The following is a 72,089-nucleotide window of genomic DNA, read 5'->3' as shown; positions in this document are numbered from 1 at the left end:
TATTTATGCCCTGGCTGGTGTGGTTCAGTGGATAGAGCATCAGCCTGCAGACTGCAAGGTCCCGGGTTCGATTCCCAGTCAAGGGCACCTGCCCGGGTTTCGGGCTCGATCCCCAGCAGGGGGCGTGCAGGAGGCGGGCGATCCATGATTCTCTCTCATCATGGATGTTTCTCTCTCTCTCTCCCTTCTTCTCTGAAATCAATAAAAATATGTATTTTTAAAAAGACAATGAGGCTCACATATTTGTAAAACCCGCACCTACGTTAACCTTCTGAAGTTCAGGGTTATCGCAAACGCTGGTTGACGGCTTATCAACGTCAGGAGCCGATATTAGCAGGAAAGCATTTCCCGTTTTATGGGGCGAAATCTTTTCGATTTAAAAATGTGTATTGTTTTCCGAGACAGGAAGCAAGAGGCAGAGAGAGAGATAGAAACAGCCGCGATGAGAGAGAATCATGGACCGGCCGCCTCCTGCACGCCCCCTGCTGGGGATCGAGCCCGCAACCCGGGCCTGTGCCCTTGACCGGGAATCGAACCCGGGACCTCTTGGTTCCTAGGCCGACGCTAACCACTGAGCCACCATCTAGCCAGCTAATGAACTCCTTTTATAAAACACAAACCAAACAAAAAAACAGCTATTCCTTTTCGTTATGTCTTTTCATTTTTCTTGATTATTTGTTGTTGTTTTTTTAATTATCACTCAAGGATTTTTTTATTTTTACTTCTTTTTTTTTCCGCTGAATTAATCCTAAGGGTTTGGTGTTGCTCTTTAATGAATGAGCCACTGCCTTGAACCTTACTCCTTGCTTTTAGCGACCCCTACTGGGCGAGATGAATTTGTGTCCAGCCAAACTCCCTAAGGAGCTTGCTGGAAGCTTCCAGAACCTTCCAGAACCTTCCAGAACTTTCTGGAAGCTTCCGGAAGTTTCCGGAAGCCCTCGGTGTAGCCGGCTGCACACTGCTTTTGCCTGGTAAGGTGTTTGCTTCTTAGGGTTGATGAATTGCTGTAAAATATATCGAGATAAAGGCCAAGGTCACCACCCCTTCCTCTCCTTTTTTTTTTCCATAAAGAATCCACGTGACTTGAGATATTCATGTTCATTGCGTGTAACATTATTAAATTTAAAATCGTGTTTCTTGGAATATTAATACTCATTGCATGTAACATTATTATATTTAAAATAGTTTTTTTGAAATATTAATACTCATTGTATGTAACATTATTACATTTAAAATCGTGTTTCTTGAAATATTAATGCTCGTTGCATGTAACATTATTATATTTAAAATAGTTTTTTTGAAATATTAATACTCATTGCATGTAACATTAAATTTAAAATCGTGTTTCTTGTAATATTAATACTCATTGCATGTAACATTATTAAATTTAAAATCATGTTTCTTGAAATATTAATGCTCGTTGCATGTAACATTATTATATTTAAAATAGTTTTTTTGAAATATTAATACTCATTGCATGTAACATTAAATTTAAAATCGTGTTTCTTGTAATATTAATACTCATTGCATGTAACATTATTAAATTTAAAATCATGTTTCTTGAAATATTAATGCTCGTTGCATGTAACATTATTATATTTAAAATAGTTTTTTTGAAATATTAATACTCATTGCATGTAATATTATTATATTTAAAATAGTTTTTTTGAAATATTAATGCTGGTTCCATGTAACATTATTACATTTAAAATCGTGTTTCTTGAAATATGAATGCTCATTGCATGTAACATTATTACATTTAAAATCGTGTTTCTTGAAATATTAATGCTCATTGCATGTAACATTATTATATTTATAATTGTTTTTTTAAAATAATGTTTTTTATATGTAAAATTTTTTTTAAATAAAAACATTATATATATATATATATATATATATGCAGCTCTAGCTGGTGTGGCTCAGTGGATAGAGCATCCGCCTGCGGACTGAAGGGTCCCGGGTTCGATTCCGGTCAAGGGCACGTACCTCGGTTGCAGGCTCCTCCCCGGCCCAGGGTGGGTTGGGGCGCGAGCAGGAGGCAGCCCATCGATGCGTCTCTCTCTGTCTCTCCCTCCCCCTGTCTCTCCCACTGTCTCTAAAAATCAGCGGGACAATATCCTCGGGCAAAGAGTAACAACAACAACAAAAATGAAACGAGCCCCATCGTCGCCATTCTTACCTCCACCGTCGGGGTAGCCAGGCTGCGGCCGAGGGGGCGGTGGCTTGGGTCTTGGGTAGATGTCTGTGGGCAGACGCAAAGGGGAATTTAGGAAGCTAAGGACACCCCCCAACGACGAGCCAATCACGCAAAATACCGATGCCCGGGTTGCGGGCTCGATGCCCAGTAGGGGGCGTGCAGGAGGCGGCCGATCCATGATACTCTCTCATCACGGATGTTTCTCTCCCTCCCTCTCTGAAATCAAAAAAAATATCCAATATAACGAAAGCCTAATATGCAATGTGTCCGGTCGTCTGGTCGACCATTCAACCAATCAAAGCGTAATATGCTAATGATATGCTAAGGCCGCTCGACCGGTCGCTATGGCGTGCACTGACCACCAGGGGGCAGACAGTCGACCGGTCGCTATGACGTGCACTGACCACCAGGGGGCAGACAGTCGATCGGTCGCTATGACGTGCACTGACCACCAGGGGGCAGACAGTCGACCAGTCGCTATGATGTGCGCTGACCACCAGGGGGCAGACAGTCGACCACCACCAGGGGGCAGACAGTCGACCAGTCGCTATGACGTGCACTGACCACCAGGGGGCAGACAGTCGACCAGTCGCTATGACGTGCACTGACCACCAGGGGGCAGACAGTCGACAGTCGCTATGACGTGCACTGACCACCAGGGGGCAGACAGTCGACAGTTGCTATGACGTGCACTGACCACCAGGGGGCAGACAGTCGACCAGTCGCTATGACGTGCACTGACCACCAGGGGGCAGACAGTCGACCAGTCGCTATGACGTGCACTGACCACCAGGGGGCAGACAGTCCACCAGTCGCTAAGACGTGCTCTGACCACCAGGGGGCAGGCGGTCCCACCAGTAGATGAGCTTGCGGCTGGGGTCCGGCCGATCGGGACTGAGTGAGACGGGCCGGACACGCCCTGGAGCCCTCCCACGGTCCCTCCCCGGCCCCGATCGTGCACCCGTGGGGTCCCTCGGCCTGGCCTGGGCCCTCTCGCCATCCGGGACCCCTCGGGGGACGTCCGAGAGCCGGTTTCGGCCCCATCCCGCAGGCCAGGCCGAGGGACCCCACGGGTGCACGAATTCGTGCACCGGGGCCTCTAGTAAAAAATATATTTCTTAAAAAAGAGAAGAAAAAGAAAGAAATGAAGGAGGGAATGAGGGTCCTTACTTCCACTGGTATCAGGATTTCCGGGCTGCGGGGGGTACGGGGGTTTCGGCTTTGGGTAGATGTCTGCGGAGAAAAAGACGCCATGATTTTAGAAGAGGAAAGAAAATATCTCCTTTCCTTAGGAGCAGCCTGGAAAATAATGACACCACTGTCTCCCAGCCCGTGTGGCTCAGTGGTTGAGCATCGACCTAGAAACCAGGAGGTCAGGGTTCGATTCCCGGTCAAGGGCACAGGCCCGGGTTGCCGGCTCGATCCCCAGTGGGGGGCGTGCGGGAGGCAGCCGGTCCGTGATTTCTCTCTCCTCATGGATGTTTCTCTCTCTCTCTCTCTCCCTCTCCTTTCCTCTCTGAAATCAATAAAAAATATATTTTTTTAAAATAAAATAAAATTTTCTGGCAGGAATGCCTATTCTGGGCATTTTATATAAGTGGAATTCTCCACAATTTGTGTCTCTGTGTCTGGTTATGTCCCTTGAGCATCATGTGCTCGAGGCTCATCCACCTGGCAGCCAGTCAGAGCCCGACTCCTGTTCATGGCTGCGTAATATTCCACTGTGTGGACGGATCCCCCATTCTCTTCATCCATCGGCCCGTGGACGGACACTGAAATTGTCCCCACTTTTCGGCTCTTGTCACACTGCTATGCACACATCCGTAGACAGTTTTGTCGGAATCCCTGTGTTTTCAGGGAGATATATATATATATTTTTACATACTGAGTAGCCCGATTATTACAACCACCTGACGTTTGTAGGCAAATTAGCCATAATTTCGCGCTCAAGTTGCTAGAAGGCCAGACCATTATAAATAGGGAAGCAGGTTGTCTACCACGACAGTAGAAGTGATATTTTTTTTCTGAAGATATGGGTAAACAACGCGATTTAACAGCATTTGAACATGGGATATGTATATAGTATATATATATATATATATATATATATATATATATATATATAATGTATATATATAGATTTATATATATATAATGTATATATATAGATTTATATATTTATATACATGTATATATATAATGTATATATATATTTATATATTTATATATATATGTATATATATACATATATAAAGGGTGTCCCAAAATTCACGCAAGAAGTAATTTTGATAGAAAATACAGGTTTATCATTAAAAATTGTAAATGTTTTATTGATTCATAAAGGAAACAGTCTAGGGTTTATGGATGGAATAGCCCATCGGGTCCATGGCCTCCACGGCTTTGCTGGCACAGACGCAAAGCCACGGTCTCCATTGGTCTTCCTAGTCCCTGTTCCTGGGCCATCATTGGTACTTGGTGATTCTAATCAAATCGAAGGGATTGACATCCAAGGGCAACAGACATTAGAATCTGATTCAATAAACCAAGTAAAATTAAGCTTTTATTTATTTTTGTTGTTGTTGTTAATGGTCACGCAGAATTCAAATCTTGCGTGAATTTTGGGACACCCTCATATATACATATACATACATCTTGGCGTAAAATTGCTATATCATGGGGTTACTCTATGTCGCCATTATTTTTTTAAAGAACTATTCTAGGTTATTTCTCACGGCGGCTGTTCCATCGGACATCCCCACCAGCAAGGCACCAGGGCTCAGACGTGTCCACCTCTCCACTCACACGTGTTGTCGTCCAGGAAGTGGAATAGTATGCAGCCATGATCAGGAGAGCGGATACCACAGGGCGTGAATGCCCCCCTCCACCCGCACCCCCAGGGATAAATCGGTGCAGTTTCGCTGTGATTCCCAATGACAGGTCCCCAATGACTAAGGTTTTCTTGTCACGTCTGATATCTGGCCATCAATCACTTCTATCTTTTTCACACACACACGTGCACACTCCTAGGTAATAAAAGTCTAATATGCTGAGTGTCTGGTCGGCAATTCAGCCAATCAAAGCCTCATATGCTAATGATATGCTAAGGCCGCTCAATTGCTCGCTATGACATGCACTGACCACCAGGGGGCAGTCAACCCCTTGCTATGATGGGACTGACCACCAGGGGGCAGACAGTCGACCCCTCGCTATGACATGCACTGACCACCAGGGGGGCAGTCGACCAGTCGCTATGATGTGCACTGACCACCAGGGGGCAGACTGTCAACCAATCGCTATGACATGCACTGACCACCAGGGGGCAGACAGTTGACCAGTTGCTATGACGTGCACTGACCACCAGGGGGCAGACAGTCGACTGGCCGACCAGTCGCTATGACGTGCACTGACCACCAGGGGGCAGACTGTTGACCAATCGCTATGACGTGCACTGACCACCAGGGGGCAGACGCTCCAACCGGTGGCACACACACCACAGCCTATAGAGACCCGCCCACACATGGCTCAGGTAAGCCCAACCAGGTCACCACTCACCTGAGCCTGGCTTCTTGGTCGGGTCTGTAAATAAAAGACAGAACACACTCAATCAGCATGAAGGAAAGAAGTGCGAGTAGCTTTTTAAAAAGGATGATGGGACACAGGAGGTCCAGGGTTCGATTCCCGATCAAGGGCACAGGCCTGGGTTGTGGGCTCCATCCCCAGTAGGGGGTATGCGGGAGGCAGCCGATGCATGATTCTCTCTCTCTCTCTCTCTCTCTCTCTCTCTCTCTCTCTCTGTCCACCCCCTTCCTCTCTCGCTTCCATTAACTCTAAGAAAAAGAAAAAAGAAAAATTCAGCCCTGGCCAGTTTGGCTCAGTGGATAGAGCATCAGCCTGCAGACGGAAGCGTTGCGGGTTCGAATCCAGCCAAAGGCACGGACCGCTGTTGGAGGCTTGAGGCAGGAGGCGACCAATAGATGTGTTTCTCTCACATTGACCTCTCTCCCCCCCCGCCCCCCCCCCCCGCGCCCTTCCACTCTCTCTAAAAATCAATGGGGAAAATATCAGGTGAAGATTAAAAATTTTTTGATTAAAATAATTTTTATTAAAATAATTGATTAAAATAATTTTTATTAAAATAATGGATTAAAATATTTTTTGATTAAAATAAAATTTTTGATTAAAACACTTTTGATTAAAATTTTTCATTAAAAAATAAAGAAAAACATATAGATTCCTTGGATCTCAGAATCAAATTAAAAAAAAATAAAAAGAAAGAAATTGTGATTTCATATTCGGTACCAGGATGGCCCCTGAGAACCAAGAAAAAATTCAGCGACATTTAAAACTAAGGCTGTTTGGCTCAGTGGATAGCGCATCAGCCTGCGGACTGAAGGGTCCCGGGTTCGATTCCCGGTCAAGGGCACATGCCCAGGTTTTGGGTTCCATCCACAGTGGGGGGCGTGCAGGAGGCGGCCGATCCATGATTCTCTCTCCTCATGGATGTTTCTCTCTCTCCGTTCCTCTCTAAAATCCATAAAAATATATTTAAAAAAAAATAAATCGAACATGAAAAGATGGAAATTTTCCATTAAAAAAAAAAATATCAAAATCCAGCAGGGAGCTCCCAGAATACAGCCCTGAGCAGCTCAGACGGACGGAGGCAGGAGGCGGAGTGAACCCCACATTCAAGATGTCCCTTGGCCAAGACCTCCTCACAGGCGTCTCCAGTCTTGTGGGAAACACACCCCATTCTTAACCCTCCCCCCAAGCCCCCCAAACCCGCCCCCCAATATTGGGGCACCTACCTGGGTCGAGAGCGTCAGCCAAGTCAAAGTCATCTTGTCCTGTGGGGGCAACACACAGGGCATAAGTCACCCCCAGATGCAATAGCCATGGTCCCTGATTCCTCATCCAGAACCCCCCCCCCCTTACACACAGCCCGGCCGGTGTGGCTCAGTGGTTGAGCATCGACCTATGAACCAGGACGTCACCGGTTCGATTCCCAGCAGGGGGCGTGCAGGAGGCAGCCGATCCATGATTCTCTCTCTCATCATGAATGTTTCTCTCCCCATCTCCCTTCCTCTCTCTAAAATCAATAAAAAAATATAAATGTTATTTTTTTAAGTGAAAAGAGCCCTAATTGGTGTGGCTCAGTGGATAGAGCATCGGCCTGTAGACTGAAGGGTCCCGGGTTCGATTCTGGCCCAGGGCGCATGCATTCCCGGGGACGCGGGATTCCCCTCACGGATCCAGAAGTTTGCAGAATGCGCCCTCTCCGAGCTTTGCCAAGCGCCCACCAAAGACGGAGATGCGCGCGTTGATGGCGATGGGGGTGGGGGGTGGGGGCGTGGGGATCCCCTCACATCCAGCCTCCGTTTGCACGGGGTTCCCATCTCGCCTTTGCGCAGCGCCCTCCTTACCCCGCGCCCAGCTGCCCTCTTGGCCTCGAAGCGATTGGGATGCCAAATCCAGAGGGTCTAGGGCGCATTCGCCATCGCTCCAAAGAGGCGCGTAAAGCGGTGCCAAACCGCGTCCTGCGCGCTGTGTGCCGGCCACTCCCAGGTCCCAGGTCCACTCAGGCCTCCGTATGGCGGGTCCCTCCCTACCCCCACCCCACCCTACCCCACTCCACCCCACCCCAGGCCTGTCCGAAGTGCCTTTGCGCAACGGCGGGGAGAGACCCCGAGGCGGGTTGTCCCCAGAGCGCGCGCACGGGGCCACTTCCGGAGAGGGTGGTCCGTGCGTCCTTGGCGACCTGAGCTCCCCTAACAGCCAGGCCTAAGTTTGCAGAATGCGCCCTCTCCGAGCTTTGCCAAGCGCCCACCAAAGACGGAGATGCGCGCGTTGATGGCGATGTGGGGGTGGGGGGTGGGGGCGTGGGGATCCCCTCACATCCAGCCTCCGTTTACACGGGGTTCCCATCTCGCCTTTGCGCAGCGCCCTCCTTACCCCGCGCCCAGCTGCCCTCTTGGCCTCGAAGCGATTGGGATGCCAAATCCAGAGGGTCTAGGGCGCATTCGCCATCGCTCCAAAGAGGCGCGTAAACCGGTGCCAAACCGTGTCCTGCGCGCTGTGTGCCGGCCACTCCCAGGTCCCAGGTCCTCCCAGGCCTCCGTATGGCGGGTCCCTCCCTACCCCCACCCCACCCTACCCCACCCCACCCCACCCCAGGCCTGTCCGAAGTGCCTTTGCGCAACGGCGCTGAGAGACCCCGAGGCGGGTTGTCCCCAGAGCGCGCGCACGGGGCCACTTCCGGAGAGGGTGGTCCGTGCGTCCTTGGCGACCTGAGCTCCCCTAACAGCCAGGCCTAAGTTGGCAGAATGCGCCCCTCTCGCCATTGCGCGGCGCTCTCCGTGTCCCCCCCCCTTCCAGCTGCCTCCTTGGGCCTCGCAGGTGCTGGGGTTGCTAAGGAAGCAAGAGCCGCGGTTTGTGGTTGTCAGGGTTACGCACCAGGGAGGGTGGTGTGAGCGTGACGCACGCGCATAGGGCGCGGGGGAGGGGGTTGGGGTTCCAACCACCTCGCTGCCTGCAAAACCCAGGCGTCTCCAGCAAGTTGCACGCACCGGGCAGGCATGAGGCCCGTGTCCACTCCTGCAGGCGGGCAGGGGCGCCATGGGCACCACCACCCCCAACCCCGGGGGCTCCCCAACTTTGCAGCTCCGCCTTGGCAGGATCCCCCACCTGGGACAGGGGTCCCTGGGTCAAGGAGATCCCCCGAGTCACCCACAGTGATTGTTGGGGCTCCATGTGAAGAGGTGAGAAGGGGAATTAGGAGGCAAAACTGTCCTTACGCACATTTTTTCCACTCAGAGCAAAAGTGAGCTGGAAAGTGTCTCTCTCTCTCTCTCTCTCTCTCTCTCTCTCTCTCTCTCCCCCCCCCCACTCTGTTTTTACAAACTTGGTGTCTTTTAAAAATATATTTTTATTGATTTCAGAGAGGAAGGGAGAGGGAGAGAGAGAGAGAGAGAGAGAGAGAGAGAGAGAGAGAGAGAGAGAGAAACATCCACGAAGAGAGAGAATCATGGATCGGCCGCCTCCTGCACGCCCCCTACTGGGGATGGAGCCTGCAACCCAGGTACGTGCCCTTGACCGGGAATCGAACCCGGGTCCCTTCAGGCTACTGGCTGACGCGCTAGCCACTGAGCCACACTGGCTAGGACTTGACTCACCAACTGTTTCTCATTTGCATTTTTTCTTTCTTTCTTTTTTTGCTTAGCTTGCTCTGTGGTTTAATGAAACCCACAAGTCCTGTTTCCGGAGGAAGTAGTCTGTTCTGGTCTTGGGGGGGCCGGGGGGCGGGGTTAGAGGAGGGAGTTAGACAGACAAGATAAGGGCAAAGCCTTGGCTGGTGTGGCTCAATGGCTAGAGCGTCGACCTAGGAATCAGGAGGTCAGGGTTCGATTCCCGGTCCAGGGCACAGGCCCGGGTTGCGGGCTCCATCCCCAGTAGCGGGCGTGCAGGAGGCGGCCGATGCATGATTCTCTCTCATCATTGGATGTTTCTCTCTCTCTCTCCCTCTCTGAAATAAATGCATACATATATTTATATATTTTTGAATTTATTTTTATTGATTTCAGAGAGGAAGGGAGAGGGAGAGAGAGAGAAACATCCATGAGGAGAGAGAATCATGGATCGGCTGCCTCTTGCACGCCACCAACTGGGGATCGAGCCCACAACCCGGGCCTGTGCCCTTGACCGGGAATCGAACCCAGGACCCTTCACACCCATCAGTCCGCAGGCCGACACGCTATTCATTGAGCCAAACCAGCCAGAGCTAAAAAATATTTAAAAAAAAAAAAAATAAAACGGGACATCTGTTTCTCATTTGCTTTTTTTTCTTTTCTTTTTTTTTTCCTTTGCTTAGCTAACTCCACAGTTTAATCAAAACCACAGTTTCCAGGTCCGGAAATGCCTGAGAAGGAAGCACCCTCAAATGTTTTAGGATGGCAGTGCTGGCCTTATGTGGGGCTATTACATAGACAAGAGAAGAGCAAAGTTCTAGCCGGTGTGGCTCAGTGAATAGAGCGTCGGCCTGCAGACTGAAGGGTCCCGGGTTCGATTCCCGATCAAGGCCACAGGCCCGGGTTGCGGGCTCGATCCCCAGTGGGGGGCGTGCAGGAGGCAGCCGGTCCATGATTCTCTCTCATCATAGCTGTTTCTCTTTCTCCCTCCCTCTCCCTTCCCCTGTGAAATCAATAAAAATCTATCCTATATAACAAAAGGCTAATATGCAAATCGAACAAATGGTGGAATGACCGGTCGCTATGATGCGCACTGACCACCAGGGGGCAGACGCTCAATGTAGGAGCTGCCCCCTGGTGGTCAGTGTGCTCCCACAGGGAGAGCGCCGCTCAGCCAGAAGCCGGGCTCACGGGGAGCGGGCCTAAGCCATCAGTCGGACATCTCCCGAGGGCTCCCGGACGGCAAGAAGGCGCAAACCGGGCTCAGAGACCACCACTGGAGCATGAATTTCATGCACCGAGCCTCTAGTTTGAAATAATAATATCGCCCGAGGCAGACACTCTGCATGACAGTAGCTGCTGCCCACAGAACAGACCACAGAAACCAGAGCATGGTCCCTGGCAGCTTCCAGGAACCACTGAATTATTTACTTTGGACCTAAAGGGCCAAGTTAGCCCCAGGCAAACTCTGAGAAAGTCGGAGGTGGTGGAGGCAGGGAGGAGAAAGGAAAGAAAAACACCGCAACTATCTAATGCCCTGGCCGCAGTTAGACCTGTTACCAACAGAATGTACACACCACGGAATTTAATTCTTGTTGGCAGCTTCCACCTGGGGCACACCACCCACTCGCGGACACAGGCAGAGTTTTATATTTTATTAGAGGCCAGGTGCACTAAATTCATGCACGGGTGGGGTCCCTAGGCCTGGCCAGCAAGCAGGGGTGATAAGGTTCCCCACCTCCCTGCCTCTCCCCATCATCCTTCCCTCATCTCCCGCGTCTGCCACCACCCACCCCTGGTTCCCTGTCGCAGCTCAGGGCCCGGCCCCAATCGGGGCCTGCCATCCAGGGGGAGAGACCAGGAGGTTGGCAATCGGGGCCTGCTGGCTGGGGGGAGGGACCGTGGGAGGTTGGCCGGCCAGTGGAGGTTGGCTGTGGGATCACAGACCACCAGGGGGCAGCTCCTGCATTGAGCGTCTGCCCCCTGGTGGTCAGTGCACATCATAGCGACAGGTCGTTCCTATGGTTCTGGACTAACAGTCGCTTAGGCTTTTATAGATAGAGATTTCTTTTAGAACAACTGTCCCTTTAAGACAATTGTTTTCTGTTTTCTTGTTGTTCTTCTTCTTCTTGTTCTTGTTGTTGTTGTTGTTGTTCTTGTTGTTGTTGTTCTTCTTCTTTTTCTTCTTCTTCTTCTTCATGTTACCAAAGATATTTACTCAGAAAGACCAAAGCCCATGTCATCCTGATTTCTTTCTCTCTTTTTTTAAATTTTATCTTGTTTTAGAGGAGACATAGGGAGGGGAGACGAAGAAACATAGATTTGTTGGCCCACTCATCGGTGCTCTAAGCAACTCAGCTACCCTGCCAGGGCCAGATGACATGAATTTGGAAGCAGGCAGAATTTACACAGAGGCAATATCATGGTTTCTTATATATATATACATACATACACACACATACAGTGTGGCCTTGACTTACAAGTGTCCTGACTAACGAGTTTTTTGAGATACCAGCTGTCTTTTGGCAGATTTTTTGCATTGAGTTGATAGAGTAATTTGAGTTAACGAGCTCCTTAATGAGCTTGGTCTGGGAACTAATTAAACTCGTAAGTCAAAGCCCCACTGTGTATATATATATATATATATATATATATATATATAGATTTCAGAGAGAGGAAGGGAGAGAGAGAGAGAGAAAAATATCAATGATGAGAGAGAATCATGGATCGGCTGCCTCCTGCATGCGCCCACTACTGGGGATGGAGCCCACAACCCAGGCATGTGCCCTGACCAGGAATAGAACCTGGGACCTCCTGGTTCATAGGTCGACACTCAACCACTGAGCCACACCGGCCGGACAAAAGATAATTTGGAAGAAAAAAAAAGAAAAGAAAGAAGTTGCTCAACCTTCATGGAGTCACGGGTTGGACAGCCTGAGGGAATAGAACAGAAGCAGCTGCCCCACCCTGAGACTAACATGAAAAAAAAAAGGTGTGGCCCCCGTGTTTGAAGCCAGGCCACACCCCGGGTGCTGGCTGCACCCACAACCTGTCCCATGAGCCTCTGCGCTTCTGCCTGGGCACCTCTTGGGCCCTTCAAGCCAGATGTGCAAGTCACCTGGAATCTAGGTGCCTGCAGATTCCAAATCAGCAGGTGTGGCTGAGGGTGAGTGTCTCTTTCCCCAGTTCCCAGGGGGTGTGGGTGCTGCTGGTCTTGCACCTCATTTTTTGTTTGTTTGTTTGTTTTAATATATATTTTATGGATCTCAGAGAGGAAGGGAGAGAGAGAGAAACATCAATGGTGAGAGAGAATCATGGATCGGCCGCCTCCTGCATGCCCCCTACTGGGGATGGAGCCTGTAACCCAGGCATGTGCCCTTGACCGGGAATCGAAACGTGACCTCCTGGTTCATAGGTGGACGCTCAACCACTGAGCCACACTGGCCAGGCTGGGACTTCACTTTGGAAGTCCATGGTGTGAACAGGACATGGTCCAGTTGACCCAACCCATCCCCAGGGCCCAGGAGATCCTCAACCACACCCTCCCTGCCCCCCGCCTCGAATTTGGACTCCAGGTGGCAAGGTCAAATCCTGCCTGAGTGTCCAAATGTTGGACCGGCCAGCCCAACACCATCTTATAAGTTCATTTCTTGAAATAAATTTTGCTTTCTAGATAGATAGGTAGACGGATGATACATAGATAGGGAGATAGATAGATAGATGGTAGATAGATAATAGATAGATGGTAGGATAGGTAGATAGATAGATAGATAGATAGATAGATAGATAGATAGATGATAGATGATAGATAGATAGATATAGATAATAGATAGATGATAGTACCCTATAGATAAATAATAGATAGATAGATAGATAGATAGATAGATAGATAGATAGATATAAATACATGAAAGATAGATGTATAAATGGATAGATTGTAGATAAATATGTAGCTGGGTAGATGATGGATAAATAGATAATGGCTGGATATATATAGATTAGATAGATAGATAGATAGATAGATGATTCATAAGTGAGACAGATGATTAGAAGATCATATATAGGTGAGAGAGATGATAGAGTCTTATGCGAAAGCAGGCTTTTCTGAAGGATAGATATAAAGGAATAGATGAAAGATATAGATAGATAAATAGATATATGATAGATAGGTAGATGATGAATAGTTAGGTGATAGATGAATAGATAGGTAGATGATGATGATAGATAGATAGAGATAGATAGATAGATAGATAGATAGATAGATAGATAGATATAGATAGATAGATATATAGATATAGATAGATGATAGATATAGATGATAGACAAGTAGGTAGATAGGTAGATGATAGATGGGTAGATAGGTAGATGATGGATAGATAAAAGATATACATACATACATACATACATACATACATACATAGGGAGATAGATAATAGGTGAATGGATATGTAGATGATAGATTGGTAAATAGTTGATGGATGGATAGATAGATGATAGATTAGATAGATAGATAGATGCATAGATAGATAGATAGATAGATAGATAGATAGATGATAGATAATGAACAGCTAGATGATGGATAGCTAAACAGATAAATAAATAACAGATGGATAGACACATCATAGATGATAGATGACAGATGCATAGCAAGATGATTGATAGAGGAGATGGCTGACTGAAAGGTCATGCATCGATGATTGACAGATCACAGCGGAGACGGATGACGGAGTCTCTCGGGCTCAGGCCGGCGTTCGGAACCCCAGCACCAGTCACACTAGGGGGTGGATAATTCACTCCCTGGTTTGGGGGCCAGTCCTGTGCATTGACGGACATTCAACACACCCACGACTTCCTCCTACTTGATGATAGCAGCCCCCCATTCCCAGCCATGACACCCACACCTAACTCCAAATATTCCCACGTGTCCCTTGGGGTCCCCATCTTCCCCACCTTGGGAATGTCTACCTTCAACATCCCCACCTGGGGGGTGTCCCTTCTGGCCTGCACGTGTTGGGGGCTGTTCCATTGAGTGGAGATCCACACAGCAACCCCCACACACCCCCTACCCCCGGGGCACCCTGTGTCTGGAATCCAGGAGGCTCAGCTAATGAGTCAACCAGATGGCCGGACGCTCTCCTATCATCTCTCAGCATCTCCAACAATGGGGCTTCTTTAAAGATGGGGTTCCCAGCTCCCCAGGGGCCCACCCACCTCCTGAATCCAGTTCTCCCGCCCACACCTGCGTACATCACACCTTCAGCATCCTTGCCCTAAATAACTGGACGGCCTCAGCCCCGTGGATGGGCCAGGCGACAACCAGCTGGTTCAATGACCCATTAGGGCGGCAAACTCCATACCCACCCACGGATTCCAGTCAAGAACGGTGGAGGGCTTAAGAGGAAAGAAGGGTGAATAGAGACCGGCTGGTGTGGCTCAGTGGTGGAGTGCTGACCTATGAGCCAGGAGGTCCCGGGTACGATTCCCGGTCAAGGGCACAGGCCCGGGTTGCAGGCTCCATCCCCAGCGGGGGGCGTGCAGGAGGCAGCCGACCCATGATTCTCTCTCATCATCATGGATGTTTCTCTCTCTCTCCCTCTCCCTTCCTCTCTGAAAACAATTTTTAAAAACTAAATAAATAAACAGAGGAAATGGCCTGCCCGTCTCCTCACCCAGAGAGTAAATTGCTTCAATCACCCGACTCCGGGAGGCGGAGAGCAGAACCCCAGTTAAGTGCCATTTGGGCTGACCACGCCCCAGGACAGATGGAGTGAAGGGAATAAATCTCTTGTAGAAACATCAGCATAAAGCTGGTGAATATTCTACGGAGATCCTCCCCTACACGACCAGTGTTGTTGTTTTGTTGATTGATTGATTGATTGATTGATTGATTTTACTAGAGGCCCGGTGCACGAATTCGTGCACCCGTGGGGTCCATCGGCCTGGCCTGCAGGATGGGGCTAAAACCGGAGGATAATTTTCCATTTTGCTTTTAGAGAGAGTGAGAGAGAGAGAGAGAGAGAGACAGAGAGAAACATCGAGGTGAGAGAAACACATCAATGGGATGCCTCCTGCACGCGCTCGGACCAGGGCCCGGACTGGGGAGGAGCCTGCAACCAAGGTATGTGCCCTTGAGCGGAATCGAACCCGGGACCCTTTGGTCTGCAGGCCGACGCTCTATCCACTGAGCTACACCGGATAGGGCCGAACGCCCAGTCTTAAAATCCCCTTAGAAGGAAGTTGTCAGGCTGCCCTCTCTCTCCCAGGATCACACACCCACCTCTCCCCTCCCCTGCTTTCCCCACAGCCAGGCACCTCCTGACTCTAAGGAACCCCAAAAGGTTGGCAACCAGGGGAGCAGCGGTCCTTAGCAGTTCATCTCAGGCAAAACCCCTAACGTGACCCTCAAGGACCCCTTTTTTCTGACTTCTTTTACTTTTCATGTATTTTTGCTAGAGGCCCGGTGCACGAAATTCATGTATGGGGGGGGGGAAGGGGGTTCCTAAGCCTGGCCTGCACCTTCTCGCATTCCGGGACCACTGGCTCCTAACCACTGGCCTGTCTGCCTGACCGCCACTAACCACTCCCCTGCCTGCCTGATCGCCCCTAACCACTCCCCTGCCTGATCGCCCCTAACCACTCTGCCTGCCTGCCTGATCGCCCATAACCACTCCCCTGCCTGCCTAATGGCCCCTAACCACTCTGCCTGCCTGCCTGATTGCCCCTAACCACTCACATGCCTGCCTGATCGCCCCTAACCACTCGCCTGCCTGCCTGATCGCCCCTAACCACTCGCCTGCCTGCCTGATCGCCCCTAACCACTCTACCTGCCTGCCTGATCGCCCCTAACCACTCGCCTGCCTGCCTGATCGCCTCTAACCACTCTACCTGCCTGCCAGATCGCCCCTAACCACTCGCCTGCCTGCCTGATCGCCCCTAACCACTCACCTGCCTGCCTGATCGCCCCTAACCACTCGCCTCCCTGCCTAATCGCCCCTAACCACTCGCCTGCCTGCCTGATCGCCCCTAACCACTCGCCTCCCTGCCTAATCGCCCCTAACCACTCGCCTGCCTGCCTGATCGCCCCCAACCACTCGCCTGCCTGCCTGATCGCCCCTAACCATCTCTGCTTTGGCCCCAGTCACCACGGCTTCATCCAGAAGGACGTTGGGAATGACGTCCGAAAGGTCGTTCGGCTGTCCGGTCTAATTAGCATATGACACTTTTATTATTATAAATTGAGAGGAAGGGAGAGGGAGAGATAGAAACGTCCATGATGAGAAAGAATCAGGGATCGGCCGCCTCCCGCACGCCCCCTACTGGGGATCGAGCCCGCAACCCGGGCCTGTGCCCTTGACCGGGAATCGAACCCTGACCTCCTGGTTCCTAGGTCGACGCTCAACCACTGAGCCCCACCAGCCAGGCCTCTCTGACTTCTTAGGGAGCTCATGTCCCCACCCAGTCCCTCTCCTGTTCCTGCTTCTAATCTCGGTCCTTCCTCGTTTCACCGTCCCCGGCTTCAATGAACAAACCCCTTTTAAAATCCGCCTGGACGCTTGCTGGGAAATGTTTCCTGCACAAAGTCCAGAAGCCACACACCCCCGGTCGGCCTTGGGCGGACACCCGCTCAGGGCCCGGGCCCCCATGCGGTAACCATCTGGCCAATGATCGAACCCCACCTTGCCTCGGTTTACCCATCCATAAAATGGGCTCAGGCAGTGCCGCCCCACCTCCGGGTGTGTGAGAATGCGCTCGGAAGCTAAGCGCCTCACGGGGCGTAGGGACCCATCACCAAAGACCTGAGCTCGGGCCTCATTGAAATATCCAGGACTGGCCAGTGTGGCTCAATGGTGAGCATCGACCGAGGACCCAGGAGGTCAGGGTTCGATTCCCGGTCAAGGGCACAGGCCGGGGTTGCGGGCTCCATCCCCAGTAGAGGGCGTGCAGAAGGCAGCTGATCCATGATCCTCTCTCCTCATGGATGTTTCTATCTCTCCCTCTCACTTCATCTCTAAAATCGCTAAAAATATATTTTTAAAAAATAATAAAAGTATATACAGCCCTGGCTGGTTTGGCTCAGTGGATAGAACGTCGGTCTGCGGACTCAAGGGTCCTGGGTTCGATTCCCAGTCAAGGGAACAGGCCCGGGTTGCAGGCTCGATCCCCAACCAGTAGGGGACTTGCAGGAGGCGGCCGGTCCATGATTCTCTCTCCTCATGGATGTTTCTCTCTCTCTCCCTCTGCCTTCCTCTCTTAAATCAATATAAAAAAAATGCATTAAAAAAAAGAAGGTACTCTGCTTGTCTCAGTGGATAGAGTGTCGGCCTGCGGACTGAAGGGTCCCGGGTTCGATTCCGGGCAAGGGCATGGACCTGGGTTGCGGGCACATCCCCAGTGGGGGGCATGCAGGAGGCAGCAGATCGATGGTTCTCTCTCATCGATGTTTCTGACTCTCTATTCCTCTCCCTTCCTCTCTATAAAAAAATCAATAAAATATATTTAAAAAATAAAAAAAAGAAGGTACTGGATGGATTGTCTCAGGCTGCTCATATGGGGTTGTATACAGACAACATGCATGAGAGGAGAGTCCCAATGAAGATCTCGGGGTGCACGCTGTGTCCCCGAAACAACCAAGTCCTATCCTCCAACTCTCACGAAACTCGACAAACAGGAAATGCCACCAGCAACCTCGCCCGACAACAACGTCTGGCAGCAATCTTTTCATTCCTCAGCAGGCACGCACGTTTCGCACATGTTTCCACCTGCCTGCCGGCCGTGCACGGGAATTCCAATATCCCAAGAGCCACACGAAAAGCTTACCCGGTGGTTGTTTTAAAAATCCGGCAAAATGACCCAGATTCCATCCTATCCTATAGAATAAAAGCCTAATATATGCTAAGTGTCTGGTTGACCAGTCGGCCGTTCAACCGAGCAAAGCTTAATATGCTAATGATATGCTAAGGCTGCTCAACCGCTTGCTGTGACGTGCACTGACCACCAGGGGGCAGACAGTCGACGGGTCGACCAGTCGCTATGACCTGCACTGACCACCAGGGGGCAGACAGTCGACCGGTGGACCAGTCGCTATGACATGCACTGACCACCAGGGGGCAGGCGCTCTGACCAGTAGGTGAGCTTCCTGCTGGGGTCCGGCCAATCGGGACTGAGCGAGGCGGGCCGGACACGCCCTGGAGCCCTCCATCGGTCCCTCCCCGGCCCCGATCATGCACCAGCGGGGTCCCTCGGCCTGGGTTGTGCCCTCTCGCCATCTGGGACCCCTCGGGGGATGTCGGAGAGCCGGTTTCAGCCCGATCCCACAGGCCAGGCCAAGGGACCCCAGCGGTCAAGAAGGGCCTCTAGTATTTCGAGAATAAAAGGATTTTAAGTGTAATAAATGACACCAACTGTATAACATAGTGTGATATCACAAAAGTTGTAGGAAATATTGAAAAATCTGCAAAGAACAGGCTTGCTTCTGTTATATTTTAGCATTTCTGTCCCCTCCCTGCCCCCACCACCTACCGGCTCTATTTTCATTCATCCATTTATGGGGTTCATTCGATTCCATAAATGATTGAGATCCTGGGAATCTTGTCTTTTTTTATTTTTTATTTTTTTTCTGATATATTTCATTTATTTATTATCATTATTTTTTAATATTTCAAGAAACACTATTTTATTTTAATTTAATTTTATTTATTTTATTTTTTAATTGTGTAAATTTATTTTTCATTGGCTAAAGTTTTACAGATGTCTCCTTTTCCCCCGCTTAACCCCCCTCCTTCCCCCCACCCCCCAAGCCATTTCCACCCAGGAGCAAGCCCCCACCTCCCCAGTGCCTGTGTCCATTGGTGACACCACACACAGCTGGGTGAGGAGCACAGACATACACACACACACACACACACACACACACATTATTTTAAGTAGAATAATGTCACACGCAAGAAACATCAGATATTCCCCTTCCTTCAAAAGTTCCTAAACTCGCTCTCACTCACCCCCTCCCTCCCCAGCAACCCCCAAATCCGGACAGACCCGCCCCCGCTACTGGGCGTCGCCCTGCAGGAGATCAACAACTCAGACGTTTAAAAAAAACTTCACAACCAGGAAACGTGCCATTGGACCAAAAAAAAAAAAACAAAAAGAAACCAATAAAACTCCCCATTCGGAGAGGAGACCGCCCTCCGGGGGGCCAGCCGTCTCCCCCAAAAACCAAGCCGTGTTCCCCCAGGCTTTTCCCCGACGGGAAAACCATCAGGAGTCTGTGCCCCATGCAGTGGCCCCGCAGACACCCCGATGCCAAGCCCAGGAACGGGGTTTGCATCTGAGTGGGCGCCTCAGCCCACACCCTGCATTTATAGCTTCAATTTCTGGACCCCCCCTGGGGGCACCCCGGCCCCGTCTTCCCCTCCCAGCTGTCATTCTTGCTCTCTCTTTTTTTCTCTCTCTTTTTAATATATTTTTCTGGATTTCAAAGAGAAAGAGAGAGAGAAACATCCATGATGAGAGAGAATCCTGCATCGGCCGCCTCCTGCACGCCCCCTACTGGGGACCGAGCCCAGCAACCCCCCCCCCCCCAGGCACGTGCCCTTGACCTGGAACCCAACCCGGGAGACCCTTCGGGCCCCCACAGCCCGGCGCGCTACCCACTGAGCCACACCAGCCAGAGCCGAGAGTCGATTTCTTTGTGCTTTTTTTTCCCCCTTCTCTTTCTTTTCTGTTTTTTCTTTTGCAAGGAGGTCGTTTGCCGGCACCGAGACCATCCTCACCCATTCGCCCACCCACCCCTCTCCCCTGGGCAGCGTCTCTTACCTCGAACCCTGATCAGGAGACACAGGCCCGAGACCCACAGGAGCGCCCACGGGCCTCCCATGGCTGGTGAGGGGAGGAGAGGAGGTTCCTTGACTCCAGTAGCGGCTGAGGGAGTCCTGAGATCCACCACCCCACCCCTTGTTAGGGTGTGGACTTCTGGTTCCCCAAGGAGGGAGGAAGGAAGAAAGGGAGGGAGGGAATAAGGAAGGGAAGGATGGTGTCTCCCAGCGGAAACTAGAAAGCTCAACCCCAAGCCTGTGGGCTCGACTGGGGTCCCCTGAGCCTGCCTCCCAGAGCCTGGACCCCCAGGATGTTTGGGGAAAACAGGCGGGCACCTCCCGGGCGCCAATGGGCAGGCCAGGCTGGAAGAGCAGGCACGCCCCGTCCATGGCTCAGCTCCCTTGGGTGTGGGTGTGGGAGGCGCAGGCAGATAAAAGGGGCCCCACCCCGAGCTCAGAGGACGCTGCCGCCCACAGTGCAGGCTCCCCAAGAGGCCTCCAGCTCCGGCAGAATGGGCGATGGGGGTGGATGCACAGCTGGGTGAGGAGCACAGGTGTACACACACACACACACACACACACACACACACAGCCAGAGGGTAAGTCTGCTCTCAGGTCCCATACCCGGCAGCTGCCGGAGATATATTTCCTTTTTTTAATAACTTATTTATGGCCCTGACCGGTGTGGCTCAGCGGATAGAGCGTCGGCCTGCGGATAGAAGGGTCCCGGGTTTGATTTCTGGTCAAGGGCATGGACCTGGGTTGCGGGTACATCCCCAGTAGGGGGCGTGCAGGAGGCAGCTGATCGATGTTTCTCTCTCATCCATGTTTCTAACCCTCTATCCCTCTCCCTTCCTCTCTGTAAAAAAAAAAACACCAAACCAATCAAATGTATTTTTTTAATAAATTATTTATTCATTATTTATTTATTTGGTGTTTGTTATTGTTCTTGTTGTTCATCCTCACCCTAAGATATTTTTCCATTGGTTTTTATTTCTGATATGTAGATAGATAGATAGATAGATATAAATATAGATATAGATATAGATATAGATATAGATATTTAGATATTTAGATATATAGATATATAGATATATAGATATATAGATATATAGATATATAGATATATAGATATATAGATAATTTCTTTATTAGAAGCCCGGTGCATGAAATTTGTGCACTCGGGGTGTGGGGAGATACCTCAGCCCAAATTGCAAGAGGGCACAGGCCAGGCCGAGGGACCCCTCTGGTGCAGGATTGGGGGCCGGGGAGGGACGCAGGAGGTTGGCCAGCCGGGGAGGGACCGTGGCAGGGCTCCAGAAAGTGTCCAGCCCGTCTCGCTCAGTCCCCATCAGCCAGACCCCAGGAGTAAGCTCACCTACTGGTCAGAGAATCTGCCCTCTGGTGGCCAGTGCACGTCATAGCGACTGGTCGACTGGTCGACTGTCTGCCCCCTGGTGGTCAGTGCACGTCATAGCGACTGGTCGACCCGTCGACTGTCTGCCCCTGGTGGTCAGTGCACGTCACAGCGACTGGTTGACCTGTCGACTGTCTGCCCCCTGGTGGTCAGTGCACGTCATAGCGTCTGGTCGACCATTCGACTGTCTGCCCCTGGTGGTCAGTGTACGTTATAGCGAGCAGTTGAGCAGCCTTAGCATCTCATTAGCATATCACGCTTTGATTGGTTGAATGGATGACCGGATCACCAGACACTTAGCATATTAGGCTTTTATTATATAGGATTGTTGAAAGTATTACATATGTCCCCTTCCTCCCCCAGCCCCCCTCTTTTCCACCCACACCCACACCCCTCTGTTCATTGATTTTTAGAGAGAGTGGAAGGGAGGAGAGAGGGAGAGAGAGAGAGAGAGAGAGGAACATCGATGGGAGAGAGACACATGGATGGGTTGCCTCCTGCACGTACCCCGACCATGACTCAGGCCAGGGATCAAGCCTACAACCAAGATACGTGCCTTTGACAAGAATCGAACCCGGGACCCTTCGGTCTGCAGGCTGACACTCTATCCACTGAGCCAAACCAGCTAGGAATTTTTTTTCTTTTAATAAATTTGTATTGATTTCAGAGAGGGAGAGGGAGAGGGAGATAGAAGCACCCGTGATGAGAGAGAATCATGGACCGGCTGCCTCCTGCACGCCCCCTACTGGGGATCGAGCCCACAACCCGGGCGTGTGCCCGTGACCGGGAATCAAACCCATGACCTCCTGGCTCATAGGTCCATGCTCAACCCCTGAGGCACACCTGCTGGGCTGAATTCCTTTTTATTTTTTTATTTTTCAAATACATTTTTATTGATTTCAGAGAGGAAAGGAGAGGGATCGAGAGTTAGAAACATCGATGACGAGAGAGAAACATCGATCAGCTGCCTCCTGCACGCCCCCTACCGGGGATGTGCCTGCAACCCAGGTCCATGCCCTTGACCGGGAATCGAACCCGGGACCCTGCAGTCCGCAGGCCGACGCTCTATCCACTGAGCCACACCGGCCAGGGCTGAATTCCTTTTTTTTTAAAGTGTTCACCACCACCCACGCCCACCCCCACCCAGGGGCTCACCCACATAGAAAATGCAAGAATCCTCTTTTGAAATGCAGGAATGCTGTCGTCACGTGAACTCATCTTTTTGGGGGGTTGATTTTTCTCTGTCCAATGGCATTCAAATATATAAAATAAATATCAACTATATACGCCTTTGTTGGACTGCCGTGGCAAAGATCAAAGCATTTCTATGGGTGACACGGCACCAGAGTTCAGGGAGGGTTTTTCCAAATGCGGGCACCCCGAGCTCGAAAGGTTCGCCGTCGCTGGCCTAGGGGGTCGGAGCAGTGGTTGCCCAGGGTTAAGTGCGTTTCTTTTGCCAAAACCTGCTCTGCCTCCCTCCACCCACCCCCCGCCCGCCCCCACGGCCATCACCCTCAGGCCCCACCTGGCTGTGAAAAATTCTTCTTGTTAGGCAGCTCGATTGGTCTGTATCCTAAGAAACAGTTTCGCACAAATTCTAAAAATGAAAGTTCTAGTCTAAAAAAAATAAATAAAAATAAAATAAAAAGAAAAATTCTTTGTTCGTTTGTTTATTTCATTTGGACTCTGTTCCACGTAAAAGTAAAACACACCCACTCACACACACACAAAAAATCCCCCAAAAAACAACCACAATGAAATCCGTTATTTAAGTCTGAGAAAAATATGGTGCGATTCCCCAATTGTTGGCACGTTCCATTCGACATCTCCCTTGTGGTTAATTTTTTTATCCTGACTCCAAAGCCCACGGCGCTGTGATTTTTTTTTTTTACATTTTTAAAAAAAATACATATTTTTATTGACGTCAGAGAGGAAGGGAGAGGGAGAGAGAGAGAGAAAGATCCATGATGAGAGAGCCTCACGGACCGGCTGCCTCCTGCACGCCCCCTACTGGGGATCGAGCCCGCAACCCGGGCCTGTGCCCTTGACTGGGAATCGAACCCAGGACCTCCTGGTTCATAGGTTGACGCCCAACCACTGAGCCACACCGGCCAGGCTCAAATTTTTTTTTACCTCATTTTATAGACACAAAAGTGCTCAAGATGTCAGACACAGAAAAGTCGCTAACATGACCCCAAAAAGCCAGACGTCAGTCTTTTGGACAAGCAGGGGGAGCAGGGACCAGTGACAGAATCTGGGGGGAGGGGATGGGTGTGAAGTCCCCCCAAGGAGGAGGGGGTGCCTCGACATCCGAACCCCCCCAAAAATAGGGGCAGCTCTTACCATTTTCAATGTGGGAAAGACCCTCCATGAATAGCAGCCTTGCCATCCCAGCCCCTTCCCCAAACCTGGCCCACGGGAGGCAGCAGCCCTCACAGGGGTGGGACCCTGCACCTCAGAACAGGGCGAGTACCATGCTTTCAGGGTACGTTGTGGGCCCTCACGCCGCCGTCTGAGACCGGAGGAATGACTCACGCGAAATGGACACTCTCGGACGAACCGTTGTCACAGCTTTTCGTTAGCGTAGTCAGGGGGAGTATCTGCATGCAGGGGAGTACCTGAGCAAAGGGGCGTATCTGCATGCAGGGGAGTAGCTGGACAAAAGGGAGTATCTGAATGCAGGGAAGTATCTGAACACAGGGGAGTATCCACACTCATGGGAGTATCTGAATTCAGTGACGTAGCTAAACAAAAGGGAGTACCTGAGTGCAGGGGGAGTATCTACATGCAGCGAATTATCTGACCACAGAGAAGTGCCTGCATGCATGAAAGGACCTGAACACAGGGGAGTATCTGAATGCAGAAGAGTGTCTGCATAGAGGGGAGTGTCTACATGCAGGGGAGTATCTGCACGGAGGGGGAGTACCTGAAAACAGGGGGAGTATGTGAATGCATATGCACGGGAGTATCTGCATTCAGGGACGTGTCTAAACAAAATGTAGTATCTGAGCGCAGAGCAGTATCTGGATGCAGGAGGTATCTATACACAGCGGATTATCTGCACACAGAAGGGTATCTGCATGCATGGGATATCCAGGACACAGGCAATTATCTGAATACGGGGGGAGTATCTACATGCAGGGAAGTATCTGAGTACGTGGGCGTGGCTGCATTCAGGGAAGTACCTGCATGTAGGGGGAGTAGCTGAAAACAGGAGGAGCATCTGAATGCATGGGGAGCATCTGTGTGCAGGGGGGCTATGGAATGCAGGGGGAGTATCTGCATGCAACAGGGTATGTGAATGCATGGGGAGTATCTAAATGCATGGGGAGTACCTGAACACAGGAGGGAGTATCTACATTCAAAGGAGCATCTAAATGTAGGAGTTTCCGCACTCACGGAATTATCTGAACCAAGGGGAATGCCTAAAAACAGGGGAGTGTCTGTACGCAGGGGAGTATCTGCACTCAGGGGAGGACCTGCGTGCAGGGGGAGTCTCTAGATCCAGGGGAGTATCTGAGCGCCACGAACGCCCTTGTCTGGGATGTGAGAAGACAAGTGGAACGAACAGGGTCAAAATAATAATAGTAACAATTAATAATAATTATTCTTATTGTTATTTCCCAGAGCAACCAGCAAGCACTTAGCTCGGCCGCGTGTCGTACGGGCCCCAGAACAGGAACCGCGGGCTCCCTCCCACTCCGTCTCCAGTGGCCTCTTTGAAAAAGTCACCCCGTCCCAAGATATTTCAGTAATAAAAAAAAATAATAAAATAAAATGTAAAAGCGTGTGGCGTCTCACCCCTTTTTATTAGGATGTAAAAAACAAAAATAAAATTAAATACATCCTCAGACACGAAAATTGTTTCGACAAAAGGATGGAAAGCTCCCTCCCTCCATTTTTGGGGGGTTTTTTTTGGTGAAATTTGCCACCGGCCGTGCACACCCAGACATGGCCCCGCGGGCACGCTGACACGGGAATTCGAATGACGGGGGCAGGGGGGGGAGCGTGTGACGGACGCGCGTTTCCATCTCGCGTGGGGACCCCTCGCGGGAGGGGGCGTGCCCTGGATGAGGAGGGAGGCGAGCGCAATGTCCCTCGGGGCTCGGGAAGCTCAATGGTTAGGTCCGCATCCCCTGACCCTCCGGCCGGCCAAGTGCAAACAAGACGAAGAGCAAGAATCCAACTGGAGCAAAGGCAGGGCGAGACCCGGGCCGGTCCCAGGCGGGTGTGGCGGCTCCTGGCCGGGCCGGGCCGGGCCGGGTGGGGCTGATCCAGGTGAGGTGGGTCCCGCCAGGGCTGGCCCAGGTGTAGCAGGCCCCGCCCACTCGCAGGGATTCCTTGGAGCTACAGCAGGTGCGCCCTGCAGTCCTCCTGCGAACACACTGGGCGTTTTTTGGGTTTTTTTGGTTTTTTTGCCGCCGATAGTCTATTTCGCCAGGAGCGTCTGTTGCACTGCGAGAGACAAGAAGAGATTTCACACACACACACACACAAAAATAAATAAATAAATAAAAGAAAGAAAAAATAAAGAAAGAAAAAGAAAAAAAGAGGAGAGATTTCATGCCCGAGCCGGTGTGGCTCAGTGGGTAGCGCGCCGGCCTGCGGGCTGCAGGGTCCCGGGTTCGATTCCCGGCGTGTAGGAGGCGGCCGGTCCCTGATTCTCTCTCGTCGTGGATGTTTTATTTCTCTCTCTCCCTTTCTCTCTGAAATCAATAAAAACAGGGTTTTATTTTTTTAAAAAAAAATAAGATTTCAAAAAAATATATATAAGATTTCACCAAGCGTTCCTGCTTCTTCCAAGTTTCACTAGCGGTGACTCAATTTTAGATAAAAGTTAAGGGGGCTCGAAACCTGCTCACGGGCAGACCAAACTGGACCTAATCTGATAGAAATGAAAAAAATAATAATTTAAAATAAATAAATTTAAATGAACTTCATTCTGTGATACAACTGGAGCTGGAACAAAGACATGGGCGAGGAAGAATTCAAAAAAAAAATGAGAGAAAGGCCCGACCGGTGTGGCTCAGTGGTTTGAGCGTCGACCTGTGAACCAGGAGGTCCCGGGTTCGATTCCCGGGCAAGGGCACAGGCCCGGGTTGTGGGCTGGAACCCCAGCAGGGGGCGTGCAGGAGGCAGCTGATCGATGATTCTCTCTCATCATGGATGTTTCTAACTCTCTCTCCCTCTCCCTTCCTCTCCGTAAAAAAAAATCAATAAAATATATTTTTTAAAAATAATAATAAAAAAAAAACATTTAGAAGATGAAAAAAAAAATGGCAGTCCCTTCTCACCTGGTGGCTCCGCGTTGATGCTGCGATGGTTCTCCAAGTTGATGTCACCTTGCTCAGCTGGAAAAAAGAAATAAAAAATAAAGAAAAAATGAGAACAGGGCACCCATTGGGTGAATGCAAAGAGAAGACACAGGCGATGCTATTTCTTGGGGTAAAGCAGCGGTTCTCAACCTTCCTGAGGCCGCGACCCTTGAACACAGCTCCCCATGCTGTGGGGACCCCCAACCATAACATTATTCTCGTCGCTGCTTCATCACTATACCTATATCATCTATATCTATATCATCTATATCCATATCTATATCATCTATATCTATATCTATATCATCTACATCTATATCTATATCATCTATATCAGTATCTATATTATCTATATCTATATCTATATCATCTATATCCATATCTATATCATCTATATCTATATCTATATCATCTATATCTATATCATCTACATCTATATCTATATCATCTATATCAGTATCTATATTATCTATATCTATCTATATCTATATCATCTATATCTATATCTATATCTACATCTATATATCTATCTATATCAGTGGTTCTCAACCTTCCTAAGGCCGCGACCCTTGAATACAGCTCCTCATGCTGTGGGGACCCCCAACCATAACATTATTTTTGTTGCTGCGTCATCACTATATCTATATCATCTATATCTATATCTATATCATCTATATCTATATCATCTATATCTATATCTACATCTATATATCTATACTATAACTGTATCATCTATATCTATATCTATATCTATGTCTATATCATCTAAATCTATCTATATCTACCTATATCTATATCTATATCTATATCATCTATATCTATATCTATATCATCTATATCTATCTATATCACCTACATCTATATCTATATCTATCATCTATATCTATCTATATCATCTATATCTATATCTATATCTATATGTACATCTATATCTATATCATCTATATCTATCTCTATATCTATATCTATATCATCTATATCTATATCTATATCTATACCTATATCTATATCTATATCATCTATATCTATATCTATATCTATACCTATACCTATATCTATATCATCTATATCTATATCTATATCTATATCTATATCTATATCATCTATATCTATATCTATATATCTATATCTATATCTATATCTATATCATCTATATCTATATCTATATCTATATCATCTATATCTATATCTATATCTATATCATCTATATATATATCTATATGTATATCTGTCTCTATATCATCTATATCTATATCTATATCTATATCTATATCTATATCTATATCTATATCTATATCATCTATATCTATATCTATATCTATATCTATATCTATATCTATATCTGTATCTATATCAGCGGTTCTCAACCTTCCTAAGGCCGCGACCCTTGAACACAGCTCCCCATGCTGTGGGGACCCCCACCCATAACATTATTCTCGTGGCTACGTCATCGCTGTCATGTGGCTGCTGTTACGAATCGTCATGGAAACATCTGACCTGCAGGATGGATTTTCATGGTGACACATGGAACATCATGAAAGCACAGGGATCGATCACAAAAACAATATGTGATTATAGATGTGTTTTCCGACGGTCTGAGGCGACCCCTGGGAAAGGGCCGTCCGACCCCCAAAGGGGCCGCAGCGTTAGGAAGGTTGAGAACCGCTGGGCTAAAGGGACCCCCTCTTCCCTACCCATCCCCCCGAAACCACAGCTCAGGGGGGGCCTCCCTGGGGCCTGTCTGCTTGCTCTTGAATTTGCTTCTCAAATTCCTTGTTTTTTGGGGGGTTTTTTTGTGTGAATTTTTGACAATGGTTTGGGGGCTATGATTTTTCCGGTCAGTTCGTATAAATTTTAGAGATTTGTTTTCCTTTTTTTTTTTTTAAATGAGGCTTATTCTCCTCTTTTTGTAATTTTTAAAAAATACATATTTTTAAATATATATATATATATTATTATTATTACTTAAGGTATTACAAATGTGTCCTCATCCCCCCCCCTTTTTAAATATATTTATTAAATATATTATTTTAAAATTTACTTTTTAAATAGAAAGTTTTTTTGAAAAAAAGTGTTTATTGAATGATTTTTTAAAATTTTTGAAATATACGTTTATTGATTTCCGAGAGGAAGGGAGATGAGAGAGAGAAACATCGATGATGAGAGAAAATCGTGGACCGGCCGCCTCCCGCGCGCCCCCTACTGGTCGGGGATGGAACCCGCAACCCGGGCACGTGCCCTTGACCGGGACTCGAACCCGGGACCCTTCAGTCCATCGGCTGACGCGCTACCCACTGAGCCACACCAGCTGCGGCCATATTCCTCCCATTTTTTCAAAATATTTCTTTTTTATTGATTTGTAAGAGAGAGGGGAAGGGAGAGGGCGATCGAAATATTGATCCGCCGCCTCCCGCACGCCCCCGACTGGAGCCCGAACCCGGGGCCCTTGGGTCTCCAGGCCGGCGCGCTACCCACTGAGCCACAGCCTCACCGTTCTCCTTGAAGCAGAGCTTCTTCCTCTGGTAGGCGATGAAGCTGGACACGGCGCCGGCCACGGCCACCACCACCGCCCCGATGATGCCGGGGATCACCCCCTGGGGCTCCGCTGCGGGGGGACAGGGACACGGGTTTGGGGGTACGGTCCTGGGGAGGAGGGGAGGCCCCAGGGGAAGGGGAGGCCCAGGCACCCCGTCCGTGGATTTCTCTCTCTCTCTCTCTCTCTCTCTCTCTCTCTCTCTCTCGCAAAGGAGGTTGGGGATGCATCACGGGGGGGGGGGGGGGTACCTAGAAGGAGCCCCATCACGGGGCAGCATTTAAAAAAAATTAAAAAACAAAAGAAATAAAACAAAAATAAATTTAGTAAGTAAAATAAATAAAATAAAATAAATGAGTAAATAAAATAAAAACAAAAAATAAATAAATATATCAAAATTAAATAACAAAATAAATAAAACAAAAATAAATTAAATAAATAAAACAGGATAAATAAGTCAAATAAATGAATAAAAATAAAATAAAAACAAAAAATAAATAAAAATATTAAAATTAAATAACAAAATAAATAAAACAAAAATAAATTAAATAAATAAAACAGAATAAATAAGTAAAATGAAATAAATGAATAAAAATAAAATAAATGAATAAAAATAAAATAAATAAAAATATTAAAATTAAATAACAAAATAAATAAAACAAAAATAAATTAAATAAATAAAACAGAATAAATAAAATGAAATAAATGAATAAAAATAAAATAAATAAAAACAAAAAATAAATAAAAATATTAAAATTAAATAACAAAATAAATAAAACAAAAATAAATTAAATAAATAAAACAGAATAAATAAGTAAAATGAAATAAATGAATAAAAATAAAATAAAAACAAAAAATAAATAAAAATATTAAAATTAAATAACAAAATAAATAAAACAAAAATAAATTAAATAAATAAAACAGAATAAATGAGTAAAATGAAATAAATGAATAAAAATCAAATAAAAACAAAAAATAAATAAAAATATTAAAATTAAATAACAAAATAAATAAAACAAAAATAAATTAAATAAATAAAACAGAATAAATAAATAAAATGAAATAAATGAATAAAAATAAAATAAATAAAAACAAAAAATAAATAAAAATATTAAAATTAAATAACAAAATAAATAAAACAAAAATAAATTAAATAAAATAAATAAAACAAAATAAATAAATAAAACAAAAAATAAAATAAAGAAAGAAAAAAATAAATAAAAATATCACATGATCTCACTCATTTCTGGATAACAGAGACCATTATAAACTTATGAACAATAATATATACAGGGGCAGAGCTGCCTCGAACAGACTGTCAGACTGCAGCGGGAAGGCCGGGGAGGGTTGGGGGGCAGGAAGTGGGGGGGGGGGGTAAGAGATCACCCGAAGGACTTGTATGCATGCAGATAAGCATAACCAATGGACATAAGACACGGGGGGTAGGGGAGGCCAGGGGATTGTCAAGGGCAGGGGCAAAAAAAGGAGAGACATATGGAATACTCTTTATAATACTTTAAGGAATAAAAAAAATAAAATAAAATAAATTTCTGATTGGAAAAAAAATAAATAAATAAAAATATTAAAATTAAAAAAACAAAATAAATAAAACAAAAATAAATTAAATTAATAAAATAAAACAAAATAAATAAAATAAAATGAACAAAAACAAAATAATAAATAAAAATAAAATACTAAAAAAATAAATAAAAATATTAAAATTAAAAAACAAAATAAATAAAACAAAAATAAATTAATAAAATAAAACAAAATAAACAAAAACAAAATAATACATACAAATAAAATACTAAAAAAATAAATAAAAATATTAAAATTAAAAAACAAAATAAATGAAAATAAAATACTAAAATTCCCCAAACACAGGTTCAACTCCTGCTGACAGTGGAGAGAGCTTCGGCCTGCGGACTGAAGGGTCCCGGGTTCGATTCCCGGTCAAGGGCACCTGCCCGGGTTTTGGGCTCCATCCCCAGTGGGGGGGGTGCAGGAGGCAGCGGATCCATGAGTCTCTCTCATCATCGATGTTTCTATCTCTCTCTCCCTCTGCCTTCCTCTCTGAAACCAATAAAAATATATTAAAAAAATAAAAATTAAATAAACGTAAATTATTTTTAAAAAATTAAAAATAAATAACACCCAGCCCTAGCCATTTTGGCTCAGTGGATAGAGCGTCGGCCTGCGGACTGAAGGGTCCCGGGTTCGAATCCCGGTCAAGGGCATGGACCTGGGTGGCGGGCACATCCCCAGTGGGGGGCGTGCAGGAGGCAGCTGATCGATGTTTCTCTCATCGATGTTTCTAACTCTCTATCCCTCTCCCTTCCTCTCTGTGAAAAATCAATAAAATATATTTTTTTAAAAATAAAAGTATTGGGGTGCAGGAGGCAACCAATCGATGTGTCTATCTCTCTCTCCCCCCTCCCTCCACTCCCTCTAAAAAGCAATGGAAAAACAAAATAAATAGAACAAAAAAATGAAATAAAATGAACACACAAAAACAAACAAACGAAAATAGAATACTAAACTAAATAAATAAAAATATCAAAATTAAAAAACGAAATAAATAAAGCAAAAAAATAAACAAACATACAAAATAAATAAAATACTAAAAAATAAATTCTCGGGTGAGAATTTAAAAAAACAGGAAAAAAAAAAACACGATAAAATAAAAAAATAAAATTCAAATTAAAAAACGTATTTTTAAAAAGAAAAGAAAATAGGAGAACCAGGGGTACGTACCCTGCCCGTCGCCCTCATGCCGCGGGCTGCCGCCTCCCCCGCCGGCGCCGTCCCCGCCGCCACCTGCGCCTCCAGCTCCGGCTGCAAGACAGCGACAGACACAATGCCACCTGCCCGGCCGGTGTGGCCCAGTGGTTAGACACCCGGAGGTCCCGGGTTCGAGTCACGCGGCATCGGTCAGATTCGGGGCTGAAGAGACACAATGCAGCCCGCCCGGCCAGTGTGGCCCAGTGGTTAGGCACCCGGAGGTCCAGGGTTCGAGTCACGCGGCATCGGTCAGATTCGAGGCTGAAGAGACAGTGCAGCCCGCCCGGCCAGTGTGGCTCAGTGGTTAGGCGCCGATCGGCCAGGGCACCCGGAGGTCCCGGGTTCGAGTCACGCGGCCTCGGGCAGATTCGGGGCTGAAGGGACAATGCAGCCCGCCCGGCCGTTGTGGCCCAGTGGTTAGGCACCCAGAGGTCCCGGGTTCGAGTCACGCGGCCTCGGTCAGATTCGGGGATGAAGGGACAATGATACCCTCCCGGCCAGTGTGGCCCAGTGGTTAGGCACCCGGAGGTCCCGGGTTCGAGTCACGCGGCCTCGGTCAGATTCGGGGCTGAAGAGACAATGCAGCCCGCCCGGCCAGTGTGGCTCAGTGGTTAGGCACCGAGCAGCCCGGGCACCCAGAGGTCCCGGGTTCGAGTCACGCGGCCTCGGTCAGATTCGGGGCTGAAGAGACAATCCCGCCCGCCCGGCCAGTGTGGCTCAGTGGTTAGGCGCTGATCGGCCTGGACACCAGGAGGTCTCGGGTTCGAGTCACGCGGCATCGGTCAGATTCGGGGCTGAAGACACAATCCCGCCCGCCCGGCCAGTGTGGCTCAGTGGTTAGGCACCGATCGGCCCGGGCACCTGGAGGTCCCGGGTTCGAGTCATGTGGCATCGGTCAGATTCGGGGCTGAAGGGACAATGCAGCCCGCCCGGCCAGTGTGGCTCAGTGGTTAGGCACCGATCGGCCTGGGATCCAGGAGGTCCCGGGTTCGAGTCACATGGCACCGGTCAGATTCGAGGCTGAAGGGACAATGCAGCCCGCCCGGCCGGTGTGGCTCAGTGGTTAGGCACCGAGCAGCCCGGGCACCCGGGGGTCCCGGGTTCGAGTCACGCGGCATCGGTCAGATTCGGGGCTGAAGACACAATGCCGCCCACCCAGCCGGTGTGGCTCAGTGGTTAGGCGCCGATCGGCCCGGGCACCAGGAGGTCCCGGGTTCGAGTCACGCGGCATCGGTCAGATTCAAGGCTGAAGAGAATGCCGCCCGCCCGGCCAGTGTGGCTCTGTGGTTAGGCGCCAATCGGCCTGGGCACCCGGAGGTCCCGGGTTCAAGTCACGCGGCATCGGTCAGATTCGGGGCTGAAGAGACAGTGCAGCCCGCCCGGCCGGTGTTGCTCAGTGGTTAGGCACCGATCGGCCTGGGCACCAGGAGGTCAGGGTTCGAGTCATGCGACATCGGTCAGATTCGGGGCTGAAGAGACAATGCAACCCGCCCGGCCAGTGTGGCTCAGTGGTTAGGCGCCGATCGGCCTGGGCACCGGGAGGTCCCGGGTTCGATTCCCGGTCAAGGGCACAGGCCCGGGGTGCGGGCTCCATCCCCAGCAGGGGGCATGCAGGAGGCAGCCGGTCCATGATTCTCTCTCCTCATTGATATTTCTGCCTCTCCCTCTCCCTTCCTCTCTGACACCAATACAAATCTATTATAAAAATAAAAATGAGCCCTGACCGGTGTGGCTCAGTGGCTAGAGCGTCGGCCTGCGGACTGAAGGGTCCCGGGTTCGAATCCCGGTCAAGGGCATGGACCTTGGTTGCGGGCACATCCCCAGTGGGGGGCGTGCAGAAGCTGATCGATGTTTCTAACTATCTCTCTCCCTTCCTCTCTGTAAAAAAATCAATAAAATATATTTTAAAAAATGAAATAAAATAAATAAAATTAAATTAAATTTTTTTTTAAAAAACCAGTACATTCGGCATGTCCTATATCTAAGGAAGGTTAAAACACAGGGGGCCATTTTCGGGGTCTGGAACGGATTCATTTCATTCACGTGATTCCTCACGTCGGGGGCAGAGGGGGGACGATTCGATTTTCAGACAAGTCGCTTCCCAAGGAACCTTCCAGAAGGAATGAAGTTTGATAGCCCAGGTGCCCCTGTCGATGGAGAAAAGCGACAAAAGGAATAAGTCATCCTACCTCCCCCTGAGGTCCCGTCCAGGAGGTCGGAATCTGAAAATCCACCTGAAAAAAAGAAAAAAAAAAAGTGTCATCTATCTTATTGCCATTCTCGGGGGGCTGGGGGGGTGAGTCCCCCCAATATCTTGGCCCAAAGGAAACGCCATTAGAAACCAACACAGATCTGGGCAGACCCCACCTGGGCATGAATTTTTGGTCGACATCTTCCCCCCCCCCCCCAAAAAAGGCAATGACACAGCCCCGGCCAGTGTGGCTCAGTGGTAGAGCAGGTTGCATTCCTGGCCAATGGGATGGCTCAGGAGTTGAGCATCGACCCAGGAACCAGGAGGTCTGGGTTCGATTCCTGGCCAAGGGCACATGCCCGGGTTGCGGGTTCGATCCCCAGTCGGGGCCGTGCAGGAGGCAGCCAATCTATGCTACTATCTCTCTCTCCCTCTCTCGTCCTCTCTCTGAAATCAACAAAAATATATATATTTTTTTAAAAAAAAAAAAAAAGATGAGCCCTGGCTGGTGTGGCTCAGTGGCTAGAGCGTCGGCCTGCAGACTGAAGGGTCCTGGGTTCGATTCCCGGTCAAGGGCACAGGCCTGAGGCGTCCCCCTCGTGAAGTGAACCCCAATGGACCTGCCTATATAATAGTTTCAGTTTAAAAAATTGGGCTCCCCCAAAGAGATTTCATGTCGAACCGGGCCCCGAATGACTCCCGCCCTCCTCATGCCAACCGAGGCAGCAGCAGAAAACGATGGCAGATGGAATTAAGGATACGAAGAGGGGCAGGAACTGTAAATACATGCATCAATAAAAAATAATTATTTTTTCTTATTTTTTTAAAAAAAGAAAATCTAAAAAAAAGATCATTGACCTGAAGCAAAAATAATAGCAGCGGATTTTGGAGGTTCTGATGCGTAGAAGTAAAATTTATGACGACAATAGCACAAACGACGAGAGGAGAGGAATGGAAGTCTATGGTTCAATAGTTTTAAAATATACTTGGGAGTGGTATACTATGATTTAAGGATTTAGGGGGATCAGTTCATGAACGTTCTATTGGGCCACAGCCAAAACAAAAAAAAGGAAAAAAAGGAAAAAGAAATTTCAATCGTCGTCCTGTTGATATTTGGCTCCGTTGACTAATGGGTTGGCCGACCTCTGGGTTAGGGTGTGACCTGAGGAAGAACTCAATCCCCCCAGGTGATATCAGCCCGGACTGCGTGGCCCCGGAGACACCACGATCAAGCCAACATCCGCCACGCCCAGCCCAGACGCCTTAAGTCATCACCCCTGAAGGCTCTGGATTTGGGAACGGCTCCTCAGACAAAACCAGCCGCTAGCGGACACCCACCAAATTTAATCCATCTTTTGACGAAAACCTCTCCAGACCAACTAGAGATGATTCCATGAAGGCAAAGAGATATATATATGTATAATTTTTTAAAGATACTTTTATTGATTTCAGAGAGGAAGGGAGAGCGAGAGAGAGAGAAACATCCATGAGGAGAGAGAATCGTGGACCGGCTGCCTCCTGCAGGCCCCCGACTGGGGATGGAGCCCGCAACCCGGGCCTGTGCCCTTGATCGGGAATCGAACCCTGACCTCCTGGTTCATAGGTTGATGCTCAACCACGGAGCCACACTGGCTGGGCCAAAGGTACATCCTATATAATAGAAGCCCAGTGACCGAAATGGCAGAACAACCAGAATGACCACAGCCCCTCATCCCGGCTGGCCCTGCTCCCCAGTGAGTGGTTAGGGGTGACCAGGCAGGCAGGTGAGTGGTTAGGGATGATCAGGCAGGCAGGGAATTGGTTAGGGGCGATCAGGCAGGCAGGGAATTGGTTAGGGGTGATCAGGCAGACAGGTGAGTGGTTAGGGGCGATCAGGCAGGCAGGCGAGTGGTTAGGGGCGATCAGGCAGGCAGGCGGGTGGTTAGGGGCGATCAGACAGACATGCCAGCGGTTAGGGGCGATCAGGCAGGCAGGCGGGTGGTTAGGGGCGATCAGGCAGGCAGGCAAGTGGTTAGGGGCGATCAGGCAGGCAGGTGAGTGGTTAGGGGCGATCAGGCAGGCAGGTGAGTGGTTAGGGGTGATCAGGCAGGCAGGGGAGTGGTGAGGGGCGATCAGGCAGGCAGGCAGGTGAGTGGTTAGGGGCGATCAGGCAGGCAGGCGGGTGGTTAGGGGCGATCAGGCAGGCAGGCGGGTGGTTAGGGGCGATCAGGCAGGCAGGCGGGTGGTTAGGGGCGATCAGGCAGGCAGGTGAGTGGTTAGGGGCGATCAGGCAGGCAGGCGGGTGGTTAGGGGCGATCAGGCAGGCAGGCGAGTGGTTAGGGGCGATCAGGCAGGCAGGCAGATGAGTGGTTAGGGGCGATCAGGCAGGCAGGCAGGTGAGTGGTTAGGGGCGATCAGACAGGCAGGCGAGTGGTTAGGGGCGATCAGACAGGCAGGCAGGTGAGTGGTTAGGGGCGATCAGACAGGCAGGCAGGTGAGTGGTTAGGGGCGATCAGGCAGGCAGGCGAGTGGTTAGGGGCGATCAGGAAGGCAGGCAGATGAGTGGTTAGGGGCGATCAGGCAGGCAGGCGAGTGGTTAGGAGCCAGTGGTCCCGGATTGCGAGAGGGTGCCGGTCGGGCTGAGAGGACCCTTTCCCCATTGCACGGATTCCGTGCACCGGGCCTCTAGTTTTCTATAAAAACCTCCTTCCCTGCAAACCTTCCGATTCATGGGTTAAAAGAAATAAAACAAAAGCCCAAGTGCACTGTTGACACCTTCCCAGTAGGGGGCGTGCAGGAGGCGGCCGATCCGTGAGTCTCTCTCATCATGGATGTTTCTCTCTTTTTTCCTCCCTGAAATCCATATATTTTTTAAAAAATATATATATATATTGTTAAAAAAAATCATGGCCCCATCATATGATTGTCTTCTTAGAAAAGCTCACCAGCGAAGAGAACCCATTAAACGTTAAAAGGCTGTTCCTCGTTAAGTGTCTATTTTTTTAAAAAAAAGCAAAAGCCTGTAACAGTCATTTTCTTCGTTACAGAAATGATCAGAAAACAGATGGACGTAAAACGTAGCCCCAGAAATAAACAGAAACAGGGCGGCAACGCCGTTGAGAAACGCATTTAAAGGGGAAAAAAAAAATAATAATGAGAAAAGAAGTTACATAATTGAATCCCCAAGGAAAACACGTTCCATTTGGCAAATGGGTCAGCATTTTTGCAAATCCATTTGTAGTTGTGAACAATTCAAAAGAAGAAAAAAAAACAAAAAACAAAAACATAGGGGAGGTGGGTCATTTTTCCCCTGAGGAGAGACGAACCGTGACAAAAATGATTCTGAAGTTAAATGAGAAAAACAGCCAGAGAGAGAGGAGAGAGAGAGAGAGAGACCACAAAAGCATAAAAGACACAATGGAAAATGCACTTAACATCTTGCTTATTGAAAAATACTGTTAATACCCGGCCTGTGTGGTTCAGTGATTGAGCATCGACACATGAACCAGGAGGTCCCGGGTTCGATTCCCGGTCAAGGGCACATGCCCAGGTTGCGGGCTCCATCCCCAGAAGGGGGCGTGCAGGAGGCAGCCGATCCATGAATCTCTCTCATCACAGATGTTCCTGTTTCCCTCTCCCTCTCCCTTCCTCTCTGATATCCATAAAAATGCAAATTAGGAAAAAAAATCACATGCAAATAAAACCAAAAGTATCCTTTTGAAAAGTGTCTCCCCCTGCTGGAAATTTGGAATTTCTCTGAACAGAGAAGACCAGTCAGCACATGCAAATCTGAATTCACCCCCTTCTCAGATGACGTGGAAAAAAAATCAGTTTCCTGTAGAAAAAAAAACACACACAAAAAACACCAAAAAAGAAAAAACATACCAATTGGACCAGAAGCACTTTAGGGTCTTACCTGAGGTTTCTGGCTGCTTTGGGTTCGGGTTCGGTTTGGGCCTCGGGGGAGCAGGAATTCCTGGGTCACCTGTTGGCCAAAGAGCAGAATTGCGATCAGGAGAAATTTCCAGGAAAGAAGTGCGCGAAGCACGCATTTGCCGATAAACGGTTTACCAGGCATACCCTGGGCCTGGGTGGGGAAAACCGTAGACTGGGGGTGGGGAACTCCCCATCTGTGAGCCAAAGAAGGCCCATGAAGTCGTCTGGCCTTGCCAACACTTTGGGGGTGAGTTCACTCAACGTTGAACCCAATATAACAGGCTAATTTTAAAAAATAATAATAATTCTTTATTTCCTACAACGTTTGTGATATCATACTAGGTAAGTACAGTTGTGGTAATATTTTTAGACTAAAGGCCTGGTGCACTGAAATTCATGCACTCGGGGTGCAGGGTAGGGGGTTGTCCCTGAGCCCGGCCTGCACCCTCTCGCAGTCTGGGAGCCCTCGGGGGATGTCCGACTGCCGAGGAGGCGGGAGAGGCTCCCGCTACCGCCAGTGCACTTTCCAGCCGTGATACCAGCTTCAGGCTGAGCGGCATTTCCCCTGTGGGAGCTCACTGACCACCAGGGGGCAGCTCATGCGTTGAACATCTGCCCCCTGGTGGTCAGTGCACATCATAGTGACCGGTCATTCCACTGTTTGGTCGATTTGCATATTCGCCTTTTATTATATGGGAATTAAAATCTTTTTCCTTGAAATATTAATGTTGGTTGCGTGTAATATCTTTATATTTAAAATCGTTTTCCTTGAAATATTGATGTCGGTTGCGTGTAATACTTTTATATCTAAAATCGTTTCTCTTGAAAAAATAAAAAATAAATGAATAAATAAATAATTCCTTATTGTTGACAGTATTAGATAGGTCCCCCATGATTCCTCCATTGACCCCTCCATTCTGCCCCCACCCACAACTCCTACCCTTGGCCCTCACCCCCCTATGGTCTGTGTCCATGGGTGACGCATCGATGCATACAAGGTCCCTGGTTAATTACCTCCCACCCACCCACCCTGTCCTGCCTTCCCTCTGAGATTCCACACTCTGTTTTATGCTCTCATGTCTCTGGATATATTTTGTTCATTAGTTTATTTGGTTCATTAGCTTCCAGGTAGGAGTGAGATCATGGCGTATGTGTCTTTCTCCGACTGGCTTATTTCCCTCAACATCATGCTCTCCAGGTCCCTCCATGTGGCCCCAAAGGGTGAGAGATCCTACCTTTTTCAGGGCTGCATACTACTCCACGGTGTACCTACCCCAAAGCTTTTTTATCCACTCGTCTACGGATGGGCACCTGGGCTGGCCTCCTGGTCTTAGCTCTTATAAATGGTGCTGGCAGGCTAATTTTTATTTTTAAGTGGACACTTTTGTATGGCCCTGGAATAATGCTATAAATATGCACATGGCCATAGACCATCAACCACCCGAGGGTGGCTTTCCATCGTCTACCGCCTGCAATAGTGAAGTTCCCGTGTCTCCAATAGAAACGAAGAAATAGCTCTCGCCTTTTTGGCTCAGTGGATAGAGCATCGGCCTGGGGACTGCAGGGTCCCGGGTTCGATTCCCGGTCAAGGGCACATGCCCGGATTGCGGGGTCGATCCCCAGTAGGGGGCGTGCAGGAGGCGGCCGATCCGTGATTCTCTCTCCTCGTGGATGTCTCTCTCTCTCTCTCTCTCTCTCTCTCTCTCTCTCTCTCTCTCTCTCTTTCTCTCACTCTCTCTCTTTCTCTTTTCCTCTCCGAAACCAATAAAAATCTATATAGAAAAAAAATTTAAAAACATAAGAATAACAAAGGTACTTACTGTGTCCCCCACCGCCCAGGGCATCTTCTAAACTTAAGCCATCGCCTAAAAAGGGAGAAATAGCTTTTCATACCCAAGTTCAGGGGCCGGGGCGAAATCAAAGGAAAAAAAAAAATCTTTCGTTGGAGAAAACGCTGCATCCCCAAATCGCTACATAACTTTCTTGACCAGGATCTCCACGGAAACACCCACTTCCCCAGTCAATTTTCCCATCATGCATCCCTCCGATGAAAAAAGAACCAAGAGCCTTAGCTGGTGTGGCTCAGTGGATAGAGCGTCGGCCTTGCAGACTGCAGGGTCCCGGGTTCGATTCCCAGTCAAGGGCACATGCCCAGGGTGGGGGCTCGAACCCCAACCAGTAGGGGGCGTGCAGGAGGTGGCCGATCCATGATTCTCATCTCTGATGTCTCTCTCCCTCTCCCTTGCTCTCTGAAATCAATAAAAAAAATTTTTTTTAAAAAATAGCCAATTAGCCCGGGCTGGTGTGGCTCAGTGGGTAGAGCGTCCGCCTGCGGACTGAAGGGTTCTGGGTTCGATTCCTGGTCAAGGGCACATGCCCAGGTTGCAGGCTCGATCCCCAACCAGTAGGGGGCGTGCAGGAGGCATCCGGTCCATGATTCTCTCTCATCATCATCGATGTCTCTCTCTCTCTCTCTCTCTCTCTCTCTCTCTCTCTCTCTCTCTCTGAAATCAATAAAAATATGTGTGTGTGTTTTTTTTTTAAATAAAAGCCAGGAAAGCCAGAAAGACTGCCCACAGGACCCAATCGTATCTCCTAGAATCATCACCATCCTTTTTTAGGAGAATTATTGGACGGCACCAGGCAATGCACAGGATGGACTGGCCTGTATCCACAGCCCCCGAATCCAATGTCTTCACACGTGGCTACGTCTCCCCCAGCTCTGGGGCCGAGGACAGGGACCCACAATGGTTTTCCCCTCCCTCTCTGGCGCCCCAAGAACATCGGCTTCTCACCGGAGCTGGGTTTCTTTGGCGCAGCCGTGGGCTTCTTGGGGCCGTCTGCAGAGAAAAGACATTCCACGGTCAGTGAGACAGGGTCACCTCTCAACCAGGCTCCATTTAAAAATAGAAAATAAAATAAAATAAAAATATATAGCCAAAACATTCTATGTGCTCATGTCAACAGGTGCTGCCCTGGCTGGGTAGCTCAGCTAGTTGCAATGTTGTCCCGGCCACCAAAGGGTTATGGGTTCGAGTCCCGGTCCAGGGCACCTGACCGGGGTTGCGGGCTCGATTCCCAGGAGGGGGCCTGCAGGAGGCGGCCGATGCATGATTCTCTCTCATCATCAGCGTCTCTCTCTCTCTCTCTCTCTCTCTCTCTCTCTCTCTCTCTCCCTGTCCAAAAATCAATAAAAATATTTTTTTAATAAATATGAGGCCTAGCTGGTGTGGCTCAGTGGATAGAGCGTCGGCCTGCAGACTGAAAGGTCCCGGGTTCGATTCCCAGCCAAGGGCACAGGCCCGGGTTGCGGGCTCCATCCCCAACCAGTCGGGGGCACACAAGAGGCGGCCGATCCATGATTCTCTCTCATCACGGATGTTTCTCTCTCTCCCTCTCCCTTCCTCTCGGAAACCAATAAAATTAGATTTAAAAAAAAAATACCAATGGATTCTTCCACCTCCACGTCGTAAAAAGTCTACTAGCACCAACGGTTAAAGAAAATAAAATAAAAATGCAATGCTGTCCATGTGACTCACCATCAAAGGCATCCGCTAAGTCGAAATCACCTGAAAGAAAGAGAGTCGTGTAAGAAATCAGGGAAAAAGCAACCCAGGCTTGGGAAGGAGGAAAAGAATTTTTAAAAAAAATTATTTTTAAAGGGAAACTAGATTGTGTGAGGTGTGTGTGTGGGTTATTTTGAAGTTTTGGGAAACACAGGAAGGTGTTGTGATGTCTCGTCTCCTTCTCAATAGTCGCTTGAACCCCTAAAAGGAATGTCCGTGTTTATATCGAACAATTGATGGATTTTGCAGAAGTAAAAATAGTGGGGCATACGTCGCCCTAAAAAGGCTGGTCTGTGGAAGTAGGTGAGGAACACCCCAGCTGGTGTGGCTCAGTGGTTGAGCCTCGACGTAGGAACCAGGAGGTCCCGGGTTCGATTCCCGGTCAAGGGCACAGGCCCGGGTTGCGGGCTCTATCCCCAGTAGGGGGCGTGCAGGAGGCGGCCGGTCCATGATGGATGTTTCTCTGTCTCTCTCCCTCTCCCTTCCTCTCTGACATCAATAAAAATATATTCTAAATATCCTATAGAATAAAAGCCTAAAATGCTGAGTGTCCAGTTCAACCAATCAGAGCGTAATATGCTAATGACATGCTAAGGCCGCTCAACTGCTCGCTATGACGTGCACTGACCACCAGGGGGCAGGCAGTCAACTGGTCGGCCAGTCGCTATGACATGCACTGACCACCAGGGGGCAGACAGTCGACCAGTCGCTATGACGTGCACTGACCACCAGGGGGCAGACACTCCAACCGATTGGTTATCTTGCTGCTGGGGGCCGGCCGATCTGGACTGAGTGACGGGCCGGACACGCCCTGGAGCCCTCCCAGGTCCCTCCCTGGCTGGCCAACCCCCGCGTCCCTCCCCGGCCCCTATCGTGGAACCCCACTGGTGCACAAATTCGTGCACCGGGGCCTCTAGTATATATATAAAAACCTAAGCGACAGTCTGACCATCCGACCATCCGACCATCAAACCGTTCACCCAGTAGGTATGACATGCAATGACCACCAGAGGGCAGACGCTCTGACCAGTAAAGGAGGGAGTGTGATTCCTGGTGAAACCAGCTGCGGCTTAGGTTGCCGCTGGGGGGGGCTGTCAGACCCGAATCCATTTCACCCGCACCCCAAACCCTCGGCCTGGGCTACGGGGATGGGGCCGAAATCGTCTCCGACATCCCCCGAGGGGTCCCGGAGTGCGAGAGGGCGCTGGCCAGGACGAGGGACCCCACTGGTGCATGAGTCCCTGGACCCGGCCTCTAGTCGGTATAGATAAAAGCCCAGCGACCCAGTGGCAGAATGACCGGCTGCTATGACACGCACTGCGGTGGCCAGCTGACCGGTCCAGGCCCGATCGGCCCACCCCTCACCCTCCCGCGGCCCCTCCCACCAGCCGGCCCCGACCCCTATCGTCCCCCATCAGGGCGAGATGGCCGGACCGCAACAGTGCATGAGTTTGTGCACCAGGCCCCTAGGATATATAGATATAGATGATAGATGGAGATATATAGATATAGATAGATATAGATATAGATATAGATATAGATATAGATATAGATATAGATGATATAGATATAGATGATATAGATATAGATGATATAGATATAGATATAGATATAGATATAGATATAGATATAGATATAGATATAGATATAGATGATATAGATATAGATATAGATATAGATGATATAGATATAGATAGATATAAATATAGATATAGATATAGATGATATAGATATAGATATAGATATAGATAGATAGATAGATATAGATGATATAGATGATATAGATAGATAGATACATAGATAGATAGATATAGATGATATAAATATAGATATAGATATAGATATAGATAGATATAGACGATATAGATATAGATGATATAGATATAGATATAGATATAGATGATATAGATATAGATAGATATAGATATAGATGATATAGATATAGATGATATAGATAGATATAGATATAGATATAGATATAGATATAGATATATAGATATAGATATAGATATAGATAGATATAGACGATATAGATATAGATATAGATGATATAGATATAGATATAGATAGATAGATATAGATATAGATAGATAGATGATAGATAGATAGATAGATAGATAGATAGATAGATTTTTTAAAGGTAACGATCCCTTTATTTATTTACCAGAGGCTCGATGTACGGAAATTCATGCAAGAGCCTTATCCTCCCAGCCGTTGTGGCTTTCCTCAACCCTTGCAGCCCCGGCTTCGTCCAGAAGGTTGTCCGGAAGGACGTCCGGTCTAATTAGCATGATACGCATTTATTATTATAGATTATATTCTTGTTTTGAAAACAGCGAGGAAGGGAGAGAGAGAGAAAAATATCCACGATGAGAGAGAATCACGGACCGGCTGCCTCCTGCACGGCCCCTATCGGGGATGGAGCCCGCAACCCGGGCCTGTGCCCTTGACCGGGAATCGAACCCGGGACCCTTCAGTCTGCAGGCTGACGCTCTATCTACTGAGCCCAACCAGCTAGGGCAGCTATCCCTTAATGTAAAAAAAAGTGGATGAAAGAAAGAAGGAAGGAAGGACAGACGGAAGGAAGGATGGAGAGAGAGAGAGAGAGAGAGAGAGAGAGAGAAAGGATCCTCGAGACAACCATATATTGTGACCTTTCCCTGAGCTACTTGTCACCGACGTGGGAGAACTGGTCTGGCAGCTCCAAGCTGGGCACCGGGACCCCCTGAGGTCGTGGGCGATGGGCCCACGGGTGCCCCAGGGACACAGACGTGAAACCTTCCAGCTCCAGAACCTGCCACGCCTGAGTGTCCCCCTAAACTTGTGAGCCGGAGCCCAGATGGCTCCCCCATTTTCAGGAGGCCCCTCCAAACTCCAGATGTGAGGAAAACAGGCCGTGAGTCACCCTAGGGCGAGGCCAGGGCCCCACCCACCGGGTGACGGGCATGACTCATGCTCTGAGCATTCTCCCTTCTGACTCTTTTCTTTTTTTTTTTTTTTTTTTTTTTTTTTAATATATTTTATTGATTCTCTACAGAGAGGAAGGGAGAGAGATAGAGAGTTAGAAACATCGATCAGCTGCCTCCTACACATCCCCCACTGGGAATATGCCCGCAACCCAGGTACATGCCCCTGACCGGAATCGAACCTGGGACCCTTCAGTCCACAGGCCGACGCTCTATCCACTGAGCCAAACCGGTTTCGGCGACTCTTTTCTTTTTTTAAATCCTCACTCAAGGATATTTTTTCCGCTGATTTTTTATTTTTATTTTCAGATTAGAGGCCTGGTGCATGAAACTCATGCATGGGAGGGGGTTTCCCTCAACCTAGTCTGCACCCTCTCCAATCCAGGACCCCTCGGGGGATGTCTGACTGCTGGTTTAGGCCTGATTCCTCAGGCCTGATCGCCCCTAACTGCTCTCCCCTGCCGGCCTGATCGCCCCTAACCACCCTCCCCTGCCGGCCTGATCACCCCTAACCGCCCTCCCCTGCTGGCCTGATCGCCCCTAACCACCCTCCCCTGCTGGCCTAATCACCCCTAACCACCCTCCCCTGCTGGCCTGAATGGCCCTAACCGCCCTCCCCTGCCAGCCTGATCGCCCCTAACTGCCCTCCCCTGCCGGCCTGATCGCCCCTAACCACCCTCCCCTGCTGGCCTAATCACCCCTAACCACCCTCCCCTGCTGGCCTGAATGGCCCTAACCGCCCTCCCCTGCCAGCCTGATCACCCCTAACCGCCCTCCCCTGCCGGCCTGATCGCCCCTAACTGCCCTCCCCTGCCGGCCTGATCGCCCCCAACTGCCCTCCCCTGCTGGCCTGATCGCCCCCAACCGCCCTCCCCTGCCGGCCTGATCGCCCCCAACTGCCCTCCCCTGCTGGCCTGATCGCCCCTAACCGCCCTCCCCTGCTGGCCTGATCGCCCCTAACCACCCTCCCCTGCTGGCCTAATCACCCCTAACCACCCTCCCCTGCTGGCCTGAATGGCCCTAACCGCCCTCCCCTGCCAGCCTGATCACCCCTAACCGCCCTCCCCTGCCGGCCTGATCGCCCCTAACTGCCCTCCCCTGCCGGCCTGATCGCCCCCAACTGCCCTCCCCTGCTGGCCTGATCGCCCCCAACCGCCCTCCCCTGCCGGCCTGATCGCCCCCAACTGCCCTCCCCTGCTGGCCTGATCGCCCCTAACTGCCCTCCCCTGCCGGCCTGATCGCCCCCAACCGCCCTCCCCTGCCGGCCTGATCGCCCCCAACTGCCCTCCCCTGCTGGCCTGATCGCCCCTAACTGCCCTCCCCTGCCGGCCTGATCGCCCCTAACTGCCCTCCCCTGCCGGCCTGATCACCCCTAACCGCCCTCCCCTGCCGGCCTGATCACCCCTAACCGCCCTCCCCTGCCAGCCTGATCGCCCCTAACCGCCCTCCCCTGCCAGCCTGATCGCCCCTAACCGCCCTCCCCTGCCGGCCTGATCGCCCCTAACCGCCCTCCCCTGCCGGCCTGATCGCCCCTAACCGCCCTCCCCTGCTGGCCTGATCGCTCCTAACCGCCTCTGCCCTAAGCCCCCACCACCATGGCTTTGTCCAGAAGGACGTCCAGAAGATGTCCAGTCTATCTGGTCTAATTAGCATATTACCCTTTTATTAGTATAAATCTTTATTCCACTGATTTTTAATATATTTTTATTGATCAGAGCGGAAGGGAGAGGGAGAGAGAGAGAGAAACACCCATGGTGAGAGAGAATCCTGCATCGGCTGCCTCCTGCACGCCCCCTCCTGGGGATGGAGCCCGCAACCGGTCATGTGCCCATGACCGGGAATCGAACCTGGGACCCTTCAGTCCTCAGGCTGACGCTCTATCCACTGAGCCACACCAGCTAGGGCTAATTTTACAATATATTGGATAGTGAGAAGGAAAGTTGCATTTGTAGCAATCACATGGGGAACCCTCACCCGGTTTTAGTGGGGAACCCCTCCTTGAGGACATTCTTTGAGGTTCACGGGGAGGCAGGGACCTCCCGGGACCCCCTGCTTGGTCCCTCTACTGCAGAGTACACGTTCCGGAACCGCGGTGAACCCGTCTCTCCTCATAGTTCCTGGGGTGTCCCTGGAAAATGGACCATCATCCCCAGCATCTCGCGAATGAGTCGTGAGGCCCTGAGGGTCACACGGTTTGGGTGCCTCCACTCTGCTCGAGCCTTCGCTCGGACGCTCTACTTGGCCATCAAAATCAACCCCCTTCTTCCCATCCAGGAGAACTCCTATGGATGCCTCAAAGCCCCAGGGAAGGACGCCTCCTCTGGGAAGCCTCCGTCATTCCTCATGGATGGATGGATGGATGGATGGATGGATGGATGGATGGATGGATGGACAGATGGACATGATAGATGATGGATGGATGGATGTGTGGGTGGGTGGGTGGGTGGATGGATGGATGGATGGATGGATGGATGGATGGTTGGATGAATAGATGGATGGATGGAGGATGTGTGAGTGGATGAATGGATGGATGGATGGATGGATGGATGGACGTGTAGGTGGATGGATGAATGGATGGATGGATGGATGGATGGATGGATGGATGGATGGATAAAAAAATATCTCCTCTCTCTCTTCTATCCATCTATTCTCTATCTTTCAAACTATCATCTACATGTCCATTTATCCATCCATCCATCAATCATCTATTTTGTCCATCCTTCAATACATCAATCATTTGTCTGTCCATCCATCCTTCATCTATCATATCCAATCATCCAACCATCAGCCATCTGTTGTGTCCACCCGTCCATTTATCCATCAATACATCAATCATCTATCATGTCCACCTGTCCATCCATCCATCCATCTATCCATCAATACAATAATCATCTATCATGTCCATTTGTCCATCTGTCAACTATCTAGCCAACCATCCATCCATCCATCCATCCATCCATTCATTTATCCATTCATCCATCCATCAATACATCAATCATCTATCATCTCCATTTGTCCATCCATCCATCCATCCATCCATCCGTCCATCCATCCATCCATTCATCCATTCATCCATCCATCAATACATCAATCATCTATCATGTCCATCTGTCCGTCCATCTCTCCATCCATCCATCCATCCATCCATCCATCCATCCATTCATCCATTCATCCATCCATCAATACATCAATCATCTATCATGTCCATCTGTCCATCCATCCATCCATCCATCCATCCATTCATCCATCCATCAATGCATCAATCATCTATCATGTCCATCTGTCTGTCCATCCATCCATCCGTCCATCCATCCATCCATCCATCCATTCATTCATCCATTCATCCATCCATCAATACATCAATCATCTATCATGTCCATCTGTCCATCCATCCATCCATCCATCCATCCATCCATCCATCCATTCATCCATCCATCCATCCATCCATTCATCCATCCATCAATGCATCAATCATCTATCATGTCCATCTGTCTGCCCATCCATCATCACTCATGTCCACCCACCCACCCCTCTACCCAGCATCTACCGCCTCCCCCTCGCACCCTCCCTCACTCCAGCCAAGGCCCTGCTCCTCAAGCCACTCCCTCAGCCGGTAGACACCCCACCCTCACCATCCACGCAGCCCCCATCCCTGGGACGCAGCTGCTCATACCCCCCCACACTTCCCCCCTCCCCCGCCCCCTGAACCCCAACCACACCTTCCCTTTTCTGCCAAACACCCAACAGTTCTCCTGGCCGGACCCTTCCATGAGGCGATGCCCACTTTCTGCTGATCACGCCGGAAAAGAAAACCCCAAAAAACAGAATCGTTTGAACTCACAGTCTGCACGGAGCCCACACCCTTTCCGCACAAGAAGGCGGCCGATAAAAGCAGAAGTTGGCTGGTATTTAGTGCCTTCTTGCAGGACTTTTAAAAAAAAAAAAATCTATAGGCCTGCCCGTCCGTTGGCTGCAGGGACGATAGAATTTATGGGTTCTGTGTCCACAGATAACGTCAGGCCACAAATTCCCTTTTCCTTTTTTTTAACGCCCTATTATTATTACTTTTTGTTGTTGTTATTGTTGTGGTTAATCCTGACCTGAGGATATTTTTGCATTGATCTTTTTCTTTACTATTTTATTTTCATTCTTTTCTTTCTTTCTTTTTTTTTATTTTTAAATATATTGATTTTTTAAAATATGTTATTGATTTTTTTACAGAGAGGAAGGGAGAGGGATAGAGAGTCAGAAACATCGATGAGAGAGAAACATCGATCAGCTGCCTCCTGCACGCCCCCCCACTGGGGATGTGCCCGCAACCCAGGTCCATGCCCTTGACCAGGAATCGAACCCGGGACCCTTCAGCCCGCAGGCCGACGCTCTACCCACTGAGCCACACCGGTCAGGCCTACGCCCTATTATTATTATTATTATTTTGTTGTGGTGGTGGTGGTGGTTAATCCTCACCTGAGGATATGTCTGCACTCATCTTATTCTTAATATTTTATTTTTATTTCTTTTCTTAAATAGAATAATACATGTAATAAACATGAATGTCTCAAGAAAAACGATTTTAGCCCTGGCCGGTGTGGCTCAGTGGATAGAGCGTCGGCCTGCGGACCGCAGGGTCCCGGGTTCGAATCCCGGTCAAGGGCACAGGCCCGGGTGGGGGGCTCGATCCCCAGTAGGGGGCGTGCAGGAGGCAGCCGGTCCACGATTCTCTCTCATCATGGATGTTTCTCGCTCTCCGTCTCCCTTCTCTAAAAATCAGTAAACGTGTATTTTAATAAAAAAAGAGAAACGATTTTACACTATAATCCTGCTACCTGCAAATCCCCACCCATTCCTCCAGAAAAACGACCTTCACTAGAAGAATAATGACGCGACCTGCCATAAACATTCATGTTCCAAGAGGAAAAAGAAAAAGGCGTTTTAATGTATAATAATGTCACAGAGAGGAATGGGAGAGGGACAGAGGGTGAGAAACAGGGAGGAGAGAGAGAAACATCGAGCGGCTGCCTCCTGGGCGCCCCCTATTGGACATCAACCCCATGACCGAGGTCCACGCCCTTGACCGGGACTCGAACCCGGGACCCCTGCAGTCCGCCGGCCGGCGCTCTACCCACTGAGCCACACCATCATGGCATCCAGGAAAGAGAGAAATAAAAGCCTATGCAAGTCCCGAGGAAGAAATCACTCGGGAATGGTTCTAAATAGCAATAATAATAATAATAATAATAATAATAATAATAATAATTAATAATAATAATAATATGAAGTGATACGAGAAAAACAGCCAATAGCAGAGCTTCAAGTCATAGAACAGAGACCTCGAAATGCACCAATATGTCGCCATCGATATTTATCTCCTGCAGACGAGGCGCCTAGAACCCTAAGAAATGCAAAAAATAAAATAAAATAAAATAAAATAAATAAAATAAAATAAATAAAATAAAATAAATAAAATAAAATAAATAAAATAAATAAAATAAATAAAATAAAAAATAAAATAAAATAAATAAAATAAAATAAATAAAATAAAATAAAATAAAATAAAATAAATAAAATAAAATAAAATAAAATAAAATAAATAAAATAAAATAAATAAAATAAAATAAAATAAATAAAATAAAATAAATAAAATAAAATAAATAAAATAAAATAAAATAAATAAAATAAAATAAATAAAATAAATAAAATAAAATAAATAAAATAAAATAAAAATAAAATTCGCTGTCCGTCACTCCTTCTCGAATGGCCCCGCCCCTTAAAAAATCACCCTGGAAACCACTGATTTTTAGAGAGAGAGCGAGAGAAAGAGGGACCACACGGGCACGTGCCCTTGAGCGGGAATCGAACCCGGGACCCTCTGGTCCGCAGGCCGGCGCGCTACCCACTGAGCCACACCGGCCAGGGCCAGGCACATCGCTTCGGGTCTGCGTCCAAGTCCCTGGGAGCCCCCCCCCCCCGGGTGTTGCTGCCGGAAACAGAGGCAGCAGGAATTCGGGGTGCCTGGCATGAGCATGACTCCTCTTTTCCCAGCATCCACATGACGATGACCACTGCGGGCCCCGGCCGGTGTGGCCCAGTGGGTAGAGCGCCGGCCTGCGGGGGCCGAAGGGTCCCGGGTTCGATTCCCGGTCAAGGGCACAGGCCCCGGGTTGTGGGTTCGACCCCCTCCTCCTTCTCCCTCTCTCTCCCTTCCTCTCTGAAATCAATAAAAATAAATTTTTAAAAAATACAAAAAAAAAAAAGGGCCCTAGCCGGTGTGGCTCAGTGGGTAGAGTGCCAGCCTGCGGGGACTGAAGGGTCCTGGGTTCGATTCCGGCCAAGGGCAGGTACCTGGGTGGCGGGCACATCCCCAGAAGGGGGGGCGTGCAGGAGGCGGCTGATCGATGATTCTCTCTCCTTATTGATGTTTCCGGCTCTCTATCCCTCTCCCTTCCTCTCTGTAAAAAAAATCCATAAAATAGATTTTTTAAAAAACATAATAAATCAATAAAATATATTTAAAAAAATAATGAAATAAAATGACAACCAGGTACCAGCTCTCCCCTGTCAGAATGGCTCCTATCAAAAAAATAAAAAAAGAATCGACAAACGACAAGTGCTGGCGAGGATGCGGAGAGAAGGGAACCCTCCTGCACTGCTGGTGGGAAGGCAGACGGGGGCAGCCACTGTGGAGAACAGGATGAAGTGTCCCCCAAATGATTAAACATGGAACTCCCATGGGACCCAGGGACCCCACTTCTAGGGAATAGATCCCCAGAAACCAGAAACACCCATCAGAAAGGGCATGGGCACCCCTATGTTTATCGCAGCGCCATTGGCCACCGCTAAGATCTGGAAACAGCCCAGGTGCCCATCGGCCGACGAGTGGGTAAAACATGGACTCCGTGGAATACTATGCAGCCCTGAAAAAGGTGGGGCCTCTCACCCTTTGAGACGGCAGGGGAGGGACCTGGAGGGCAGGATGCTGAGTGACATAGGCCGGCCGGAGAGAGACACGGATCCCCTGATCTCTCTCATGGAGCCCCGGCCGGTGTGGCTCAGTGGATAGAGCGTCGGCCTGCGGACTGAAGGGTCCCGGGTTCGATTCCCGGTCAAGGGCATGGACCTGGGTTGCGGGCACATCCCCAGTGGGGAGGGTGCAGGAGGCAGCTGATCGATGTTTCTCTCTCATCAATGATGTTTCTGACTCTCTATCTCTCTCTCCCTTCCTCTCTGTAAAAAAATCAATAAAATATATTTTAAAAAATCAATAAAAATATATATATTTAAAAAAAACCAGACTCATCGATACAGAGAGCAGACGGGCAGCCAGCAGAGGCGAGGCAGGCAGTCCGCTCGACACATTGATTGATTTTTAAATATGTATTTGTTATTGATTTCAGAGAGAGGAAGGGAGAGGGAGAGAGAGACATTAAAGATGAGAGAGAATCATGGACCGGCTGCCCCCTGCACGCCCCCTGCTGGGGATCGAGCCCGCAACCCGGGCACATGCCCTTGACCGGGAATCGAACCCGGGACCCTTCAGTCCGGCGCAGGCCGACGCTCTACCCACTGAGCCACACTGGCCGGGGCCCCATTCTCCCCTTAAACGCAGCCCACCCACCGTGCTTGGGCCTTCAAGGGGCTTTTTTTTTTTTGGCAAAAACTCTGCTTTGTGGTTTGCCTCCACCTCCCCCCCGCTGCGTACAAAGGAAATATCATGTTTCCTGTTTCGGAGATTTTGGTTTAAAAAAAAAAAAAAAAGCAAAATTATAATATGACTCGTGAGGCCACAGCAGGGATGGTGGCCAGACTGAGTCATCCTGAGACAAAGCCGAAACACACCCATCTGTTACTCACCCAAAACTGGGGGGGAGGGGGGGGGGAGGCCTGGGAGGGAGGGGAGGCCAGGGGGGGAGGGGGAGGGAGGACCCAGCAATGCAAAGAATGAAAACAGGAATTTCAAGAAAGGGAACTCCTGGGCCGGACCAGCTGGAGAGAGGCATGCGCCCTGGCCGGTGTGGCTCAGTGCGTGGAGGATATCGGCCCAGGGACTGAAGGGTCCCGGGTTCGATTCCCGGTCCAGGGCACAGGCCGGGGTGGCGGGCTCCATCCCTAATGTGGGGGGGGCGTGCAGGAGGCAGCCGATGCATGATTCTCTCTCATCCTGGATATTTCTCTCCCTCTCCCTCTCTCTCTCTCCCTTCCTCTCTGAAATCAATGAAAAATATATAATTTTTTTAATGCCCTGGCCAGTGTGGCTCAGTGGATAGAGCGTCAGCCCTCAGACACAAGGGTCCCGGGTTCGATTCCTGGTCAAGGGCACAGGCCCGGGTTGCAGGCTCGACCCCCAGTCGGGGACGTGCAGGAGGCGGCCGGTCCATGATTCTCTCTCATCCTGGATATTTCTTTTTCTCTCTCTCTCCCTCTCCCCTTCCTCTCTGTAAAAATCAATAAAAAATGCATTAAATATATTAAATATCTATCTGGCCTCTGCACCAGGCGACGTAGGCCCAGGAACCCCCAGGGAAGGCCGGCCAGTGTGCAAAGACACATCCTCCAACCGTCTCATGTCCCACCCAGTCATCCCCGCAGGCGGGCCCGTCTCCCCGAAAACTGACCCTCGTGATTGGAAAAAGGGGGTCAGGGAGGAGGAGGAGGTGGATCTCCACGGGGGTGTCCCTGTGTCTCCCCCTGAAGGAAACATCGGCTGGAAAATCAGACTCAGAGGATCCTGGACGGAACCCAGCCAGGACCCCTCCCTCCAGGGTCGATGGGCCCAAGGGAAGCCACAGGCTCAATTCTTTTCCTAAAATGAGATCAGGGCCTCCGTCCCTGGGGGAGGCGGCCCCGGAGACACCCGGCCACGGCCCCGGAGACACCCGGCCACAGCCCGGGAGAGTTTGGTGGATTTTTTAAAAATATATATATATTTTTATTGATTTCAGAGAGAGAAAGGGGGGGAGGGAGAGAGAGATAGAAACATCCATGACGAGAGAGAATCATGGGTCGGCCGCCTCCTGCAGGCCCCTCAGTGGGGATCGAACCCACAACCCCGGGCAGGTGCCTTTGACCAGAAATCGAACCCAGGACCCATCAGTCCGCAGGCCGATGCTCTGTCCACTGAGCCACTCCGGCCAGGGTCCCTGAGAGTTTTATAAATTCTGCCACAACCCGGCCGGTGTGGCTCAGGGGTCGAGCGTCCACCTAGAAACCAGGAGGTCCCGGGTTCGATTCCCGGTCAAGGGCACAGGCCTGGGTTGCGGGCTCCATCCCCAGTAGGGGGCGTGCAGGAGGAGGCCAGTCCATGATTCTCTCTCTCTCCATCGCCCTCTTCCTTCCTGTCTAAAATCAATAAAAATATTTCTTTAATAAAAAAAAGAGAAATGATTTCGGTGGTGGGGCAGCCCCATTGGATGAGGAAGGACATGTAGGAACAAGAGAGAGAGAGAGAGAGAGAGAGAGAGAGACGTCCCCCATGAATCAGGGGTCATTTTTCCAGATGCCTCCTCTCTCGTTCCTGCCATTTCTGGTCCCAGAAGTATGTCCACCGCCCATCCGCCCATCTAACCATCCGTCCATCCGACCATCCGTCCATCCGACCATCTGCCCATCTAACCATCCGTCCATTCGACCATCTGCCCATCCACCCATCCGTCCATCCGACCATCCGCCTATCCGTCCATCCGTCCATCCGCCCATCTGACCATCTGCCCATCCGTCCATCTGACCATCCGTCCATCGGCCCATCCGCCCATCCGCCTATCCGTCCATCCGTCCATCCGTCCATCTGACCACCTGCCCATCCGCCCATCCGCCCATCGGCCCATCGGCCCATCCGCCCCTCCGACCATCAGACCATCCGACCATCCACCCATCCAACCGGCCCGTGAAACTCCACTCCCGCCCCCCTGGCCCCATAAACGAATGGCTGTTTGCTACATAATAAACCATCAGGCAGCCGTTAAACTCCTGGAGAGAGTTATCAAACGCCACACCCGCTGGCTCGCGGGCCACCACCTCAAAGTTCCTTTAAAAAGCAGAGAGAGAGGGGGAGGGAGGAAGGAAGGAAGGAAAGGAGGGACAGACAATACCCCAACTTTCCTTATTATTTTTTAAAAAATATATTTTGTTGATTTTTTACAGAGAGGAAGGGAGAGAGATAGAGAGTCAGAAACATCCATGAGAGAGACACAACCATCAGCTGCCTCCTGCACGCCCCCCACTGGGGATGTGCCCGCAGCCAAGGTCCATGCCCTCCACCGGGAATCGAACCCGGGACCCTTCCGTCCGCGGGGCGACGCTGTACCCACTGAGCCACACCGGCCAGGGCTCCACTCTCCCTTTAAAAAGAAGGGAGGGGGGAAGGGAAGGAGGGAAGGAGGGGCCGACAAGAGCGATCCAACTTCCATTTTAAAAAGGAGAAAGCAGGGGATTTGTCAAGGGTGGGGGGAAAAAAAGGACACATATGTAATACCCTTTGTAATACTCTAAGCAATAAAAAAAAAGAAAAAATGGTAAAAAAAAAAAAAAAAAAAGAGAGAGAGAGATCATAAAAAAAAAAAAGGAGAAAGAAAATCGCAAACTTAGAATCGGCCGGGACGGCAGCGGGGGGCGGGGAGGAGGGCGGGGAAGGGGGGCGGGGGAAGCGCCGGGTTTCCCTCCTCGGAAAACTTTGCGTTTCCTGAATTCTCTTTCCTTCGCAACATTGTATCCGCCGAAGGACCCTGTTGGCAACATTGTATCCAACGGGACCCTGTCCTGTCTTTCCCCCCGGGAAACCCCATTTCCGGAATCCTGTTTTGCAACATTGTATCCACTGAGGGTCCAATTAGCAACATTGTATCCACCGAGGCCCCCGTTGGCAACATTGTATCCAATGCAGACCCTGTCCTGTATTTTCCCCAGGAAACTCCGTTTCCGGAATCCTCTCTTTGCAACATTGTATCCATTGCGGGTCCAATTAGCAACATTGTATCCACCGAGGACCCCCCCCCGTTGGCAACATTGTATCCAATGCAGACCCTGTCCTGTCTTTTCCCCAGGAAACCCCGTTTCCGGAATCCTCTCTTTGCAACATTGTATCCGTTTGAGGACCCGTTGGCAACATTGTACCCAGTGAGGACCCTTTCCTGTCTTTTCCCCAGGAAACTCCGTTTCCGGAATCCTCTCTTTGCAACATTGTATCCAGTGAGGGTCCAATTAGCAACATTGTATCCACCGAGGACCCCACCCCCCCCCGTTGGCATCATTGTATCCGTTGCTTCTCTGTCTCCAGACCCGTGCGCCCCCCCGCCCCGTGTTCCCCCCTCCACCCGCCACCCCCGCCGGCGCTCGGATCCCGGCGTCCCCGAGACACTCGGCGAGTCTGAGACCGTGTTTCTCCACGTGTTTCTGCCCGTGTCCGGGGCGGACTGTTGTCGAACCTTCCCCCCCTTCCGCCCAGCCCGGCTGTCAGGCTCCCGAGCCGCGTCCAAATTTAGGCCGGAGAGGCCGGGCGTGGCTGCGCGCGCGCCCCAGAACAAAGGCGCGCGCTTCGGGGGAGAGCCCGGCCCGCGCGGGGTGGGAGGGGGGCGCCCCAAAGCGGGTCCCCCCGAACCCCCCGGAGTTCGGAAACCGAATCGCACCGCTCCCCCAGGCCCTGGCGACTGACTATTCAGAGCTGGGGACTTGGAGAAAAAAAAGAAAAAGGTGAGGATTCGCTCGGCCCAGGGAAAAAAAAAGTTGCAGGAAACTCACTCGGCTGCCTCCTCGGGGCGTCGGCCACCCGTGGGCACCCCGAGTCGCGCCCGGCGGCGGCGGAGAGAGCGCGGGGGGCCCCCCTGCGCGCCCCATGAGGGTCTCATCCCACCCCGTGCGCCCCCTCCTTCCGTTCCGAGGACCCCTTCGCGCCCGGGCGCGTCCTCAGGGCGCCCTCCCACCCCGTGCGCCCCTCCCCAAGACCCCCTCCCACCCCGTGCGCCCCCTCAGCGCCCCCTCCCACCCCGTGCGCCCTCCGCCTTCCCCGGGGACCTGGTCCCCCCCACTGGGTCCCCCCAACGGTCCAGCCGCGCGCTCACCTTGGCCGGACACCCGAGCGTCCAGGAGGCCGATCAGCAGCAGCGCGAGGACCGCCCAGTGCGCCATGGTGAGGCCGGTGCGCGCACAAGGCAGGATCCTGGGTCTCCAGACGCGCGGGGCGGCGGTGCCGGGGGACAGACCCCACCCCCCACCCCCGACACACACCCCACCCCGCCCCGCCCCGGCCCAGGGCGGAGCCGGCGGCGGGTGGAGGCGAAGGGGCGCGGCCCTGGCGCCCTGTCCCGTCTGCGCCCGGGTCCCGCCGCTGGGTGCGCGCACGGAGCTGGGGGTGGTTAGGGGGGGCTGACCGGGTCTCCCCCTGGATGGCTGAGCCGAGAAAAAGTTGGGGGACCTCTATCTGCTGCGAATGGGGATCCCCGGGTTCCCCCAAAAGTGTCCGGGAGGAACCCTATCCCCATAATTTCTCCTCCAAACCCCGTCCCCCCTTAAGGCACACCCTGCGCCCTCCACCTGCTCCCTGCTCATCAAACTGGGGAGGGGGGCAGGAGGGGACCCCCCTCTTCTCTCCATAGCCCCCTCCAGGCTCCAATGGGACGCCCTCCCAGCCCCGCAGGCCCAGGGGGAGCGAATGAAAGGCTCTATCTTTTGGGGGGAGGTAGAGCGGTCGCCCCCTAACTGCCCTCCCCGGCCGGCCTGGTCACCCCTAAGTGCCCTCCCCTGCCGGCCTGATCGCCCCTAAGTGCCCTCCCCTGCCGGCCTGATCACCCCTAAGTGCCCTCCCCTGTCGGCCTGATCGCCCCCAACTGCCCTCCCCTGCCGGCCTGGTCGCCCCTAACTGCCCTCCCCTGCCGGCCTGGTCGCCCCTAACTGCCCTCCCCTGCCGGCCTGATCGTCCCCAACTGCCCTCCCCTGCCGGCCTGGTCGCCCCCAACTGCTCTCCCCTGCCGGCCTGATCGCCCCTAACTGCCCTCCCCTGCCGGCCTGGTCGCCCCTAACTGCCCTCCCCTGCTGGCCTGATCGCCCCTAACTGCCCTCCCCTGCCGGCCTGGTCGCCCCTAACTGCCCTCCCCTGCCGGTCTGATCGCCCCTAACTGCCCCCCCCTGCCGGTCTGATCGCCCCTAACTGCTCTCCCCTGCCGGCCTGATCGCCCCTAACTGCTCTCCCCTGCTGGCCTGATCACTCCTCACTGCCCTCCCCTGCCGGCCTGATCGCCCCTAACTGCTCTCCCCTGCTGGCCTGATCACTCCTCACTGCCCTCCCCTGCTGGCCTGATCGCCCCTAACTGCCCCCCCTGTCGGCCTGATCGCCCCCAACTGCCCTCCCCTGCCGGCCTGATCGCCCCTAACTGCCCCCCCCCTGCCGGTCTGATCGCCCCTAACTGCCCTCCCTGCCGGCCTGATGGCCCCTAACTGCCCTCCCCTGCCGGCCTGATTGCCCCCTAACTAAAGTACACACCCACCCCCCCCCTCCCTCCCAGATTCCACACTCTGTTCCCGGCTCCCGTGGCTCTGGGTCCGCACCATCCATCTGTTAATCTTGTTCATTCGATTCCACTGCGACTTTTAACCATTTTTTAAAAATATATTTTATTGATTTTTTTACAGAGAAGAAGGGAGAGGGGATAGAAAGTTAGAAACATCGATGAGAGAGAAGCATGATCAGCTGCCTCCTGCACGCCCCCCACTGGCGATGTGCCCACAACCCAGGTCCATGCCCTTGACCGGAATCGAACCCGGGACGCTTCAGTCCTCAGGCCGACGCGCTATCCACTGAGCCACACTGGCCAGGACTCTTTTTTATTTTATTTTTATTTTTATTTTTTAAGGAAGATGTTCAGCTTCAAATTTCTGCTCGAGTGTCCGCAGTGGGCGCCCAGCCAGCATCTCAGGCCGTGAAATCGGCCTGAGTCACCTTCTGGCATCGCACCCACCCCAGTCCGAGCCCAGGATCTGCGAGTGATTTGCACTTGGCTGCTCCTCCCGGGGTGACTCAGCCCCGGACAGACACACCCCAACCCCCGTCCACCCCCTCCCCCGCCCCCCAGTCCCAGCCCTGCTGAGCCAGCAGCTGTCACTCAAGGTGGAGGGCGGAAGGGATTGGGGGAGGCTGGCCAGAGGGGGTGGGACACGCAGGCCACGCCCACCTGGGGTGTCTGACAGGCACAGGAGCCAGACAGGGGACAGAGGACAGAATCCAAAAAGAGTGTTTCAGGCCTGGCCGGTGTGGCTCAGTGGGTAGAGTGTCGGCCTGCAGACTGAAGGGTCCCGGGTTCGATTCCGGCCAAGGGCATGGACCTGGGTTGCGGGCACATCCCCAGTGGGGGGCGTGCAGGAGGCAGCTGATCGATGTTTCTAACTCTCTATCCCTCTCCCTTCCTCGCTGTAAAAAAATCAATAAAATATTTTAAAAAATCAATAAAATATATTTTAGAAAATACATAGCTGCAGGGAGGAAAACAAGAAGCAACCCTGCCTTTGAAAGTGTTACTTTTATTGATTTTGAATTTATTTTTCTTGATTTCAGAGAGGAAGGGAGAGAGAGAGAAATATCGTGGATGAGAGAGAATCATGGACCGGCTGCCTCCTGCCCGCCCCCTCCTGGGCACCGAGCCCGCAACCCGGGCCTGTGCCCTTGACCGGGAATCGAACCCTTGGCCCTTTGGTTTATGAGGGGGATGCTCTAACCACTGATCCACACCGGCGTTCCGTGTTTGGCACGCGTGCCAGGGGTTGCCCACCCCTGATCTAGACGCATAAAAGAGTCATATGCTTATTAGACTGGGAGACCTTCCAAACATCCTTCCGGACAAAGCTGGGGGCGTGGCCAGCCTGCAAACCACTCCCATAGGGACCCCAGGCCCTCGCCCAGGCTGGCCACACCCCCTGGCGGGAACCCCACCCCAATGGGGGTGTGGCCAGCCTGCAAATTGCCCCAGCCCCCTGCCCAGGCTGGCCACATTCCCCAAGGGGGCCCCCACCCTGATCCGGAACCCCCTTCAAGCCACACCTGCGGGCCCCCACCCGTGCACCAGGCCTCTATCTATCCTAAGAAAAGGGTAATATGCTAATTAGACCGGGAGACCTTCCGGACGTCCTTCCGGACTAAGCCATGGTGGCAGGGCCGAGGCAGAGGCTGTTAGGGGCGATCAGGCCAGGAGGGGTGGGAAGTTGGGGGCGAGCAGGCCAGGAGGGGTGGGAAGTTGGGGGCGAGCAGGCCAGCAGGCAGAATGGTTAGGGGCGATCAGGCAGGCAGGTGAGCGGTTAGGAGCCAGCAGTCCTGGATGGCGAGAGGGATCGGGCCTCAGCCGGCAGTCGGACATCCCCCGAGGGGGTCCCGGATTGGAGAGGGTGCAGGCTGGGCTGAGGGACACCCCCCCCTTCCCCGTCCCCCACCCCCTGTGCACAAATTTCATGCACCGGGCCTCTAGTATGTATATATATATATACATTGTGACGGATTCATGCCTTTCATTTCTCTATTCTGTGTCTTGAAACTCTACTTGCCGTTTTCATCCCTTTCACTTCCTGTCGTTATTATTATGATTATTTTAAACAATTTCTTTTTCTGTCTTTTTTTAAATTTATTTTTTAATGTATTTTATTGGTTTTTTAAAGAGAGGAAGGGAGAGGGAGAGAGAGTCAGAAACATCGATGAGAGAGAAACATCAATCAGCCGCCTCCTGCACGCCCCCCACTGGGGATGTGCCCGCAACCCAGGTCCACGCCCTTGACCGGGAATCGAACCTGGGACCCTTCAGTCCGCCGGCCGAGGCTCTACCCACTGAGCCACACCGGCCAGGGCTGTTTTAAACAATTTCTTAGTGAATTCTTCATCGGTTTGCCCGCGGCCCCTTCCGTTCTCTTATATTTTCTCGTTCGTGGACGCCGCCATCTTCTCTGGCAGCGACGGCGGACCAAGGGAGTGGCCTCGTAGGGCCCTTCCGATAGAATAGGAGTTCGCTTTCTGAAGAAGAAGAATTCTGTGTCTCGATGGGGGCGGGGACGGGGGCATCAGGGTTGTACAGATGCTTAGGGGGTGCCCCGGCCAAGGAAAGTTGGGGAACCACCGATCTACGCAGAAGGAAGAGGAAACGTGCTTGATCTTCCATCTTGGGGACATTTCCGGTGAGTTTTACCACCCACGGGGGAGCAGCGAGGACGTCCTTCCGAACGTCCTTCCGGACGTCCTTCCGAACATCCTTCCGGACGTCCTTCCGAACGTCCTTCCGGACGTCCTTCCGACCAAAGCCATGGTGGTGGGGCTGAGGCAGAGGCTATTAGGGGCGACTGAGAGAGAGAGAGAGAGACAGAGAGAGAGAGTGAGAACAACCCAGGACGCTGTCCACCCTCCCCCTTACCCCCTCCCTTATCTGATGGGCTATGACTCATCCTCAGAGTCTGTTGTTTTACCACCGTCTCCACGGAGACCTGCGGTTCCCCTAAAAGTGGCTGTTTTTTTTGCCACAAAAAATAAAAAAAAAAAAAATTACGCGATGGAGACTCAGAGGATCTGCTCAGCTGCCGTGTAAAAAAAAAATAATAATAAACATATTTTTGTTGATTTCAGGGAGGAAGGGAGAGGGAGAGAGAGAGAGAGAGAAACATCCAGGAGGAGAGAGAATCCTAGACCGGCCGCCTCCCGCACGCCCCCTGCTGGGCAGTTGCGATTTTGTTTGTTGTTTTTTTTGAAACGATGGAAATGAAGGTGTGAGGTCAGGGAGGGGATTTATTTTAAGAGTCAGATCATAGATCTATTTATTTTTTAATTTATTTGTATGGATTTCAGAGAGGAAGGGAGAGGGAGAGAGAGATGGAAACATCGATGATGAGACAGAATCGTGGACCGGCTGCCTCCTGCACGCCCCCTGCTGGGGATGGAGCCCGCAACCCGACCGGGAATCGAACCCAGGACCCTTCAGTCTGCAGGCCGACGCTCTATCCACTGAGCCACACCGGCCAGGCTGCAAGGGGTGTCTCTGTGGCAATCGGCCGCCTATTAAAGCAGAATCTGAGATCCTCTCAGAGATGTTTATCTTCTGAAAAGCCGTCCCCCTGAGAGACGATTCTAAGAACATCATCTTCCTTGTTTGTTCTGGGATAAAGTGGCTCTTCAAAGAGCAATTCCCTTTTCTACGTATTTTCTTTTTAAAAAAATGTATTTTCTTGGTTTTTTTAAAGAGAGGAAGGGAGAGGGAGAGAGAGTTAGAAACATCCACGATGAGAGAGAAACATCGATCAGCTGCCTCCTGCACACCCCCCACTGGGGATGTGCCCGCAACCAAGGTATGGGCCCTTGACCGGAATCGAACCCGGGACCCTTCGGTCTGCAGGCCGATGCTCTATCCACTGAGCCACACTGGTCATGGGTGGCCACACAAATTCACAGCAGCTACTGCCAAGCCCAGGCAGCTTGGCCCCAACGCGAGATCCACGTATGGCTGGAAACTGATTGTAGTTTTATTTTATTTCCTAGAGGCTCGGTGCATGAAATACGTGCACGGTGTGTGGGGGGAGGGTTCCCTCAGCCCAGCCTGCACCCTCTCCAATCCGGGACACCTCGGGGGATGTCCAACTGCCTGTTTAGGCCCGATCCGTCTCACAATCCAGGACTGCTGGCTCCTAAAAATTCGCCTGCCTGCCTGATCGCCCCTAACTGCTCCCCTGCTGGCCTGATCGCCCCCTAACTGTACTGACCGCCAGGGGTCAGACACTCCCACCGGTAGGTTGGCTGGCTGCTGGGGTCCGGCCGATCGGGACTGAGTGAGACGGCCGGACACACCCTGGAGCCCTCCCTCGGTCCCAGCCGGTCTGGCCAACCTCCCGTGTCCCTCCCCGGCCCTGATCGTGCACCCGTGGGGTCCCTCGGCTTGGCCTGTGCCCTCTCGCAATCCGGGACCCCTCAGGGGATGTCGGAGAGCCGGTTTCAGCCCAATCCCGCAGGCCAGGCTGAGGGACCCCACTGGTGCACGAATTCGTGCACCCGGCCTCTGGTTTATGTATTTTTTTAAAAAATCAATTTCCCGTTTGGTCAGGGCCAAAAGCTTGGATTCTCGAGGACACACCCAAAACCCAGACGCCTCCTGAGAAGGAAGCCATGTAATCCCGGCCTCCCGTGAGCCAGAAATATCCCCAAAGGGCCTGGGGTTCTTCTATGGGGCTTCCTACCCCGCACACAGCTCCTCCCTCCATTGCATTCTTTCCTCCGTGTCCAGCGAGCGGCTGGACACAGGGACCCTTGTGTAAGGCCTGGTGTGTGTGGCTCCGTCTCCCGTGTGGGAAGCCGGCCGGGCCCAACCGCCTCCAGAATATTTCCATTTTTTCGAAAGGCATTCAGATTCTCGCTCTTTGCCCGTCTGCAAATAGAGGGTGTCCCAAAATTCACGCAAGAAGTCATTTTGACAGAAATCACAGGTTTATAACTAAAAATTGTAAACTTTTTATTGATTCATAAAGGACACAGTCTAGGGTTTATGGATGGAATAGCACATCGGGTCCATGGCCTCCCTGGCTTTGCTGGCACAGACGCAAAGCCGCGGTCTCCATTGGTCTTCCTGGTCCCTGCTCCTGGGCCGTCATTGGTACGTGGTGATGCTGATCGAATCGAAGGGATTGACATCCAAGGGCAACAGATATTAGAATCTGATTCAATAAACCGAGTCAAATCAGGCTTTTATTTTTTTTGTTGTTGTTGTTGTCAATACTCACGCAAAATTGGAATCTTGCGTGAATTTTGGGACACCCTATACATATATACACATATATACACATACATACACATATACATATGTATACACATATATACATACATATATTCATACATATATACACTGAGTGGCCAGATTACGATGACCACCCCAGTCAGTACAATAAAGCGAATTAGTTATGCAAATAATTAATAATAATAATAATAAACCTTGAGAGTATTTGCTTAGGTCCGTGGTCGGCAAACCCCGGCTCGCGAGCCACATGCGGCTCTTTGGCCCCTTGAGTGTGGCTCTTCCTAAGCCTGAGGCGTCCCCTCATTACGTGAATAGCAATGTACCTGCCTACATAGTTTAAGTTTAAAAAAAATCGGCTCCCCAAAGAGATTTCCATCGTCGTCCTGTCGATATTTGGCTCCGTTGACTCATGAGTTTGCCGACCACCGGCTGCCTTAAGGAGTTTTCAATATTCAGTGTTTTTTGGACGTGTCCATGAAGGACCGATGGGGTGGCCATCGTGAGCTGGCCACGCTGGGTAAATCTTATTATTCAAAAAGCGAACTCCTATTCACGCGGAGGGAGATTAAATGGCCAGGAACTCGGTCTCCAGAAGCTTCCCAAGAGCATGGCATCCAGGAAAGAGAGAAATAAAAGATGGGAAGGACGGTGGGCGTAATGAGGAAGAAATCACTACGAAATTGTTAATAATAATAATAATAATAATAATAATATGCCCTGGCCGGTGTGGCTCAGTGGATAGAGCGCCGGCCTGCGGACCAAAGGGTCCCGGGTTCGATTCCCGGTCAAGGGCATGGACCTGGGTTGCGGGCACATCCCCGGTGGGGGGCGTGCAGGAGGCGGCTGATCGATGTTTCTCTCTCATGGATGTTTCTAGCTCTCTATCCCTCTCCCTTCCTCTCCGTAAGAAAATCAATAAAATGTATTTAAAAAAATAAAATATATTTTAATAATAATAATATGAAGGGATAAGAAAAAATCGCCCATAAAAACTCAAAACACAGAACGGGGAAATGCGATGCATAAATGCGTCACCATATCTGTTCATCTGCCGTAGACGAGGCCCCTAGAGCCATCACAAATGCAAAAAAAAATTCACTGTTAATGCATTCTCTTTTTTTAACATTATTATTTACTTATTTCAGAGGAAATGGGAGAGGGAGAGAGAGAAACATCCATGACGAGAGAGAATCATGGACCGGCTGCCTCCTGCACAGCCCCTACTGGGGATCAAGCCCGCAACCTGGGCATGTGCCCTGACCGGGAATCGAACCCGGGACCCTTCAGTCCGCAGGCCGACGCTCTATCCACTGAGCCACACCAGCCAGGGCTGTTCACTCTTTCTTGGGAACCACTGCCATAGAAGGAAGTGGCATTCATGTCTCCAAAAGGGGGTGGAAAAACGTTCTGGGGGCAGGAAATAGCACGTGCAAAGGTCCTGGGGTCGACAAGACAGGGGTGCCTGTGTGAGGGGGGCGGGGAGAAGGGCGGTGGGTGAACTGAGTAGAATGAACCCCAGTCAGTCACTCCCCAATCCTAAAAAATGCCCCCTTTGTCCCCAGAAAGCCATCTTTGCTTTCCTTTCTGTTTTTAAAAAGGCAGAATTCTCCTTCCTTCCTTATTTACTTATTTATCTGTTTATTTTTTCACTAGAGGCCCGGTGCACGAATTCGTGCACAGGTGCGAGGGGGGGAGGAGGGGGGCTGGCCGGCCGCCAGAGGAAGGAACCACGGGAGGGTCCGCAGGAGGTTGGCTGTGAGACCACACTGACCACCAGGGGGGCAGCTCCCGTGTTGAGCATCTGCCCCCCCCGGTGGTCAGTGCGCGTCATAGCGACCGGTCGACCGGTCGACCGGTCATTCGGTTGCTTAGATTTTTATATATAAGGAAGACTGAAGGATAATTTATTGCTATTATTATTATTATTTAATCCTTACCTGAGGATATTTTTATTTAATATATTTTTACTGATTTCAGAGAGCGAGAGAGAGAGAGAGATCTACGAGGAGAGAGAATCATGGACCGGCTGCCTCCTGGGGACGGAGCCCGCAACCCGGGCATGAGCCCTTGACCGGGAATCGAACCCGGGACCTCCCGGTTCCTAGGTCGACGCCAACCACTGAGCCACGCCGGCCAGACCGTGAAATCATCGGGAACGGGTCGGCGTTTGTCATGGAGCAGAAATAAACAGCATGTTTTTCTGGGGCTAAGGAGACATCGGGCATCTCTTTATCTTTTTCATAAGAAATAATAATTTTAAAAAGACGGGGAGCGTTGGCTGCCTCCGGGGGAAACACTTATGAGAAACACAACCTCATGAAGAATCAGGTTTCCTTTTTAATTCTTCTTCCCGGAAGCCCTGGCACATTAAATATTTAAAGCCAGTGCGGCTCAGTGGTTGGGAGCTGACCTTTGAACCAGGAGGTCACGGTTCGATTTCCAATCAGGATACATGCCCGGGTTGGACGTGGGGGGGGGGGTCACGGTCCCCACTAGGGGGCGTGAGGGAGGCCAGGGTTTTGGAGGAAGATTTGAGGCTTCCAAGTATAATTGGGATCCCCCCCTCGTGAGCCCCGCGAAGGGAATCACCACCCCCATCTCATTTCCTGTCTCTGCAGATGAGCCTTTTTTGGACGGAATCCTATGGGATAAAGGCCTAATATGCTAAGGGGCCGGTCGGCCGGTCGGCCGGTCAACCAATCAAAGAGTCATATGCTAATGATATGCTAAGGCTGCTCAACTGCTTGCTATGACGTGCACTGACCACCAGGGGCAGACAGTCGACGGGTTAACCAGTCGCTATGACGTGCACTGACCACCAGGGGGCAGACAGTCGACGGGTCGACCAGTCGCTATGACGTGCACTGACCACCAGGGGCAGACAGTCGACGGGTCGACCAGTCGCTATGACATGCACTGACCACCAGGGGCAGACAGTCGACCAGTCGCTATGACGTGCACTGACCACCAGGGGGCAGACAGTCAACTGGTCGACCGGTCGCTGTGACGTGCACTGACCACCAGGGGGCAGACAGTCGACGGGTCAACCAGTCGCTATGACGTGCACTGACCACCAGGGGGCAGACAGTCGACTGGTTAACCAGTCGCTGTGACGTGCACTGACCACCAGGGGCAGACAGTCGACGGGTCGACTAGTCGCTGTGACGTGCACTGACCACCAGGGGGCAGACAGTCGACGGGTCAACCAGTCGCTATGACGTGCACTGACCACCAGGGGGCAGACAGTCGACTGGTTAACCAGTCGCTGTGACGTGCACTGACCACCAGGGGCAGACAGTCGACGGGTCGACTAGTCGCTGTGACGTGCACTGACCACCAGGGGCAGACAGTCGACGGGTCGACTAGTCGCTGTGACGTGCACTGACCACCAGGGGCAGACAGTCGACGGGTCGACTAGTCGCTGTGACGTGCACTGACCACCAGGGGGCAGACAGTCGATTGGTCAATCAGTCGCTATGACGTGCACTGACCACCAGAGGGCAGACGCTCTGACTGGAGGGTGAGCTTGCTGCTGGGGTCCGGCCGATCGGGACTGAGCAAGTCTGGCCGGACACGCCCTGGTTCCCTCCCACGGTCCCTCCCCGGCCCCGATCGTGCACCCGTGGGGTCCCTCGGCCTGGCCTGCGCCCCCTCACCATCCGGGACCCCACGGGGGATGTCGGAGAGCCGGTTTCGGCCTGACCCCTGCAGGCCAGGCCAAGGGACCCCACTGGTGCACGAATTCGTGCACCGGGCCTCTAGCATGCATATAAGATCTTTGGTTGATCTCTTCTCGCCTCCCCGCTCTGACTTCCCTCTGAGATTCATCCGTCTCTTCCATGTTCCCATGCCTGTGGTTTCCACTCCTGCCTGAGCGTCTGCCCCCTGGTGGTCAGCTCACGTCATAGCTAGCGATCGAACTCCCGGTCCCCCGGTCGAACTCCTGAGGGGACCCTTTGCATATTAGCCTTTCATATATAGGCTAGAGGCCCGGTGCACAAAATTCATGCATGGGGGTCGGGGGTGGTTCCTGAGCTCGGCTTGCACCCTCTCCAATCCGGGACCCCTCGGGGGATGTCCGACTGCTGGTTTAGGCCCCATCCTTCTAGCCATCTGGGACCACTGGCTCCTAATCGCTCGACTGCCTGCCTGCCCGCCTGATCGCCCCTAACCACCCCCCTCACTGGTCCCCTGCCAGCCTCATCGCCCCCTAACTGTCCCCCCTGCCGGCTTGATTGCCCCTAACCACCTCTGCCTCAGCCCCTGCCACCGTGGCTTTGTCCGGAAGGAAGGCGGACGACCGGAAGATGTCCGGTCGACCCGGTCTAATTAGCATATGGCCCTTTTATTAGTATGGATATAGACTGTTGTTTTTAATCCTCACCCAAGGGTCCTTTTCCACTGATTTTCAGAGAGCGTGGAAGGTGGGGAAGGAGAGACGGAGAGAAACATCGATGTGAGAGAGAGAGACATTGATTGGCGGCCTCCTGCACGCACCCCTGACTGGGGCCCCGGGAACCTACAACCACGCTACCTGCCCTTGACCGGATTCGAACCCAGGACGCATCAGTCCATGGGCGGACGCTCTATCCACTGAGCCACACCGGCTAGAGCTGTATATTCCTATTCATTTCAGAGAGGACGGGAAATAGATAGAGATAGAGATAGAGATAGAGAGAGAGAGAGAGAGAGAGAGAGAGAGGGAGAGAGGGAGAGAGAGAGAAACATCCATGATGAGAGAGAATTACGGACCGGCCGCCTCCCGCACGCCCCCTACTGGGGATCAAGCCCGCCACCCGAGCCTGTGCCCTTGACCGGGAATCGAACCCGGGACCTCCTGGTTCCCAGGTCGATCGATGCCCAACCACTGAGCCACACCAGCCGGGTTTCTCTCTGTTTTTTTAAGCCCCCATTGTCTCGACCCAACGTCTAAAGGGCGTCCCAAAATTCACGCAAGAAGTCATTTTGATAGAAAACCCTGTTTTATCATGAAAAATTGTAAACTTTTTATTGATTCATCAAGGACACAGTCTAGGGTTTATGGATGGAACAGCATATCGGGTCCATGGCCTCCCCGGCTTTGCTGGCACAGACGCAAAGCCGCGGTCTCCATGGGTCTTCCCGGTCCCGGCTCCTGGGCCATCATTGGTCCCTGGTGATGCGGATCCAATCGAAGGGATTGACATCCAAGGGCCACAGATATTGGAATCCGATCCAATCAACCGATTCAATCAACGGAGTCAAATCGGGCTTTTATGTTTTGTTGCTGCTGTTATTCATGTTCACGCCGGATTCAAATCTTGCGTGAATTTTGGGACACCCTTTCCCTTCCTAGGGGAGACCCCTTCACGGTGGCGTCTCCTCAATGAGCCACCCCCATGACCCAAAAGCCACCGGAACCAGCCCCTGGTTCCGCCCCGAAGGCAGACCCGGTGGCCACTCAGCCCAGAGCATCCCACCTGCCCAGACCCAGGTGAGCCCCCATTGGTCCCCTTTTGACCTTGAGCTAAGCTACCTGGCAGGCGGCCTCTACCGCGATGCGCCACCAGGTGGCGCCAACACACAAGGAAAAATCCAGGTGAACCTTTGCAGCCCGCAAAGGGATTAAAAAAAAAAAAAAAAGAATTGCAATTAGAGACCTGGCTGGTGTGGCTCAGTGGATAGAGCGTCGGCCTGCGGACTGAGGGGTCCCGGGTTCGAATCCGATCAAGGGCATGGACCTTGGTTGCGGGCACATCCCCAGCAGGGGGGTGTGTGCAGAAGGCAGCTAATCGATGTTTCTCTCTCATCGATGTTTCTGACTCTCTATCCCTCTGTTAAAAAATCAATAAAATATATTTTTAAAAAAATAAAAAATAAGAATTTCAATTGGAGCCCTGGCTGGTGTGGCTCAGTGGGTAGAGCGTCGGCCTGCGGACTGAGGGGTCCCGGGTTCGATTCCGGCCAAGGGCACAGGCCCGGGTTGCCGGCTCGATCCCCAGTGGGGGGTGTGCAGGAGGCAGCTGATCGATGTTTCTCTCTCATCGATGTTCCTGACTCTCTATCCCTCTGTAAAAAAATTCAATGAAAAATATTTTAAAAAAATAAAAAAATAAAATAAAAAATAAGAATTTCAATTGGAGCCCCGGCTGGTGTGGGTCAGAGGGTAGCGCGTCGGCCTGCGGACTGAGAGGTCCCGGGTTCGAGTCCGGCCAAGGGCACAGGCCCGGGTTGCGAGCTCGGTCCCCAGTAAGGGGTGTGCAGGAGGCAGCCGGTCCATGATTCTCTGGCCTCATGGATATTTTCTCTCTCTCTCTCCCTTCCTCTCTGAAATCAATAATTTAAAAAAAAAATTTTTTTTAAGGTATCTCTTCGGCATAAAGCTAAGAGGATTTAAAAAAAGAGAGAGAGAATATTGCCCTAGGAAGTGTGGCTCAGTGGATAGAGCGTCGGCCTGCGGACTGAAGGGTCCCGGGTTCGATTCCGGTCAAGGGCATGGACCTGGGTTGCAGGCACATCCCCAGCAGGGGGGTGTGTGCAGGAGGCAGCCGATCGATGTTTCTCTCTCATCGATGTTTCTAACTCTCTGTCCCTCTCTCTAAAATGTCAATAAAATATATTTTTTAAAAAAATCCACCGAGAATGAAAGAATGAATTGTCTCCAACCCACAGACACTCTTTATTATTATTATTATTATCATTATTAATTATTATTTTGGGTGCCCTCGTCCGGGAATCGAACCCAGGACCCTTCAGTCCGCAGGCCGCCGCTCTATCCGCTGAGCCACACCGGCCAGGGCCCACAGACACGCTCTCAAATACACACGCAGAACAGAACGGCCCTGGGCAGGGTGTCTCCGCAGACCGGAAGTCCGGCTTCCGGTGAGCAGCCGCAGCTGCTACAATGTATCAGCCGAGACGCGCCCTGGATACTTTGTTTCCCAAGAGACTCCCTGGCGCCCCTAAACCAGCGACGGCGAACCTGTGACACGCGTGTCAGGGGGGACACGCCAACGCATTTCTTTCTTGGTTGATTTTTCCTTGTTCCATGGCATTGAAATATATAAAATAAAGATCAAAAATATAAATCTTAAAAAAATATATATATATATATATAAATCTTCCCTGGCCGGTGTGGCTCAGTGGGTAGAGCGTCGGCTGGCAGACTGAAGGGTCCTGGGTTCGATTCCCGGCCAAGGGCATGGATCTTGGTTGCGGGCACATCCCCTAGTTGGGGGGGCGCACAGGAGGCAGCTGATCGATATTTCTCTCTCATCGATGTTTCTGACTCTCTATCCCTCTCCCTGCCTCTCTGGGAAAGAATTCACGAAAATATGTATTTTTGAAAATATGTGTTTAGAAAAATTAAAAAGAAATGTAAGCAATAAAAAAATAAAAATATTAAAAATTAATAAAATAAAATAAAATAAAATAAAATAAATAAAATAAAATAAAATAAATAAAATAAAATAAATAAAAATAAAATAAAATAAATAAAATAAATAAAATAAAATAAAATAAAATAAAATAAAATAAAATAAAATAAATAAAATAAATAAATAAAATAAAATAAATAAAATAAAATAAATAAAATAAAATAAAATAAATAAAATAAAATAAAATAAATAAAATAAAATAATAAAATAAAATAAAATAAAATAAAATAAAATAAAATAAAATAAAATAAAATAAAATAAAATAAAGAAATGTGAAATCCCCAGAAAGGCTGACCGAATCCCAAGGGTCTTACTGTGGTTGGGGGGAGTTTCCGGGGAGATGGGACCCTGAGACCCGCCGTCCAGCCTAGGAGGGCAGAGCTTGGGAGCATTTGGGCCGGCGCCCTGCGATTTGAAAATACACATTTTTTTCTGCGTCCAAGAGGCAATTCCTCGAGGCCAAGCCGTCAAAGACGCCATCCAAGGGTCACGGGAAGAGCCTCAAATCTCCTAACGGAAAAGGCTGGGCCTTCGCCAAGATTCTCCAAAGACCCGGTCGCTGCGCCCTGGCCGGGGTGGCTCAGTGGGTAGAGCGTCGGCCTGGGGACTCAAGGGTCCCGGGTTCGAATCTGGACCAAAAAAAAAAAAAGAAATAATAAGGAAGGAAGGAAATAAAATAAACTATGAATGGATGTTAAAAATATCCTTGGGGAAGGATTAACAAAAAAAAAACCAAAAAAAAAAAAAAAACCCAGAAACAAAACAAACAGGTAAATAAATAAAATAAAAATCAACGGAAAAATAAATCCTGTGTTTCTCTCACACGGATGTTTCTCTCTCTCTCTCTCCCCCTCTCTAAAAATCAACGGAAAAATATCTTTGGGTGAAAATTAACAAGTAAATAAAATAAAATAAAAATCAATGGGAAAATATCCTAGGTGAGGATTTAAAATAATTAATAATAATAATAATAATAATAATAATAATAATAAGTAAATAAATGAAATAAAAATCAATGGGGAAAAAATACCTTCGGGCGAGGATTGACAAAAATCAATCAATCAATCAAT

The 72,089-nt window shown here is 50.3% G+C and overlaps 1 protein-coding gene across 1 annotated transcript; it reads right to left on the bottom strand.

Annotated features, from left to right (window-relative positions):
* Positions 1 to 25,206: 25,206 nt before the first annotated feature.
* On the bottom strand, positions 25,207 to 57,068 carry LOC308512475 (CD99 antigen-like). Its single transcript, XM_081082207.1, has 10 exons — positions 56,924 to 57,068; positions 41,881 to 41,910; positions 41,137 to 41,181; positions 40,162 to 40,206; positions 38,322 to 38,390; positions 34,425 to 34,469; positions 32,209 to 32,289; positions 29,413 to 29,526; positions 26,901 to 26,957; positions 25,207 to 26,061 (listed from the first exon to the last, which is right to left on the bottom strand). The coding sequence occupies exons 1-10, from the start codon at positions 56,988 to 56,990 to the stop codon at positions 26,036 to 26,038; spliced, it is 579 nt and encodes a 192-aa protein (XP_080938333.1). The 5' UTR covers positions 56,991 to 57,068; the 3' UTR covers positions 25,207 to 26,035.
* Positions 57,069 to 72,089: the final 15,021 nt, after the last annotated feature.

This window comes from Myotis nattereri (genome assembly GCF_964212035.1).
Source record: "Myotis nattereri genome assembly, chromosome: Y".
In the NCBI taxonomy this organism is placed as follows: Eukaryota; Metazoa; Chordata; class Mammalia; order Chiroptera; family Vespertilionidae; genus Myotis; species Myotis nattereri.
This window is presented reverse-complemented; position numbering and strand designations above follow the sequence as displayed.

Excerpts from the sequence above, each read along its gene's own strand:
- LOC308512475 (XM_081082207.1), bottom strand. The coding sequence starts at position 56,990 with ATGGCGCACTGGGCGGTCCTCGCGCTGCTGCTGATCGGCCTCCTGGAC. Across the intron at positions 41,911-56,923 it reads CGCTCGGGTGTCCGGCCAAG|GTGATTTCGACTTAGCGGAT; the intron begins GTGAGCGCGCGG and ends TCTTTCTTTCAG. Across the intron at positions 29,527-32,208 it reads GCATGAGGGCGACGGGCAGG|CGGAGCCCCAGGGGGTGATC; the intron begins GTACGTACCCCT and ends GTCCCCCCGCAG.